The sequence below is a fragment of the Carassius gibelio genome, chromosome B14 (assembly GCF_023724105.1).
Source record: "Carassius gibelio isolate Cgi1373 ecotype wild population from Czech Republic chromosome B14, carGib1.2-hapl.c, whole genome shotgun sequence".
NCBI classification, from domain to species: domain Eukaryota; kingdom Metazoa; phylum Chordata; class Actinopteri; order Cypriniformes; family Cyprinidae; genus Carassius; species Carassius gibelio.
This window is the reverse complement of record NC_068409.1, coordinates 6,895,830-6,967,918: the sequence shown is the minus strand read 5'-3', so window position 1 is coordinate 6,967,918 and position 72,089 is coordinate 6,895,830. Positions and strand designations below refer to the sequence as shown.

At 34.0% G+C, this 72,089-nt stretch overlaps 2 protein-coding genes across 2 annotated transcripts; both read left to right on the top strand.

Moving 5' to 3' along the window:
* The first annotated feature begins 33,750 nt into the window (after positions 1 to 33,750).
* On the top strand, positions 33,751 to 36,872 carry LOC127971265 (uncharacterized). The gene is made up of 2 exons (XM_052574161.1): positions 33,751 to 36,376; positions 36,831 to 36,872. The coding sequence occupies exons 1-2, from the start codon at positions 34,184 to 34,186 to the stop codon at positions 36,870 to 36,872; spliced, it is 2,235 nt and encodes a 744-aa protein (XP_052430121.1). The 5' UTR covers positions 33,751 to 34,183.
* Positions 36,873 to 37,628: 756 nt separating this feature from the next.
* On the top strand, positions 37,629 to 46,098 carry LOC127971699 (uncharacterized). The gene is made up of 2 exons (XM_052574907.1): positions 37,629 to 38,413; positions 38,576 to 46,098. The coding sequence occupies exons 1-2, from the start codon at positions 37,679 to 37,681 to the stop codon at positions 44,051 to 44,053; spliced, it is 6,213 nt and encodes a 2,070-aa protein (XP_052430867.1). The 5' UTR covers positions 37,629 to 37,678; the 3' UTR covers positions 44,054 to 46,098.
* Positions 46,099 to 72,089: the final 25,991 nt, after the last annotated feature.

Here is a 72,089-nt window from a genome sequence, read left to right as displayed (position 1 = left end):
TACTTAAATGACTCATAAGCATTTGTGAAAGTTCTGCTTGCATTACAGCTTAGTCTTGATCTGTGAGCTGAACTGATTTACTGTTACATCCATGAGATTATGTAAATTCAAATAAATATCATGTCACAGGATGTCAGAGGTCAGTATCAAATTAGTTTGAAATTATTATTTGCAGCACAAATAAGGTTTTTTAGGATTTTTAAAAATCCCTAAAACTGTCAGAAAAGGCCCAATATTTCTATGTGACTGGCTAAATGTATTTGTTTTTATAACTATAATGCATAAACTATGAAACTATACAAAATGTATAAAAAAGTACAAGTTATTATTTTCCAATGTTTTTTATTTATTTAAATTTTTTTTTTTTTTTTTTTTTTTTTTTTGGATTTAGATTAAAAAAAATTAGCCTTCGGAAATCATTCTAAACAGCTTGAATAAAACCTGTCAATATTTATTATAGACCACTGTAACTGTGTATAATCTAACAAACAAGTTTATTATGAAAATAAAAGTGTGTACACCAGATAAATTGGACGATAAAGAAATTGCTAACAAAAGTATAATAGAGCATGTTTTAGATTTTTAGGCGTTTAGATGCAGAAATGGACAAATCAAATGTAAAATAAAATGTAATTGATTTAATTAAATATAGATTAAGTCTTGTTAGAGCAAAATAATAAATAAATACGTACACACATTAAAAAAGCAGCCAAGATGAATGAGTTTAATTTTTTATATAGATTAAAATTGAAGACAGAAGCAGCTGGTATATGCGGTCACTTAATATTAAAATCCAGTAGATCCACTTCAGATTTATTTCTCAACAGTTTATGTTCACGTGTCTGTTTTCGTATATATTAGCCAAGCTATTATGTATTTTGAAATAATCTTGTCCTTGATGTGTTCGTTCTTACGACGAAAGGCAGAATCCTGCAGCTCCAGAGATACGTTATTCTGCCAGTCGCACTTTCAAATAGTCTTGCACACTTAAACGGGTCACAAACACCTGCATTTAGCTCGTGTTGTGTTATAATGGATGTATTGTGTGCATTTAAGGCAATAACTTATTTTAAAAAGCTCTTAAACAAGAATAAATTCGTTAGTTTTGAACTTGTGACACTGTGCGCGCTGATCGGAGGCAGTGATTTCAGATAGGCAGCCGCGAATATTTCATTTTCACACAAACAGTTCAAAAACATCTGAATTTAGCTCTTGGTGTGCTCTAATTGGTGAATTGTGTGATATCGCTGCAATACTTTATTTTTAATAGCTATAAAACAAGAATAAACTCGTTTTTTCTGAGCCCATCATTCCACACGGCTCCTGCTCAGAGCGGTGATTCATCTCTCGTGTTTCTCACATATCACTGACCACACATCAATTATTAATGAGCCCTGACCTGATAATAATCATATATGTTGGTTTAGCTTGTCAGTGTGAATTAAATCCAAGTATTTATTTGTATTTTAACCGATTTAAAAGTGAAACCAAAAGACAGTCTCCTCCCTTTTTTAGTCCGGTAACTGAACCTGTAGGGGCGCTATTTCTCTGAGACAATGGAAGTCTAAGCACACTCACTCAAACAGAGGGACAGAGTGAGATGAGATGTCTGACAGTTTTTTAATTTTCTGTTATCCATACAGTGTTGTAAAGTCATGAAACTATGCATATTTACTCAGAATAACTTTTTTTTCTGTATGAAAAAAGGTTTTGAAATGTTTGGAATTTAAAAATGCAGGGAAATTAATAATTCCATCTTTACTGTCATTTAAAAAAATCACCACGACAAAACCATCCAAGCTATCCAAAACCCATTCACAATTTAAGTTCCTCAATGTTTTTTCAACATGTAGACAAAGTTTGGTGTGTATAGTGTTACTCTCCTCTGAGCAGTATGCATTAATTCACAGCTAAATGTAAAAAACAATCCACATTCAAATCAAAATAGCCGACTTCCTGTTGGTCGTAGCTGATGACTGTGAATTAGAAAGTTGTCCGTCTTGATAAGAACAATTTTTGTACTGAGTTTGGTGTCTGTAGCCAAAACTAACCCCCCCACTTTTGACAAAAGGTGGCGCTATAGAGTGCCTCTTCCACGCCCTCTTATGAACTTTTGCCAGTGTCTTGCTGTCACTAATACTGATATGTGTTCTGAGTTTGATGAAATTCTAAGCATGTTATTTGCCTCAAAATCACCTGAGAAGTATTCCAGTTTGACATGTTGCCACGGCAACAATATTTTTAGATATCCAATTTCCCCCAGCAGATTCATATCGGCTGTGTTTTAACATTATTCTGATGAAGTTTGAAGCAAATCGAGTAAAAATAAGATGCTGAATTCAAAGCATTTTGAAAATGACACACTTCCTGCTGCCAGTTGGTGGCGCTATAACTTTGACTCCTAATAGTCACATATATGTGATTGACATCATACAATGAATAATCTGATGAAGTTTGATTGAAATCAGGAAATGTATGTGGATGGTATTAGACACTTCCTGTTTCTCAATTCTCGCCATAATTCCAACGCCTCGCCACGAGCAAACCGTTCGTGATATCAAAAATCCCCTGGCAATTTTTCATCCCCAATGTCTTGAGATCATGTTGACCGAGTTTGGTGGTAAACGAGTAAAAAACCTATGACAAGTATATCAAATTCCAGAGCATGCGCTTTTTACATAACTCTAAATAGCTGACTTCCTGTTGGGCGGAGCCCAATGACATGCATACGAAAATTGTTCGGCACAATGAGATCTATATGTGTACTGAGTTTCATATGAATATGTGCAAGTATGTGTGAGCTATACATCAACATTTATGACTGTGTTCCAGGGGGCGCCGTAGAGCCCCTGTGCCACGCCCGGGTCCCAGCCTCTGCAGGCTCCTAAAGGGCACAGATTCCAAAGTGTGTGCAAATTTTCAAGAGTTTTTGAGTATGTTAGGGACCCCAAAAGCCCCCACAACTTTGACCAAAAATATGAATAATAAACCCTAAATAGCCAACTTCCTGTTGGGCGGAGCCTATGACATGCAGTACGAAAGTTGTTTGGTTTAATGAGATCTACATGTGTACCGAGTTTCATGTGTCTACGTGCATGTAAGATATATGGCCCTCAGTATTCCAGGGGGCGCTGTAGAGCCCCTGTGCCACGCCCGTGTATCAGTCTCTGCCCGACCCTAATGGCCGCAGGTTCCAATCTGTGTGCCAATTTTCAAGAGTTTTCGAGCATGTTAAGGACCCCAAAAGCCCCCGTAACGTTAGAAAAAAAAAAAAAATAATAATAATAAATATAGCTGCAAGCAGCGATGGCGGGCTCAAGCCACCAATGCCATCACCACCCCGGTGGCATCAGGTAAACTGTGCCCAGCGGGCACATGCATTCACAATATCCCTCTGGCAGTGAGGTTTTAAAGGATAGAGGGGAGCGTAGAGGGGAGCGTGCATTTGCAGTGGCTGGGCCACGACTCTGGAATACCCTGCCTTTAGAGATCAGACTGGCCCCTTCCTTGTCTATTTTTAAATCTTTGCTAAAAACTTTTTTATTTTCCTTAGTGTACTGACTACTGTGTTATGCTACATTTTGAAATGGGTGGTTTTAAATTTTTTGTCTGGTCTATTTTTATGTATGTGTAATATTCTTGCTCTTATGTTAAAGCACTTTGGTCAGCCAGGAGGCTGTTGTAAATGCGCTATACAAATAAATTGAACTTGAACTTGAACTTGAACTTGATATGGCAGTTAAAGGGTTAATCCGAATCATCTAGACTTTAAAATCACATTCACAGAACAATATATATATATATATATATATATATATATATATATATATATATATATATATATATATATATATATAACTTTAGTAACACTTTACAATAAGATTTCATTTATAAACATTATGTTAACATGAACAATATTTATATAGCATTCATTCATTTCAGTTAATATTCCAAACTTAAACATTAAAACATTGTTTTATTGTGATTTTTTTCCAAGCACATTTTACCAATTCCAAACCATATCAATCTTAATAACTACCATTATTTTTTATTTAATCATTTATGAGTGCTATACAATAGTCCAGGAAAGCTGGAAGAGAAAAACAGGTCAAGAAGAACTGACAAAAGAATTGCAAAAGAATTAGGAATTAATGTGAAGATTAATTTTTAGTCAATTCTGCAAGACAGACTTTCAGGAAAGGAGGTGGAATAAAAATGAGCTCCTAAATCTTAATCCCGGATTCTGGAAGATATATTCCTCAAACCATCGGACAAGAGGAGGTGGTGCTGGTCCTTCACGAGTCACTCTAATCTGTTCATTAAGTCTATATATAAAGTCTTAATATATAGTATTTCACAATACTTCATGGTATTCTAATTAAATATTTTTTTGGAATCTTAGATCTCTCAGAACCTGACACATTGTAATTCTGAGACTCCAGGAAAGTGGCAGTTCTGTAAAATGTTGGCGCTGGAGACTAAATGCTCCCTGATAGTTTCACACCTAATTCACTTAACACACACACATACACACACACACACACATTACCCACAGTGACAGTGGGACTGAGTGACATCAGATGTATGATAGTTTTTTAATTTTCTATCATCCATATAGTGTTGTATAGTCATGAAACTATTGTCATGAGACCTGTCATTCTGAGGAAATATGCCTCAGAATGACTGGTCTTCTATGTGTACATTTTTTTTTTTTTTTTTTTGAAGTGTTTAGAAGCTGCACTTTAAAAAAATAAAAAGACATTTACTGGTTCCTTTTTTACTATTATTTCAAAAAATCACCACGACAAAACCATTCAAGCTATCCAAAATTCATTCGCACCTGTTCTGTAAGATAAATTATTTAAACAGTGGTAAAAGAGGATGTGGTGCTGAACCTTCAAGAGTCACTCAAAACGTATCTGTCCATAAAGCCTATAAAGAATTATTCTTAATATACAGTTCACAATACTTCAGTTTGTTATTCTAATTAAGTGAAGGTCATTTTTATCAGTAAAATTCCTAAAATACATATTATTTTATTTGAAAGATTTCTATAAATGATTTAAATCATACTCGTTTCTACAATAATTATTTAAAAGTAATCCTATATCTCCATCTGGTGGCCATTATTGGTACTAAGAATTGCAAGCTTGATTTATAAGTTATGATAGTTTTAATTTTATGCTGGCTCTTGAAAATGATAAAGCTATGAAACTTACTGTGCTTCCTTCAAATGAGGACTTCTACTTATATGAAAAATTATGAAGAGTTAGAATGAAAAAATTTAAAGATATAGTAAAATAACTATTGTATTTTTTTATGTTACTTTAATAAATCTCTATGGCAACACCATTTAAGCTATCCTAAACCCATTCACAATTTAACATCTCAGTATATTGGCATCATGTTGAAAAGGGAGTATGGAGTAGTATGAGGAGGAGTATGAATTAATTTACAAGCTGATTTTATCATAAATCCACAATAACATTTCTGAGTTCTGTATAAATCTGTGTTGTTGTTTGTTTAGTTTTTTCTTTTATTTTTCATAGGAAGATAACTGACCCTTTACTCTCTTTTTTAATAAATGTGCTTATAAACCAAGGGCAAGCTATTTATAGCTGTATTTATAAACTGCTCCTGACTATTAATATTGGGACAAGGCTTTATAAAGCATGAACTGACTATTTACTAATGAGTGCAGTTATTATAAAGTGTTTTCAATGCATTTGCTAATGTTAACAAATTAGACATTATTTTACAGTGTTATCAAATCCTTAAATGACTCATAAGCATTTGTGAAAGTTCTGCTTGCATTACAGCTTAGTATTGATCTGTGAGCTGAACAGATTTACTGTTACATCCATGAGATTATGTAAATTCAAATAAATATAATGTCACAGGATGTCATAGGTCAGTATCAAATGAGTTTGAAATTATTATTTGCAGCACAAATAAGGTTTTTTTTTTAGGATTTTTAAAAATCCCTAAAACTGTCAGAAAAAGGATAAGGCCTAAGCTATTTCTATGTGAGTGGCTAAATTTATTTTTGTTTTTATAACTATAATGCATATTTCTATGAAATTATACAAAATGTATAAAAAAGTACAACAGTTATTGTTTTCAAATGTTTTTTATTATTATTTTTTTTTTTTATTAAATTAGCCTACTGCAAACAGCTTGAATAAAACCTGTTAATATTTATTATAGACCACTGTAACTGTGTATAATCTAACAAACAAGTTTATTATGAAAATAAAAGTGTGTACACCAGATAAATTGGACGATAAAGAAATTGCTAACAATAGTATAATAGAGCATGTTTTATGTTTTTAGGCGTTTAGATGCAGAAATGGACAAATCAAATGTAAAATAAAATGTATTGATTTAATTAAATATAGATTAATTCTTGTTAGAGCAAAATAATAAATAAATACGTACACACATTAAAAAAGCAGCCAAGATGAATGAATTTCATTTTTTATATAGATTAAAATTGAAGACAGAAGCAGCTGGTATATGAGGTCACTTAATATTCAAATCCAGTAGATCCACTTCAGATTTATTTCTCAACAGTTTATGTTCACCTGGCTGTTTTCGTTTATAGTCGCCAAGCTATTATGTATTTTGAAATAATCTTGTCCGTGATGTGTTCGTTCGTACGACGAAAGACAGAAACCTGCAGCTCAAGAGAGATATGTTATTCTGCCAGTCGAGCTTTCAAATAGTCTTGCACACTTAAACGGGTCACAAACACCTGCATTTAGCTCTTGTAGTGTTACAATGGGTTTATTGTGTGCATTAACCCATGGTAATATTTTATTTAAAAAAGCTCTTAAACAAGAATAAATTCGTTAGTTTTGAGTTCGACACTGTACGCGCTGATCGGAGGCAGTGATTTCAGATAGGCAGCGCAAATATTTCATTTTCACACAAACAGTTAAAAAACATCTGAATTTAGCTCTTGGTGTGTTCTAATTGGTTGATTGTGTGATATCGCTGTAATAATTTATTTTTAAAAGCTTTAAAACAGGAATAAATTCGTTTTTTCTGAGCTCTTTACTCCAGACGCTTGTGATCACAGCAGTGATTCATCTCTCCTATTTCTCACGTATCTCTGGCCAGAAATTATTTATCCATGAGCCCTGAACCGGTAATAATCAGATATGTTGTTGTAGCTTGTCAGTGTGAATTAAATCTAAGTATTTATTTGTATTTTTAACCGATTTAAAAGTGAAAGTAAAAGTCCGGTAATTGCACCTGTAGGGGCGCAATTTCTCTCAGACAATCGAAGTCTAAGCACATATACTCAAACAGAGGGACAGAGTGAGATGAGATGTCTGACAGTTTTTTAATTTTCTGTTATCCATACAGTGTTGTAAAGTCGTGAAACTATCCATATTTACTCAGAATTACTTTTTTTCTGTATGAAAAAAGGTTTTGAAGTGTTTGGAATTTAAAAATGCAGAACAATTAATAATTCCCTTTTTACTGTCATTTAAAAAAATCACAGAGACAAAACCATTCAAGCTATCCAAAATCTATTGGCAAATTAAGTTGTTTAAAATGTTTTGGCATCATGTAGACAAAGTTTGGTGTGTATAGTGTTACTCTCCTCTGAGCAGTATGCATTAATTCACAGCTAAATGTAAAAAAAAATCCACATTCAAATCAAAATAGCTGACTTCCTGTTGATCGTAGCTGATGACTGTGAATTAGAAAGTTGTCTGTCTTGATGAGAACAATTTTTGTACCGAGTTTGGTGTCTGTAGCTAAAACTAACCCCCCCACTTTTGACAAAAGGTGGCGCTATAGAGTGCCTCTTCCACGCCCTCTTATGAACTTTTGCCAGTGTCTAGTTATCACAAATACTGATATGTGTTCTGAGTTTGATGAAATTCTAAGCATGTTATATGCCTCAAAATCACCTAAGAAGTATTCCAGTTTAACATGTTGCCACGGCAACAATATTTTTAGATATCAATATCCCCCCAGCAGATTTATATCGGCTGTGTTTTAACATTATTCTGATGAAGTTTGAAGCAAATTGAGTAATAATAAGATGCTGAATTCAAAGCATTTTGAAAATGACACACTTCCTTCTGCCAGTTGGTGGCGCTATAACTTTGACTCCTAATAGTCACATATATGCGATCGACATCATACAACGAATAATCTGATGAAGTTTGATTAAAATCAGGAAATGTATGTGGATGGTATTAGACACTTCCTGTTTCTCATTTCTCGCCATAATTTCAACACCTCGCCACGAGCAAACCGTTCGAAATATCAAAAATCCCCTGGCAATTTTTCATCCCCAATGTCTTGAGATCATGTTGACCGAATTTGGTGGCATTCGGCAAAAAAACCTATGACAAGTATTTCAAATTCCAGAGCATGCGCTTTTTACATAACTCTAAATAGCTGACTTCCTGTTGGGCGGAGCCTATGACATGCAATACGAAAGTTGTTCGGCACGATGAGATCTATATGTGTACTGAGTTTCATATGCATATGTGTGAGTATGTGTGAGCTATACATCAACATTTCTGACTGTGATCCAGGTGGCGCCGTAGAGCCCCTGTGCCACGCCCGGGTCCCAGCCTCTGCAGGCTCCTAAAGGCCACAGATTCCAAACTGTGCGCAAATTTTCAAGAGTTTTTGAGTATGTTAAGGACCCCAAAAGCCCCCACAACTTTGACGAAAAATATGAATACTAAACCCTAAATAACCAACTTCCTGTTGGGCGGAGCCTATGACATGCAGTACGAAAGTTGTTTGGTTTGATGAGATCTACATGTGTACCGAGTTTCGTGTGTCTACGTGCAAGTATGTATGATATATGGCCCTCAGTATTCCAGGGGGCGCTGTAGAGCCCCTGTGCCACGCCCATGTATCGGTCTCTGCCCAGCCCTAATGGCCGCAGGTTCCAAGGTGTGTGCCAATTTTCAAGAGTTTTCGAGCATGTTAAGGACCCCAAAAGCCCCCGTAACGTTGGAAAAAAATAATAATAATAATAAAAAAATATAGCTGCAAGCAGCGATGGCGGGCTCAAGCCACCAATGCCATCGCCACCCCGGTGGCATCAGGTAAACTGTGCCCAGCGGGCACATGCATTCACAATATCCCTCTGGCAGTGACGTTTTAAAGGATATGGCGGTTAAAGGGTTAATCTGAATCATCTAGACTTTAAAATCACATTCACAGAACAATATATATATATATATTCCCCAAACATATATATATATATATATTTAGTAACACTTTACAATAAGATTTCATTTATAAACATTATGTTAACATGAACAATATTTATATAGCATTAATTTATGTCAGTTAATATTCCAAACTTAAACATTAAAACATTGTTTTATTGTGATTTTTTTCCAAGCACATTTTACCAATTCCAAACCATATCAATCTTAATAACTACCATTATTTTTTATTTAATCATTTATGAGTGCTATACAATATTCCAGGAAAGCTGGAAGAGAAAAACTCCTTATATTCATGTGCAGAATTATTAGGCTGTTTTCTTTTACAGATGAAATGCGCTAAAAAAGAGTTTTAACTCAAACTGTTTTAACTCAAAGTCGAAAATTATGAAATACCCATGAGAAATATCAAACACAAATGCAATACAGAAATGGATAAGTTAAGACTTGACCATTGTACAAAAATGCTGACTGGGTCATGAGGTCAGAAAAGAAGAAGAAAAAAAAAAACAGGTCAAGAAGAACTGACAAAAATAATTGCAAAAGAATTAGGAATTAATGTGAAGATTAATTTTTAGTCAATTCTGCAAGACAGACTTTCAGGAAAGGAGGTGGAATAAAAATGAGCTCCTAAATCTTAATCCCGGATTCTGGAAGATATATTCCTCAAACCATCGGACAAGAGGAGGTGGTGCTGGTCCTTCATGAGTCACTCTAATCTGTTCATAAAGCCTATATATAAAGTCTTAATATATAGTATTTCACAATACTTCATGGTATTCTAATCAAATCATTTTTTGGAATCTTAGATCTCTCAGAACCTGACACCGAGTAATTCTGAGACTCCAGGAAAGTGGCAGTTCTGTAAAATGTTGGCGCTGGAGACTAAATGCTCCCTGATAGTTTCACACCTAATTCACTTAACACACACACACACGCACACACATACACACACACACACACACACACATTTATATGTTATGATAGTTTTAATTTTATGCTGGCTCTTGAAAATGATAAAGCTATGAAACTTACTGTGCTTCCTTCAAATGATGACTTCTAGGTATATAAAAAATTATGAAGAGTTGGAATTAAAAATTTTAAAGATATAGTAAAATAACTATGGTATTTTTTTATGTTACTTTAATAAATCTCTATGGCCACACCATTTAAGGTATCCTAAACCCATTCGCAATTTAACATCTTCAGTATATGGCTTCATGTTAAAAAAGTTCGGTGTGAACTACTTGTGTCTTCTTGGAGGAGAATGAATTCATTTACAGGCTGAGTTTATCATAAATCCACAATAACATTTCTGAGTTCTGTATCAATCAGTGTTCTTGTTTGTTTATTTTTATTTTTTTATTTTTCATAGGAAGATAACTGACCCTTTACTCTCCTTTTTAATAAATGAGCTATTTATAGCTGTATTTATAAACTGCTTACTACTGACTATTAATATTGGGACAAGGTTTTATGAAGCATGAACTGACTATTTACTAATGAGTGCAGTTATTATAAAGTGTTATCAATGCATTTGCTAATGTTAACAAATTAGACATTATTTTACAGTGTTATCAAATCCCTTAAATGATTTGTAAGTGTTTTGTAATGATTTTATTGACCTAAAAGCATTTGTGAAAGTTCTGCTTACATTACAGCTTAGTCTTGATCTGTGAGCTGAACAGATTTACTGTTACATCCATGAGATTATGTAAATTCAAATAAATATCTTGTCACAGGATGTCAGAGGTCAGTATCAAATTAGTTTGAAATTATTATTTGCAGCACAAATAAGGTTTTTTAGGATTTTTAAAAATCCCTAAAACTGTCAGAAAAGGATAAGGCCTAAGATTTCTATGTGAGTGGCTAAATTTGTTTGTTTTTATAACTATAATGCATAAACTATGAAACTATACAAAATGTATAAAAAAGTACAAGTTATTCTTTTCCAATGTTTTTTATTTATTTACATTTTTTTTTTTTTTTTTTTTGGGATTTACATTTTAAAAAATTAGCCTATGGCAATCATTCTAAACAGCTTGAATAAAACCTGTTAATATTTATTATAGACCACTATAACTGTGTATAATCTAACAAACGAGTTTATTATGAAAATAAAGTGTGTACACCAGGTAAATTGGACGATAAAGAAATTGCTAACAATAGTATAATAGAGCATGTTTTAGGTTTTTAGGCGTTTAGATGCAGAAATGGACAAATCAAATGTAAAATCAAATGTAATTGATTTAATTAAATATAGATTAAGTCTTGTTAGAGCAAAATAATAAATAAATACGTACACACATTAAAAAAGCAGCCAAGATGAATGAGTTTAATTTTTTATATAGATTAAAATTGAAGACAGAAGCAGCTGGTATATGCGGTCACTTAATATTAAAATCCAGTAGATCCACTTCAGATTTATTTCTCAACAGTTTATGTTCACGTGGCTGTTTTCGTTTATATTAGCCAAGCTATTATGTATTTTGAAATAATCTTGTCCGTGATGTCTTCGTTCTTACGACGAAAGGCAGAATCCTGCAGCTCGAGAGAGAAATGTTATTCTGCCAGTCGCGCTTTCAAATAGTCTTGCGCACTTAAACGGGTCACAAACACCTGCATTTAGCTCGTGTAGTGTTATAATGGATGTATTGTGTGCATTTATGGCAATAATTTATTTTGAAAAGCTCTTAAACAAGAATAAATTCGTTTGTTTTGAACTTGTGACACTGTGCGCGCTGATCGGAGGCAGTGATTTCAGATAGGCAGCAGCAAATATTTCATTTTCACACAAACAGTTCAAAAACATCTGAATTTAGCTCTTGGTGTGCTCTAATTGGTGAATTGTGTGATATCGCTTTAATATTTTAATTTTAAAAGCTATAAAACAAGAATAAACACGTTTTTGTCTGAGCTCGTCATTCCACACGCTCCTGCTCAGAGCGGTGATTCATCTCTTATGTTTCTCACGTATCACTGACCACACATCAATTATTAATGAGCCCTGACCTGATAATAATCATATATGTTGGTTTAGCTTGTCAGTGTGAATTAAATCCAAGTATTTATTTGTATTTTAACCGATTTAAAAGTGAAACCAAAAGACAGTCTCCTCCCTTTTTTAATCCGGTAACTGCACCTGTAGGGGCGCTATTTCTCTCAGACAATGGAAGTCTAAGCACACTCACTCAAACAGATGGACAGAGTGATATGAGATGTCTGACAGTTTTTTAATTTTCTGTTATCCATACAGTGTTGTAAAGTCATGAAACTATGCATATTTACTCAGAATAACTTTTTTTCTGTATGAAAAAAGGTTTTGAAGTGTTTGGAATTTAAAAATGCAGGAAAATTAATAATTCCATCTTTATTGTCATTTAAAAAAATCCCCACGACAAAACCATCCAAGCTATCCAAAACCCATTCACAATTTAAGTTCCTCAATGTTTTTTCAACATGTACACCAAGTTTGGTGTGTATAGTGTTACTCTCCTCTGAGCAGTATGCATTAATTCACAGCTAAATGTAAAAAACGATCCACATTCAAATCAAAATAGCCGACTTCCTGTTGGTTGTAGCTGATGACTGTGAATTAGAAAGTTGTCCGTCTTGATAAGAACAATTTTTGTACTGAGTTTGGTGTCTGTAGCTAAAACTAACCCCCCCACTTTTGACAAAAGGTGGCGCTATAGAGTGCCTCTTCCACGCCCTCTTATGAAATTTTGCCAGTGTCTAGCTGTCACTAATACTGATATGTGTTCTGAGTTTGATGAAATTCTAAGTATGTTATATGCCTCAAAATCACCTGAGAATTATTCCAGTTTGACATGTTGCCACGGCAACAATATTTTTAGATATCAATATCCCCCCAGCAGATTTATATCGGCTGTGTTTTAACATTATTCTGATGAAGTTTGAAGCAAATCGAGTAAAAATAAGATGCTGAATTCAAAGCATTTTGAAAATGACACACTTCCTGCTGCCACTTGGTGGCGCTATAACTTTGACTCCTAATAGTCACATATATGCGATCAACATCATACAATGAATAATCTGATGAAGTTTGATTAAAATTAGGAAATGTATGTGGATGGTATTAGACACTTCCTGTTTCTCATTTCTCGCCATAATTTCAAAGCCTCGCCACGAGCAAACCGTTTGAGATATCAAAAATCCCCTGGCAATTTTTCATCCCCAATGTCTTGAGATCATGTTGACCGAGTTTGGCGGCAATCGAGTAAAAAACCTATGACAAGTATTTCAAATTCCAGAGCATGCGCTTTTTACATTACTCTAAATAGCTGACTTCCTGTTGGGCGGAGCCTATGATATTCAATACGAAAGTTGTTCGGCACAATAAGATCTATATGTGTACTGAGTTTCATATGAATATTGGCAAGTATGTGTGAGCTATACATCAACATTTCTGACTGTGATCCAGGGGGCGCCGTAGAGCCCCTGTGCCACGCCCGGGTCCCAGCTTCTGCAGGCTCCTAAAGGCCACAGATTCCAAAGTGTGTGCAAATTTTCAAGAGTTTTTGAGTATGTTAAGGAACCCAAAAGCCCCCACAACTTTGACGAAAAATATGACTACTAAACCCAAAATAGCCAACTTCCTGTTGGGCGGAGCCTATGACATGCAGTACGAAAGTTGTTTGGTTTGATGAGATCTACATGTGTACCGAGTTTCGTGTGTCTACGTGCAAGTATGTATGATATATGGCCCTCAGTATTCCAGGGGGCGCTGTAGAGCCCCTGTGCCACGCCCGTGTATCAGTCTCTGCCCGGCCCTAATGGCCGCAGGTTCCAATGTGTGTGCCAATTTTCAAGACTTTTTAAGCATGTTAAGGACCCCAAAAGCCCCCGAAACCTTGGAAAAAAATTAGAAGAATAAATAATAAATATAGCTGCAAGCAGCGATGGCGGGCTCAAGCCACCAATGCCATCACCACCCCGGTGGCATCAGGTAAACTGTGCCCAGCGGGCACATGCATTCACAATATCCCTCTGGCAGTGAGGTTTTAAAGGATAGAGGGGAGCGTAGAGGGGAGCGTGCATTTGCAGTGGCTGGGCCACGACTCTGGAATACCCTGCCTTTAGAGATCAGACTGGCCCCTTCCTTGTCTATTTTTAAATCTTTGCTAAAAACTTTTTTATTTTCCTTAGTGTACTGACTACTGTGTTATGCTACATTTTGAAATGGGTGGTTTTAAATTTTTTGTCTGGTCTATTTTTATGTATGTGTAATATTCTTGCTCTTATGTTAAAGCACTTTGGTCAGCCAGGAGGCTGTTGTAAATGCGCTATACAAATAAATTGAACTTGAACTAGAACTTGAACTTGATATGGCAGTTAAAGGGTTAATCTGAATCATCTAGACTTTAAAATCACATTCACAGAACAATATATATATATATATATAACTTTAGTAACACTTTACAATAAGATTTCATTTATAAACATTATGTTAACATGAACAATATTTATATAGCATTCATTCATGTCAGTTAATATTCCAAACTTAAACATTAAAACATTGTTTTATTGTGATTTTTTTCCAAGCACATTTTACCAATTCCAAACCATATCAATCTTAATAACTACCATTATTTTTTATTTAATCATTTATGAGTGCTATACAATAGTCCAGGAAAGCTGGAAGAGAAAAACAGGTCAAGAAGAACTGACAAAAGAATTGCAAAAGAATTAGGAATTAATGTGAAGATTAATTTTTAGTCAATTCTGCAAGACAGACTTTCAGGAAAGGAGGTGGAATAAAAATGAGCTCCTAAATCTTAATCCCAGATTCTGGAAGATATATTCCTCAAACCATCGGACAAGAGGAGGTGGTGCTGGTCCTTCACGAGTCACTCTAATCTGTTCATTAAGCCTATATATAAAGTCTTAATATATAGTATTTCACAATACTTCATGGTATTCTAATTAAATAATTTTTTGGAATCTTAGATCTCTCAGAACCTGACACATTGTAATTCTGAGACTCCAGGAAAGTGGCAGTTCTGTAAAATGTTGGCGCTGGAGACTAAATGCTCACTGATAGTTTCACACCTAATTCACTTAAAACACACACAAACACACACACACAGTGACAGAGGGACAGAGTGACATCAGATGTATGTTTTTTAATTTTCTGTCATCCATATAATGTTGTATAGTCATGAAACTATGCATATTTCCTCAGAATGACTTGTCTTCTATGTGTACATTTTTTTGAAGTGTTTAGAAGCTGCACTTTTTTTTACTGGTTCCTTTTTTACTATTATTTCAAAAAATCACCACGACAAAACCATTCAAGCTATCCAAAATTCATTCACACCTGTTCTGTAAGATTAATTCTTTAAACAGTGGTAAAAGAGGATGTGGTGCTGAACCTTCAAGAGTCACTTAAAACGTATCTGTCCATAAAGCCTATAAAGAATTATTCTTAATATACAGTTCACAATACTTCAGCTTGTTATTCTAATTAAGTGAGGGTCATTTTATCAGTAAAATTCCTAAAATACATATTATTTTATTTGAAAGATTTCTATAAATTATTTAAATCATACTCGTTTCTCCAATAATTATTTAAAAGTAATCCTATAGCTCCCTCTGGTGGCCATTATAGGTACTAAGAATTGCAAGCTTGATTTATAAGTTATGATAGTTTAAATTTTATGCTGGCTCTTGAAAATGATAAAGCTATGAAACTTACTGTGCTTCCTTCAAATGAGGACTTCTACTTATATAAAAAATTATGAAGAGTTAGAATGAAAAATTTTAAAGATATAGTAAAATAACTATTGTATTTTTTATGTTACTTTAATAAATCTCTATGGCAACACCATTTAAGCTATCCTAAACCCATTCACAATTTAACATCTCAGTATATTGGCATCATGTTGAAAAAGGAGTATGGAGTAGTATGAGTAGGAGTATGAATTCATTTGCAGGCTTTATCATAAATCCACAATAAAATTTCTGAGTTCTGTATCAATCTGTGTTGTTGTTTGTTTATTTTTATCTTTTATTTTTCATAGGAAGATAACTTACTCTCATTTTTAATAAATGTGCTTATAAACCAAGGACAAGCTATTTATAGCTGTATTTATAAACTGCTTACTACTGACTATTAATATTGGGACAAGGCTTTATAAAGCATGAACTGACTATTTAATAATGAGTGCAGTTATTATAAAGTGTTATCAATGAATTTGCTAATGTTAACAAATTAGACATTATTTTACAGTGTTATCAAATCCTTAAATGACTCATAAGCATTTGTGAAAGTTCTGCTTGCATTACAGCTTAGTATTGATCTGTGAGCTGAACAGATGTACTGTTACATCCATGAGATTTTGTTTTTATTGTAATACACAAACTATGAAATTATACAAAATGTATAAAAAGATAAATAAATAAATACGCACACATTAAAAAAGCAGATTATGTAAATTAAAATAAATATAATGTCACAGGATGTCATAGGTCAGTATCATATGAGTTTGAAATTATTATTTGCAGCACAAATAAGGTTTTTTTAGGATTTTTAAAAATGCCTAAAACTGTCAGAAAAAGGTTAAGGCCTAAGCTATTTCTATGTGAGTGGCTAATTTTATTTTTGTTTTTATAATTGTAATACACAAACTATGAAATTATACAAAATGTATAAAAAGATAAATAAATAAATACGCACACATTAAAAAAGCAGCCAAGTCGAATGAGTTTCCTTTTTTATATAGATTAAAATTGAAGACAGAAGCAAGTGGTAAATGTGGTCACTTTAATATTCAAATCCAGTAGCTCCAGTTTATGTTCACTTGGCTGTTTTCGTTTATAGTCGCCAAGCTATTATGTATTTTGAAATAATCTTGTCCGTGATGTGTTCGTTCGTACGACGAAAGGCAGAATCCTGCAGCTCGAGAGATATGTTATTCTGCCAGTCGCGCTTTCAAATAGTCTTGCACACTTAAACAGGTCACAAACACCTGCATTTAGCTCTTGTTGTGTTACAATGGGTTTATTGTGTGCATTTGTGGTAATATTTTATTTAAAAAAGCTCTTAAACAAGAATAAATTCGTTTGTTTTGAGCTCGACACTGTACGCGCTGATCGGAGGCGGTGATTTCAGATAGGCAGCTGCAAATATTTCATTTTCACACAAACAGTTCAAAAACATCTTAATTTAGCTCTTGGTGTGTTCTAATTGGTTGATTGTGTGATATCGCTGTAATAATTTATTTTTAAAAGCTTTAAAACAGGAATAAATTCGTTTTCTCTGAGCTCTTTACTCCAGACGCTCGTGGTCACAGCGGTGATTCATCTCTCCTATTTCTCACATATCTCTGGCCAGAAATAATTTATCCATGAGCCCTGAACCGGTAATAATCAGATATGTTGGTTTAGCTTGTCAGTGTGAATTAAATCTAAGTATTTGTTTGTATTTTTAACCGATTTAAAAGTGAAAGTAAAAGTCCGGGAATTGAACCTGTAGGGGCGCTATTTCTCTCAGACAATGGAAGTCTGAAGCACATATACTCAAACAGAGGGACAGCGTGAGATGAGATGTCTGACAGTTTTTTTAATTTTCTGTTATCCATACAGTGTTGTAAAGTCGTGAAACTATGCATATTTCCTCAGAATGACTTTTTCATCTGTATGAAAAAATTCTTTGACGTGTTTGGAAGCTGCAATTTAAAAATACAATAATGATTCCCTTTGTAAGGTCATTTTAAAAAATCACCACGGCAAAACCATTCAAGCTATCCAAAATCCATTCACAATTTAAGTTCCTATCAGAAATACTGATGTGTGTTCAGAGTTTTGTGAAATTCTAAGTATGTTATTTGCCTCAAAATCACCTGAGAAGTATTCCAGTTTGACATGTTGCCACGGCAACAATTTTTTAGATATCAATATCCCCCTTGCAGATTTATATCAGCTGTGTTTTAACATTATTCTGATGAAGTTTGAAGCAAATCGAGTAATAATAAGATGCTGAATTCAAATCATTTTGAAAATGACACACTTCCTTCTGCCAGTTGGTGGCGCTATAACTTTGACTCCTAATAGTCACATATATGCGATCGACATCATACAACGAATAATCTGATGAAGTTTGATTAAAATCAGGAAATGTATGTGGATGGTATTAGACACTTCCTGTTTCTAATTTCTCGCCATAATTTCAACGCCTCGCCACGAGCAAACCATTCGAGATATCAAAAATCCCCTGGCAATTTTTCATCCCCAGTGTCTTGAGATCATGTTGACCGAGTTTGGCGGCAATCGAGAAAAAAACCTATGACAAGTATTTCAAATTCCAGAGCATGCGCTTTTTACATAACTCTAAATAGCTGACTTCCTGTTGGGCGGAGCCTATGACATGCAATACGAAAGTTGTTCGGCACGATGAGATCTATATGTGTACTGAGTTTCATATGAATATGTGCAAGTATGTGTGAGCTATACATCAACATTTCTGACTGTGTTCCAGGGGGCGCCGTAGAGCCCCTGTGCCACGCCCGGGTCCCAGCCTCTGCAGGCTCCTAAAGGCCACAGATTCCAAAGTGTGCGCAAATTTTCAAGAGTTTTTGAGTATGTTAAGGACCCCAAAAGCCCCCACAACTTTGACGAAAAATTTGAATACTAAACCCTAAATAGCCAACTTCCTGTTGGGCGGAGCCCATGATATGCAATACAAAAGTTGTTTGGATTGATGAGATTTATATGTGTACCGAGTTTCATACGTCTACGAGCAAGAATGTATGATATATGGCCCTCCATATTCCAGGGGGCGCTGTAGAGCCCCTGTGCCACGCCCGTGTATCAGTCTCTGCCCGGCCCTAATGGCCGCAGGTTCCAATCTGTGTGCCAATTTTCAAGACTTTTTAAGCATGTTAAGGGCCCCAAAAGCCCCCGAGACGTTGGAAAAAAATAATAATAATAATAATAATAATAATAATAATAATAAAAAATAATCCTAAGGAAAACAATAGGCCTCTCGCCCTTTGGGCTTGAGCCCTAAATATAGCTGCAAGCAGCGATGTCGGGCTCAAGCCGTCAGTGCAACGCCACCCCGGTGGCATCGGGAAAACTGTGCCCAGCGGGCATAAGCATTTACAGTAACCCTCTGGCAATCAAGTTTTAAGGGATACGGCAGTTAAAGGGTTAATCTGACCCATCTAGACTTTGAAATCACATACACAGAACAATATATATAACTTTAGTAACACTTTATTGTAATATATATATATAAATGTATAAGGTGTTCATTGTAGCTGACACCTAAATTAACACATTAAAATTGTTTTATGACTGCAAGTCTTTCTCCTCAAATGCTATTGAGCTTCAAATTTGCTTTTGAGTCCATGTGAAAAGTAGCATAATTTACATATGACTTACAGTTTGTTTTAATAAACATCAAACATTCAATTTAATTGTGCATTATAGCTGTCACGTAGATGAACAATTACAGTTGTTTTTATGACTGTAAGTAATTCTCTTCAAATGGTACTGATGTTAGAAAAGTGTATAACAATATCACATGTAACTTTAGAGACGGTCCCTAAATTTGAGACTCTCAAATGTCCAATGTCAAGCCAAATTTATGCCTGTTTTTGTTTTGTTTTTTACTTTATTTTTCTTTTCTCTGTGCCGGATTGCTGATGTCTTTTACCCGGGCATAGATGTCCATCCATCAATTACGAACATTCATTCGCAAATGTCCGAGCGGTCACGAGCGCGGATGGGAGAATGGCGCATGTTTTATTTTTTTTGAGCTACTGGGATGGTGCCCCCTTTGGGAATTGGTGCCCTACGAAGACTGCGTATTCTGCATATAGGGAGCGGCGGTACTATCTGGAAGATATATTCCTCAAACCGACGTACAAGAGGAGGTGATGCTAGTACTTCAAGAATCTCTCAAAACCTATCTGTTCATAAAGCCTATAAAGTCTTAATATATTATTCCACAATATGTTGTGCTATTCTAATATTATTGCGTTTTTTTATTGACATTGTTACTGTTGTTACTTGTTGTACGGTGACCTTGAGTGGTTTGAAAGGCGCCTTAAATAAAATGCATTATTATTATTATTATTATTATTAGCTGTACAGTTGATAAAAAAAATTAATATAAACTTATGCAATTATATATATATATATATATATATATATATATATATATATATATATATATATATATATATAGTGTACAGTTTTCTTTCATTGCATCTTGAAATAAATGTTTCTGAGTTCTGTGTTTGTTTATTTTTTTATTATTACTTTTTTAGGAAGATTACAGCCTTTAATCTCCTCAAAATAAATGTGCATATAAACCATGAACAATTTAATTATAGCTGTATTTATAAAATGCTTACTAATGACTATTAATTTTGGGAGAAGGCTATATAAAGCAGCAACAGTTGATGTTGAGGCCTAAGATATTTCTTAAACTGTAATGATGAAAAAAACAACAACAACAACAACACAAAATTGCTTATTTTTTTCTGCTGGTGATTAAAGAGATGATTAAGTCTCCCTCCCTCTCTCTCTCTCTCTCTCTCTCTCTCTCTCTCTCTCTGACACCAAGCCCATCCCCTCTCCCACACATTTACACAAACTCAGCACACACACTTAACACACACACACTTAACACACAAACACACACACACACACATTACCCACAGTGACAGAGGAACAGAGTGACATCAGATGTATGGTAGTTTTTTAATTTTCTATCATCCATATAGTGTTGTATAGTCATGAAACTATGCATATTCCCTCAGCATGACTTGTCTTCTATGTGTACATTTTGTTGAAGTGTTTAGAAGCTGCACTTAAAAAAATAAAAGACATTTACTGGTTCCTTTTTTACTGTTATTTCAAAAAATCACCATGACAAAACCATTCAAGCTATCCAAAATTCATTCGCACCTGTTCTGTAAGATAAATTCTTTAAACAGTGGTAAAAGAGGATGTGGTGCTGATCTTTCAAGAGTCACTCCAAACTTATCTGTCCATAAAGCCTATAAAGAATTATTCTTAATACACAGTATTTCACAATACTTCAGCATATTATTCTAATTAAGTGAGGGTCATTTTATCAGTAAAATACATATTTTTCTTTGAAAGATTTCTATAAATGATTTAAATCATATTCGTTTCTACAATAATTATTTAAAAGTAATCCTATATCTCCATCTGGTGGCCATTATTGGTACTAATAATTGCAAGCTTGATTTATATGTTATGATAGTTTTAATTTTAAGCTGGCTCTTGAAAATGATAAAGCTATGAAACTTACTGTGCTTCTTTCAAATGATGACTTCTACGTATATAAAAAATTATGAAGAGTTGGAATGAAGAATGTTAAAGATATAGTAAAATAACTATTGTATTTTTTATGTTACTTTAATAAATCGGTATGGCCACACCATTTAAGGTATCCTAAACCCATTCGCAATTTAACATCTTCAGTATATTGGCATCATGTTGAAAAAGTTTGGTGTGAACTATTTGTGTCTTCTTGGAGGAGTATGATTCATTTACAGGCTGATTTGATCATAAATCCACAATACAATTTCTGAGTTCCGTATCAATCTGTGTTGTTGTTAGTTTATTTTCATTTTTTTATTTTTCATAGGAAGATAACTGACCCTTTACTCTCCTTTTTAATAAATGTGCTTATAAACCAAGATCAAGCTATTTATAGCTGTATTTATAAGCTGCTTATTAATGACTATTTAAGTTGGGACAAGACTTTATAAAGCATGAACTGACTATTTACTAATGAGTGCAGTTATTATAAAGTGTTACCAATGCATTTACTAATGTTAACAAATTAGACATTATTTTACAGTGTTATAAAATCCTTTAATGACTTACAAGCATTTGTGAAAGTTCTGCTTGCATTACAGCTTAGTCTTCATCTGTGAGCTGAACAGTTTTACTGTTACATCCATGAGATTATGTAAATTAAGATAAATGTCATGTCACAGGATGGAATAGGTCAGAATCAAATGAGTTCGAAATTATTATTTGCGGCACAAATAAGTATTTTTAGAATTTTGTTTTTAATTCCTGAAACTGTCAGAAAAGGATAAGGCCTAAGAGATTTCTTAAGCTGTAATGAAAACAGCAATGTTAGCAACAGCAACAAAAAATAACAATTTAAAATACATTTTTTTTTTCTGGTGATTAAAGAGATGATTAAGTCTCTCTCTCTCTCTCTTTCTCTCTCTCTCTCTTTCTCTCTCTCATTGTGTCTGCCACTCAGCTCATGCCCATCCCCCACTCACACACACACACACACACACACACACACACTCAGTCAGCACACATACATTGCTCAAACAGAGGGACAGAGTGAGTTGAGATGTCTGACAGTTTTTTAATTTTCTTTTAATCATACAGTGTTGTAAAGTCATGAAACTATGCATATGTCCTCATAATGATTTGATCTCTGTATGAAATTTTTTTTAAGTGTTTGGAAGCTGCAATTTAAAAATACAAGACAATTAATGATTCCCTTTTTACTGTCATTTAAAAAAATCACCACGACAAAACCGTTCAAGCTAACCAAAATCCGTTCGCAATTTAAGTTCCTCAATGTTTTTTCTTAATGTAGACAAAGTTTGGTGAGTATAGTGAACATTTCCTGTGAGGAGTATGCATTAAATCAGAGCTCAATTTAAATATTCAAATCAAAATAGCCGACTTCCTGTTGGTCGTAGCTGATGACTGTGAATTAGAAAGTTGTCCGTCTTGAAAAGAACTATTTATGTACCAAGTTTGGTGTCTGTAGCTAAAACTAACCCCCCCACTTTTGACAAAAGGTGGCGCTATAGAGTGCCTCCTTCACGCCCTTTTTAAAGCTTTTGCCATTGTCTAGCTTTCACTAATACTGATATGTGTTTTGAGTTTCATGTAAATCTGAGCTTGTTATCTGCCTCAAACTCACCATAACAGAACATTCAAGTTTGACATGTTGCCATGGCAACACTATATCAGATATCAATATCCCCACAACAGATTTACATCGGCCATGTTTTGTAATTATTCTGATGAAGTTTTAAGTAAATCAAGTAAAAATAAGATGCTGAATTCAAAGCATTTGGAAAATGACACACTTCCTGCTGCCAGTTGGTGGCGCTATACCGTTGACTCTTAATAGTCACATATATGCGATCGGTATCATACAACGAACAAACCAATGAAGTTTGATCAAATTCAGGAAATGTATGTGGATGTTATTAGACATTTCCTGTTTCTCATTTCTCGCCATAATTGCCACGCCTCGCCACGGGCAAACCGTTCGAGATATCAAAAATCCCCTCGCAATTTTTCATCCCCAATGTCTTGAGATCATGTTCACCGAGTTTTGTGGCAATCAAGTAAATAACCTATGACAAGTATATCAAATTCCAGAGCATGCTTTTTATAAACAGCCCTGGATAGCTGACTTCCTGTTGGGCGGAGCCTATGACATAGAGTGTGAAAGTTGTTCAGCTCAAAGAGCTCTATAAGTGTACTGCGTTTCATATAAATATATGCAAGTGTGTGTGAGCTATGGTTCAAGATTTCTGACTGTGTTCCAGGGGGCGCTGTAGAGCCCCTGTGCCACGCCCGGGTCCCAGTCTCTGTGGCATCCTGATGGCCGCAGATTCCAATGTGTGTGCCAATTTTCAAGAGTTTTTGAGCATGTTAAGGCCCCCAAAAACCCCCGGAAGGTTTAATAAAAAATAAAAATAATAATAATAATAACAAGAATAATCCTTAGAAGAACAATAGGGCTCTTCGCCCCTTCGGGCTTGAGCCCTAAATATAGCTGCAAGCAGCAATGCCGGGCTCAAGCCATCAGTGCGAACGCCACCCTGGTGGCATCGGGAAAAGTGTACCTAGCGGGCACATGCATTTACAGTAACCCTCTGGCAGTCAAGGCAGTCAGTTTTAAGAGATACGGCAGTTAAAGGGTTAATCCGTATCATCTAGACTTTGAAATCATATTAACAGAACAATATTTATAACTTTTGTAATACTTTAAATTAAGATTTCATTACTTAACAGTAACTATGTTCACATGAACAATAATTATATAGCATTCATTAATGTTAGTTAATATTCCAAACTTACAGATTAAAATATTGTTTTATTGTGATTTTTTTCCAAGCACATTTTACAATTCCAAACCATATCAATCTTAATAACTAACATTATTTTTTATTTAATCATTTATGAGTGATAAATAATTGTCCATGAAAGGTGGAAGAGAAAAACTCCTTATATTCAGGTGTGCAGAATAATTAGGCATGTTTTCTTTTACAGATGAATTGCACTTAAAAAGAGTTTTAACTCAAACTGAAAAGTCAAAAAGTATTAAATTCCCATGAAAAATATCAGAAACTAATGCAATACAGAAATTGCAAAGTTAGGACACGACAATTGGACAAAAAATAAATAAATAAATAATGCTTTGTCTGCAGGGTCAGAGAAAAAAAAAGGTGGAGAAGAAATGACAAAAAGAATTGTAAAAGAATTAAGGATTAATGTGAAGATTCATTTTTAGTCAATTCTGCAAGACAGACTTTTCAGGATAGGAGATGGAATAAAACTGAGCTCCTAAATCGTAATGCCAGATTCTGGAAGATATATTCCTCAAACTGTCATGCCCAGTGGCATGACTAACTAAAATTGAAGAGCATTCCTTTAATAGGCATTATTTAAGTTTTTAAATACAGCTATACATATTTTGTTCCTGAGCATATTTATAAAGTTCAATCATTGTATTTTCATACTTTAAGGATCAATTTGTCATTTATATATGATGTTATTTACAAATTAGTTTTTTAGGAGATGTCATTTATTCATGAAATCATTAAGAAAGTGATCTTAAATGAATAATAAACTATTTTACTGTAAATATATAAATCTTATTATTTAGACACATGACAATAGTTGGTCAGTGTGTTAATTGCCAGCAATCAATTTTTGTGTTTTATTTATAGTATTTAAAGTATTTTTATTTATACATTTAAAGTCCTGTTTCTCATTTCTCACCATAATTTCAATGCCTCGCCACGTGCAAACCGTTCGAGATATCAAAAATCCCCTGTCAATGTGATCATGTTGACCGAGTTTGGTGGCAATTGGGTAAAACATTTATGACAAGTATATCAAATTCCAGAGTATGTGCTTGTTACATAGTTTTAAATAGTTTATTTTAGTTAGGGTTACTAGTTTGGATTTAAGGGATACAGCAATAAAAGGGTTAATCTAAATCATCAAGAGAAACACATGCATTACAATACATAAAATATTGTTAATTCTTTCAATAAGGTTTCAGGTATTAACATTAACTATATTAATTAACATGAATAGTAATTGTATATCATTTATTAATGTTAGATTTTGTCTTACACCCACATAACACACAAGATAAACACACAAGAGAACAATATATAAAATATCTCTTGATTTTGAAGTGGCCAATTTCAGAGAAAGCTTTAATTAGTGGAAGGATTCTATTTATGAATGTGTTACTAAAGTCCTTTGTCAAGTATATTATGGTTACATGTTTTTTTTTTCTCAGAATTGTTCAAATATTTAACTTTTGGGATAGTTATAAAAGTGTTATGTTTTGATATTTTTCATGTGATACCTCTAAATTATGTTTATTATTATTATTATTATTAAAAGTGATCATAGAAAATTGTACAAAGTGTCTTCCAAACTGATAATGACAGGTTAGGCTGAAGTGTTTTATGGTGTGATGGTTTTTTTCACAAGTGTCATATCATAGGAATAGATGTCATAGCAGATGACAAAGTTTTTAAAGAAGCATGTTAATTATTTGAATGTTATGGGATTTTTTATTTTTAGTGTTCTTAAATGTAATAATTACATTAATTAAATGATTTTGTGATAGAAAATTAACAGGGTTCACCAGCAGCCAGGAGAATCTAAGATAATGGTGTAGAAAGTAAATAGAAGCAAAATTATGTTTTAAAGATAAAAGATATGTATTGTGGTCAAACATAAATAAATAATAATACATAAATAATTAATATAGTTTGAATACCAATTATATATAGCTGTGGGGATATATCAGTAACATTGTGTTTGCCTAAGAGACTAAGTTTTTTGGTTGGAACTTATTTGGTTTTGTTAAAAAACATTTTTTGATATTGTTTGTATGGAAATTAGACTATTTTCCTTTGACATTTTCAAAATGAAATACAAATATTTAAATAACTATATATATATATATATATATATATATATATATACATATATATATATATATATATATATATATATATATATATATATATATATATATTAGTGTGATGTAATGTTCTATGGTGTAACATACATTAAAGTTACGTTTTTGATTTGGAAATAATATAATGTGCCCTAAAAATGTGTTAGTGTAGATAATGGTGAATTGAACAGATACTTTTAGTTTTTAAATAAATTGTACTTGTAATACTGTTGAATATTGTGTAAATATGTTTGCCATTTTGCATTTTCAGTATATTGGCATTATGTTATATTATGTTATTCTTATTATTATTTTTTTTTTTTTTGTAGAAGCATGCATGTATGCAGAGTTTGAATGCACTAACAATATACATTTAAACAAAACGATAGTGAAGTTGTGAATGTTTAAGCTTGTATTTGATAGAGTTGTAGGAATGTTGTGATTACTTAAGAGGCAAAATGAAACTCTATGAAAAGGCAGATGTATTGTGAATAGAAAATTTATTATTTAAAAAAAATATATTTTTTCAGGAAGAAGTAACAAGTTTAACAAGAGAGATGTGAAAGTTTTTTGTGTTAGTTAGTTAAACATTTTTTTGTTGGAGTTTGAAAATGACAAAAATGCCAGAGGAAACGCTGGAAGTAGGCAAAAAGTCTTTGTTTTCCTTGTGTAGTGAGATGTAGCCCATCTTGCTTGTATAGGTGATGGATTATTTTTCCACTTTTTAGGAATGGTTTTGTTGTGTTCAGAAAAATTATGTTTGTTGTTTGTTCAGTCCAGTAGCGAAGCAAGCTGTTGAATTCTTTTACAGTGTTCTTAGTTGTAGAGTTATCTGTTGGACGTGGTAAGATAGCACTGATTCCATAGTAAAGGATGTGAGGATTAGTGAGGGAGATTCTTGTTATGAGAGTTTTCATGCGTTGGATGACTACTGATGCAGGTGCTCCACTTGCAATGTCATTTGTTCCGATGTGAAGGATCACAATGCTGTTGCTGTGTACTGTCTTAAAGTGGTAGATGTGTTGCATAGCAGATCTTATAAGCGTTGTCCCTGGGTGTACCCAGCATTGTGCTTTTGGCATGTAGTCTTTAATATCTCGACATATTGAGTCTGTGAGGAAGCAGACATGCAATCCTGTAAAAGAAAAGGATAATAAGTAGAATTATAGATTTGAGTGAAATTAAGGTAGGAAGGAATTCAAAATAGGAAGTATGGTTCCATGACATGCTATTAAACTTAAAAGCATGTATTTGTAACTTACCTTGGGGTATGATAAAGGATCTTTTGGAGATAGTGGTTGTGAGATTTGTGTTGGATGTGTATCCTGTAGAGACAAATCTAAAATGTAAATTTTTTTGGAAACTGTATATAATGTTACAGAGGTTATTAAATGTGGAATTGATATGTGGTATTACCTTGTAGATCCATTGATGCAATTTGTTTGGAAATGATGTATGGGCAGGAAAGTTTAAGCCAGTAGTTCAGTGGTGAGGAATGTAGCATGTTACATATAGATATAGTGGGGATTATAAAGGGTAGCATTAGAGTCAAAGGCTTGGGAGGAGTTAGCAGAGTGGGCAGGCAGTCTTAAGTGTACAAGATGATGCTGTTGGCTGAAAAGTTAGATAAAAGGTATGTGCATGACATACATGAAACTTTGATGTTGGTTTATGACTCATCTAAGGTCTGACACATTTAGCTGAACAATAGATTGTTGATTGGTGGCTAGAGACATCTTGACTTGGAGAGTTGGGGTATAGCAAGTGTGAATTGTTAGGGTAAGAGTAGCTTTTAATCTGTTTGAGGTTTGAGAAAAAAAGTTTTAGAAAAAAAAAAGTTTTTTTGTTCCATGTCTTTCACATTGTTAAGAGCAACATAAATAATGTAAAAAAACAAAAAGTAAAAGTAAAACAATTTTTATATGTTATGCTTTGTCCTCAGTTGGGGACTCAGTTTCTTTAAGAAAATGGGAATACATGGATGAACATGCATAGGCAAAAACAATGGATTTAAAAAAAAAAGATTTTTCAGGATTTTGTTTTTACTAAGCTTTGTATAAATATGATTCTCAACTATTTTAAAACAGGTTTATTTGTTGTACCATTTTTACTTTGACAAAATTTGTAAAAATGGCCATATTGTTATTTATTATTATATATAATGTATCTATAAATTAAATTAAATTTTCATGTTTTTTGTGGCAACATGTAATGAATAAAGAAGTGTAATAATAAACAATATAATTTAATTATGTGATAGTGTGAAATCATGTGACACAATTGGTCTGACACAGACAGAAGTAAACAAAAGAATGTTGATTGGGTTGGCAGACATTCTGTCCCAGTGAGGAGAGGTGATCTGTGTGTGTGTGTGTGTGTCGGGCGGGGGGTTAAAGTAATACATTTTTCTTGTGTAAAAAATATAGGGTGGGGGGATATGGTTGCAGTGCATATATACAAATAAGTAGAAGTAACAGGTACAATAAAGGTAATCAGTGTTTAGTGTCTGGTGTACATAAGAAGTCCTGAGGTAATATTGTGATTACCGGGGTAGAACGGTGTCTAAAATGTCTTTGTAGAGTGACGTAGAGCTACATGGAGGAAAATTAAAGTGGCAGTGCAGATGCAATAAATAAACTTAAGAAGAGCACACATTCAGATGTATTCCTGAGTAGAGCAATGTCCAAATGGCAAATTAACTGTTTATTTATAAAGTTTTTGTAGACAAGTGTAAGGATAAGGAATACAATTTATGTTTAACCTTGTTCTCAGAATTAAAGTATTATGTTGATGTGTATGAAGATGTTGGTTATGTATGTAGTGGTTTTGTTATGTATTCTGATTAAATGTTATTTTTATTTATTTTTTTTTACAAATAAATGGAGTATAATATAGAGTTAGTGTATAAGGACAACTTATACTGTAAACTCAAATATTTTAATATATGTATATGTTAATATATTGTAAGATCTAAATAAATACATGCTTTAAAATATACTATTTAAATAATTTTTGTTGAGAAAATTCTATAAAATGGAGATAAAAGGAAAATTACAAAGTGATATATTAAAGAATGGTGTGAAATCATTGGTCTGACACAGACAGAAGTAAACAAAAGAATGTTGATTGGGTTGGCAGACATTCCGTCTCTGTAAGGAGAGGTGATCTGTGGAAGAGTGTGTGGGGGGGGAGGGAGGGGGGGTAACTGGGGATGGGGATTGTTCAGTGTTTTAAATAAGGTTAAAGTAATAATCTATTTGTGTGTGTGTGTAAAAAATATCAGGGTGGTGATATGGCTGCATTGCATTTAATTTTACTGGTATTAGTAGAGGTTGATGTGTTCTATAATGATTTTTATTGAAGGTTTCAATGTTGTTTCAACAGTGAATGAAGTTTTATGTTGGAAGAAATATTGAATAGGTTTTGAATTGAATTGAATTTATGTGTGTTTATGCGTGTACTTATTTAGATTAGTTACAGTATTTTTTTTTTATTTTTGTGAAGTAATGTTTTAAAAGAATATTACATTATTATGTAATATATATTTTTTTGGTTTGAGAAATGTAGTTTCTGGAGGGGGTGTATGCTAAATAATTAAGGGTGTTTCCCAATGTAAATATTTTTAGAATTTCTTTATTTGATTTGCTGTGAGAGTCAATGGGCAGGGTTTGGGGCATGATTGTATTTAGTGAGGTAATGCAGTGGAGGTGTGGTTACTGAAACTACAGTGTATTGGTCAGAATATTAACAACTGTATGTTAAAAGTAAAGTCTTTGAAAATTCTTATTACTTGCAGCGATCGCAGAGGTAAGAGCTGATGTTGTTTTTTTTTTTTTTATATGTGTATTCCATTGAACCTAGGCAATATATATGTAATTATATAATTATGATGCTATAGGTTATCATTGAAAGTAGGATATATGATATGGTAAATTTTGTTTTAAAGGTGTTACAGTGGTAGACTTTTGTTTGCACTGTGTTTTCATAGCTGTGTATATATGTAATTTAGAAAGATTGATTTTGATATAAGTAAGATGTTGAATGTAATTATTAAATGATATCTGTATTTTTGTGAAATAAATATTGTATAGATTAAAGTTGTAATGGAAAAGGAGATGGTAAAGCAGAAAGTTTAAATGGTGATATGTTAAAAATAAGGCAATTAATATATCTGAGCTATGTTACAAAATAAGGTTGAGCAGATTTGTTTCTTGATTTGTAGTTTTTTGAAACTGGTAATTCTATTACGTGAATTACGTGTCAGGAGTTTATTACTTATTTTTGTATTATACATTTTTTATTTAATGTTAGTAAATTGTATTTGTGGGTAGTGCGCTTTGGGCTGTATATTTTAAGTTTAAGTGTTATTTTATGTGTTTTGAGTCAGAAAAACTTGTGGGTGTTAAATTTACAACTATTTAGCATTTAAGAGAATTAGTTGTGTATGATGTTTTTATTGTTGTTATGTTGTGATGCAGAGTAGTTTATGTTGTGTGTGGTTATAGGATGAAAACAATAACTGAACTATTGCGTATATATATATATATATATATATATATATATATATATATATATATATGTGTGTGTGTGTGTGTGTGTGTGTGTGTGTGTGTTTTGTAAGAAGTTGTGCTCTTTAAGTTACCATGTATTTGATCCAACAGCTGTAATATTACCAAAAATTATAGAAAGTAAATCGCCTATTGTAGTAAGTGTATTTATAAATATTTTAATGTAATTTATTAATTTGATGTCAAAGATACATTTTCAGGTTTCACTACAGTGTTTTTTAAACTATATAAATGTTTTTGGTACTATAAACATTTTTATGTGTTTTTGTAGTGGAAAAGTACTAATATATTTAAATTAGCGCAGAAAGGGTTCAGCCTTTTAAATGGTTGTATAATATGTATATGTAAACTATTTTTTTTTTTACGGATAGAAATGTGATTGATGAAAAGATGTTGGACTGAAATAGTTGTTGTGTGGATGGATTTAATAGTATGATGAAGGGGATGTGGTTATTGAAGGAGTTGTTGAATGATTAATCGTGGTTGGTGAGATTGGGGAGTTTACAAGCATGTCAGAGTTACAGCCAAAAGTAAATAAATAAAACAAAATAAATAAATAACCATGTCAGTTATGTTTGAGAATATTTTACATCTATTTGTTTTAAGACAATATTGCAAGAATCATAGGAATACAATTGTTGAATTTTTTGTGGTTAATACACCTAATTACACATATTATGACTACTTATGACTATTTTTGTTGTATAAAATTTAACTGTTTGTATTGGATGTATAGTTTTTTTTGCTTTGTAGTGGTCTGTAGATGCTGTCTTTTGTGTTTTAAATGGAAAACATTTGTTTGAAGTTGCTTAGTATGAAGTTAGATGACAGTACAGTTTTAATATTTTGTGGTTAACACTGAAATGCAGGGCAGAGTTTTTTGTTATGTTGTCAGTGAGTTCAAGAATGAAGGATACAGTTTATATTATGTTTAATGCGAACTACTGAACAATTTTTAATATACAGAACTATGCAAAGGTTTGTGTTGGGTAATATGCATGAAAGGTTTCTAAAAGAAATCTCTAAGTCAGTAATGTTTCATGTATTTGGCCTGAAATACTGTAAAGAATTAATATTGTGTGATATGGTTACAATTGTAATTTCCAATTTTGCTTCTTTTATATTGTAACATGTTTTACTATATAGTGCAGTCATGTCTGCTAGTGCACAACATAATAAAAAAAAATATAACTTTTCTTGCTAGTTTTAAAATATAGAGTTAGAGTTAAATATATACTGAGAATTATGCAATGTTTTTTTTAGGTAATAATCTATTTATTGAGTTAAACTAAAAATATATGTCTAGAATGAAATGTATTTTTTGTTTAATTATTAAAAAAAAAAATTTTTTGCAAGTTTTCTATTTCTATGTGCATGCATATTTTTTATTTTTACTGCACTGATTCTAATATGTAAGTTGTGTTATAGTAATGTTTATGGGTTCTATATGGATTTTTGTTGAAGGTTTAATGTTGTTGATAGTGAATACAATTTTATGTTGGAGGAAGTTTTGTATATATCATGGTTTAATGTGTTGTTTCAGGGAGGTAAAGCTGTGGAGATGTGGTTATTGAAACGGCAGTCTATTGGTTTTAATATTGATGGCTTTGGGTAAAAAGGGAAGATTGTCATATTATGTTTGCAGGAAAAGCAGAGGTAATAGTCTATGTATTATTTATGTGCTTATGCCATTGAATCTAGGCTATAAATGATGAGGCTATATGTATATTTTATGTAGGATATAGATAGATAGATAGATAGATAGATAGATAGATAGATAGATAGATAGATAGATAGATAGATAGATAGATAGATAGATAGACAGATAGACAGATAGATAGATAGTAACATGAGAGATGTTTTAATTGGTGTTTTGAGCATTGGTGTTTTAGTGTTTAATGAAGGAGTGTGGTTGTTAAATGTTCACTATTGTTTGATAAATTAGGTGAGTGTGCAAGCAGGTTACAGTTACAGCAAATAAATAAACATTGTTTAATATTTTGCCAAAGCTGAATTTATTTGTGGTCAATATACTTAAATACATTTACAGTACATGACTAATTTTATTGTATGATCTTTAATTGTATGTGCTGGATGTATAGTTTCTAGTTCACAATGTTTACTACTTAATGTCTTGTGTTTTAAATTGAAAAACAATGTTTGAAGTTGGTTAGTATGAAGATAACGGACAGTACAGTTTAAATGTTTTGTGGTTAACATTGAGAGCAGAGTTTGTTGTTATTTTGTCAGTGAGTTTATGATTACATTTTATACTATACGTTTAATGCTAGTATTGAAAGTTTTTTCAATATACAGAATTATGCAAAGGTTTGTGTTTCGTAAGATGATAAAAGATTTGTACAAGTAATCTCTTAAGCTCAGTAATGTTGCTTTAATTTGACCTGAAATACAGTAATAATGTAGTGTAATATGATCTCTATTGTAACTTTCCATTTTGCTTTTTATATTATAATATATATTTTACATATAATGCAGTTATATCTGGGAGTGTAAAGCATAAGTTTTATTTCCTTCTACTTGAAAATTGTTACTTAAATATGCTTATAATTAAACAATATTTTTGAGGTAATATAATTTATTGATTTAACTGTTTATTGGGTTCAACTAAAAATTGTATTTGTTTGTTAGTTTGCTATTTCTATGTGCATGAAAATGTTTATATTTAAGGCCAAAGTATACTTGTTTGTGTGTGTGTGTGTGTGTGTGTGTGTGTGTATGCTAGCAAATGTGTACAGTTGAACACCCAGCCTTTCAAGTATACTCCATTTGATGTTGAATGCAAAGAGAGCTTTATCTGTGTCCAGTTAAGTTATGGTTGATCAACTTTTTTTCACTTTTATAAACCAAAGCTGAGTTACCTCATACCTTTTTGCTCAGATTGACAAGCACGCATGGTAACAAAAATAGAGTGGTGCATGTACAGTACGCTTACACTGTTCTGATGACACAAATCACATCACACACACTGCGCGCTGTTGATTGTGTACAGGTTAAAATTGAAGCATACTTTGGCCTTTACAATGTATAAAAATTCTAATGTATGTGTAATGTTTAATATTATTGTAAGTTGCTGATGTTTTGATGATAGTAATGTGATTTTATTTTTTTGTTTTTAGATGCCTAAGCTGAAGAGATTTAGAATGCGGCGTGAGCCATTCAACAACAAAAGTAAGGCAGATGTTTCTAATTCTGTTGCTTGTGCTTGTCCAGACGTGGTGGGCATTGTAGCAGCCAATGAGGTTAGACTGAAGTCTGCAGAGGTGACTGAGGAGTTTGTGGGAGTAGCTTGTAGTATAGTTTCAGTTGTTAAGCACAAGCTACATAATGTGTGTACTTGGCGAAAATCTGACATTCAGGACATACGTAGTGAGGGAAGTAAACTGGTCAATGACATGACTAGGTGTAAAAAAAAACCTGAGAGTTATGGAGACTGTCGATTTTCTCAGTGGTTTGGTGGGCAACATGACATTTTCAGTACAACATGCAAAGTAACAATAGAACGATTAATGAATGGAGGAAAAAATGACTTGTATGAGAAATTACAGGAGATTTTGTTTAGTCATGAATCTTGTTTGGTCAACATAAAAGGAGACACGTGTGCTATTGTCAGACATAATGATTTCTATGTTGTTGTTGACTGTAATGTCCGTAACGCATGTGGTTTGGGATCAGACATTGGAACTGCAGTTGTTGTTTTCAACACAAATTGGCAAGACCTATTTTTGCACATTGATAATTTAATGACAAGTCTGAATGCAGAAAACTTTAGTATATGTGGCATCAATGTCAACTTATCATTATCAGAAATGCCACAAGTTGTTTACAATGATACTGTTGGAGAAAACAGAGAATGTACAGCAAATGAAACTGAAGAAATGTCAGCATCTACATTAAATCAAAGAGAAGGTGTTAGCATCCGTGGATCATTTCATCAGGGTGACCGTAAGTTCAAGTGGCCAGGGAAACAGTGTGTTGCGATTAGTTTGGCTGCTATAGCGATGCACAGTGTGCTTAGTGTGTTCTCATGGCAAAGTAAAGATCTAGATAATGCTGTAAATACTGGCGATAGCTTGTATTCTAGTTTGCGTCAAAGTGGTTTAATCAGTGATCCAACAAAGAAAAAGTTGCTGTGTATTCAAGATCTTCCTAAAGAGTATGTGTTTGGTACAACTGCATTCAAATTTGAATATGCTGATTTTGTTTCTGGACATGTAGATGTGGTTGATGGAGATTTTATTAGATCTGGTGCATGTGTGACATTAGCTGATGGTTTGCAAACAATGTTTGAAAAATATGACACATGCTTTTTTACCTTAAATGGCAGTACTATTGCCATTATTAAAGAAAATAGTAGGTTTGCTGTGGTTGATTCTCATGCACGTAACAGTGCTGGAATGGTTGATGGTAATGGATTTAGTGTGGTTGTATATTATAATTCGCTAAATTGTGTTTTGAAGCACATTGAAAATTTGTCTGCATTTACTCGAAGAAACCTGAAGATTTTTGAAATAAGTGGGGTCTGTGTCCTACTTAAAAGCCAAGACAAATCTGATAGTCATACAGAAAGCATAAATGATGAAAGTGAAAAAATTACCTGCAAGGGTAAAAAAAGAATGCATGATTGTATAAATGTGAATGTGGAAGAAGAAAAAGAAATTTTGGTTACTAAACCGAAGAGATTTAAAATACAGAGTGAGCCATTCAACAACAAAAGTAAGGCAGATGTTTCTAATTCTGTTGCTTGTGCTTGTCCAGACGTGGTGGGCATTGTAGCAGCCAATGAGGTTAGACTGAAGTCTGCAGAGGTGACTGAGGAGTTTGTGGGAGTAGCTTGTAGTATAGTTTCAGTTGTTAAGCACAAGCTACATAATGTGTGTACTTGGCGAAAATCTGACATTCAGGACATACGTAGTGAGGGAAGTAAACTGGTCAATGACATGACTAGGTGTAAAAAAAACACTGAGAGTTATGGAGACTGTCGATTTTCTCAGTGGTTTGGTGGGCAACATGACATTTTCAGTAAAACATGCAAAGTAACAATAGAACGATTAATGAATGGAGGAAAAAATGACTTGTATGAGAAATTACAGGAGATTTTGTTTAGTCATGAATCTTGTTTGGTCAACATAAAAGGAGACACGTGTGCTATTGTCAGACATAATGATTTCTATGTTGTTGTTGACTGTAATGTCCGAAACGCATGTGGTTTGGGATCAGACATTGGAACTGCAGTTGTTGTTTTCAACACAAATTGGCATGACCTATTTTTGCACATTGATAATTTAATGACAAGTCTGAATGCAGAAAACGTTAGTATATGTGGCATTAATGTCAAATTTACGTCATCAGATACACCACGATTAGTTTACAATGATACTGTTGGAGAAAAGAGTGTATGTACACCAAATGAGACAGAAGAGATCTCAGCTTCTACAATAAAGCAAAGAGAAAGTGTTAGTAGCATTCTTGGATCATTTCATCAGGGTGACCGTAAGTTCAAGTGGCCAGGGAAACAGTGTGTTGCGATTAGTTTGGCTGCTATAGCGATGCACAGTGTACATAGTGTGTTCTCATGGCAAAGTAAAGATCTAGATAATGTTGTAAATACTGGCGATAGCTTGTATTCTAGTTTGCGTCAAAGTGGTTTAATCAGTGATCCAACAAAGAAAAACTTGCTGTGTATACAAGATCTTCCTAAAGAGTATGTTTTTGGTACAAATGCATTCAAATTTGAATATGCTGATTTTGTTTCTGGACATGTAGATGTGGTTGATGGAGATTTTATTAGATCTGGTGCATGTGTGACATTAGCTGATGGTTTGCAAACAATGTTTGAAAAATATGACACATGCTTTTTTACCTTAAATGGCAGTACTTTTGCCATCATTAAGGGAAATTGTAAATTTGCTGTGGTTGATTCTCATGCACGTAACAGTGCTGGGATGGTTGATGGTAATGGATTTAGTGTGGCTGTATATTACAATTCACTTAGTTGTGTTTTGAAGCACATTGAAAATTTGTCTGTATTCACTAGAAGAAACCAAAACATTTTTGAAATAAGTGGGGTCTGTGTCCTACTTAAAAGCCAAGAAAACTCTGCTAGTCACACAGAAAACATAAATGACGAAAGTGAAAAAACGACCCGCAGGGGTAAAAAAAGAATGCATGATTGTATAAATGTGAATGTGGAAGAAGAGAAAGAAACTGTGGTTACTAAGAAGCCAAAACAATCAATAAAGGAGAGCGCTAAAGTGCTTGAAACAATTTCCAAAATTGATGCAAATTCAGATGATGTAGTTTGTTTGGGCAATGAGACAAATAGGATTTTTAATTTCAATCCACTGTGTACTGAAGTAAAGCAAAAATTAAGTAGTAAACTAAATATAGAGTTTAATAGTGAAAATTTAGGTTTTCCAAGAAACAACAGAAAAATTGGCCATCCTTGTAAAACAGTTAGTATTGTAGGTGATGGAAGTTGTTTTTTTAGGGCAGTGGCACAAGTAATATGTGGTACGCAAAAACCTCATCGGGCAGTTAGACTTGCAGTTGTGAAACATATGGAATTGCACAGTGTGCAATATAAGAATCTTTTAAGATGTCAGTATGTATCTATGGAAGATTATTTATCTAAATCCAAAATGAGGTTTGTAGGATCATGGGCCACAGAATTGGAGATTCAAGCGATGGCTAATTATTTGGGAGTGGATATTTATACATATCATAATGAAAAATGGTTACAGTACAGTTGTATGCATGAAAGAACGTGCAATCAAGGTATATATCTACAGCACTGTAATGAGAATCATTATGAAGTTGTTATTTGTGTGAAACAACCTAATAGCCAGATGTGTTATATGCTGTGCCAGAATGAAGAAAGTGATGTTGGAAAACACATTTGTACCAGACAGCGAGTAAAAATTCAAAGTGAAATTTCTGTGAATCATAAGGAACAAAATCCTGTTACTGGAGATATAAAGAATGATGCATCTGCTAATAAGAGGAAATACTTGAAAAGGTATTTTTCATTAAAAAGAGTAAAGAACAAAATTAAAGGCCAAATTAAGCAACCTGTTTTGGAGAAGTATCATTGCAATGCAGAGTTTCAGAATCATATGAAAAATCTCAATAGGAAAAGATATCACAGCAATCCTTTATATAAAGAGTCATTAAAACAGGCAAGTAAGATCAAATATGCTGAAAACCAGCAACATAAGTGTAAAGTCAATGAGTACAATCGAGTGAAGTATAAAAAGAATGAGCAATATAAAATGAGAGTGAGGAAATACAGTAGGATAAAATACCAGAACAATGTTCAATTTAAAAACAGAGTGAAAACATTCAGTAAGGTGAAATATCATGTCAATGATGAATTTAAAAACAGAGTGAAAACATTCAGTAAGGTGAAATATCATGTCAATGATGAATTTAAAAACAGAGTGAAAACATTCAGTAAGGTGAAATATCATGTCAATGATGAATTTAAAAACAGAGTGAAAACATTCAGTAAGGTGAAATATCATGTCAATGATGAATTTAAAAACAGAGTGAAGACATTCAGTAGGGTGAAATATCATGTCAATGAGGGATTTAAAAATAGAATGAAAACATTCAGTAGGGTGAAATACCATGGCAATGACCAGCATAGAAACACTGTCAAGCAGCGCAGTAACGTAAAATATCGTAATAGTGCATCACATAAAGAAAATGTAAAAAGAATTAACAAGATGAAAAGAGAACAATTAAGACAAAATCAGAAGATTTGTGATTTTGTCAAAAAGACGTTTCTAGATAAAGTTAGTTCTGGGCCAGAATTTGTTTGTTGTGTTTGCCACCGGCTGTTATTTAAACAGCAAGTATTATGCTGTAAAACAGAAAATTATAACACAAATTCAGCAGTGTCACAGATGGCAAAAAAATGTATTACAAAACATTTTTTGCATAAGTGTGGTGAAAATTGTGTTATTCCCTGTGAACTGGCAGATTCATGTAAAGGCAAGCTTTGGATTTGCTTCACTTGTCATACTAAAGTAAAAAAAGGAGAAATGCCAGCTGAAAGTGCAGTTAACAATTTAGAATTGAAACCTATACCTGAAGAACTAAGTTGTCTCAATAATTTAGAGCAACATTTGATAGCTTTGCATATCCCATTCATGAAAATGTTAGCTTTACCAAAAGGTGGGCAAAATGGAGTGCACGGTCCTATTAGTTGCGTGGCAGCTGATATTAAACAAACAACAAATGTTTTGCCTAGAACAGAAAATGAAGGGTCTTTAATTTGTGTAAAGTTAAAGCGGAAGTTGACATATAAAGGTCATTATAAGTATCAGTATGTGGACACAACAAATATTAAACAGGCACTCAGTTGCTTAAAAAAAATCAACAAATACTATACAGATATTGTTTTTAATGATAATTGGTTAAATGAGTTTATTAGACAAGATGATGATGACGATACAAACAACATGGAGGAGACTGAACTGGAAAACACAAATGTTGATGAGGAGTTACACGATAGGCAACAGCACTGTGTGTTTATGGACACTTGTTTGCAACCTGTAGATATTGGACAAGAAGTACTTGATCAGTATTTTGATGGAATCTTGAGCCTGGCTCCTGCCGAAGGGAATAATCCAGTGAAAATGCTTGCAGATGAGACAAATGAAGCTAAATGTTTTCCTGTTTTGTTTCCTAATGGTACTTCAACTTTTTGTGATAAAAGGGCACAGAGATTAACATTGTCTCGATATTTTAATAATCGAATTTTGCATGCAGATGGTAGATTTGCACAAAATATTGAATACATTTTTTATGCACAGTATCTATCAGAAATACAACAGGTACTGTCTAATGTATCTATTGCTTTAAGAAAAGGCCATGGATGTAGTAAGTCCATACCAAGTGAAATGTTCAAAGATACTGAGTCCTTGAGGCAAGTGCTTAATTATGATGAAGGCTATAGATTTTTGAAGCCCATCCGTGGCACTCCGGCATTTTGGCAAGGTGTGCAAAAAGATTTGTTTGCCATGGTCAGACAACTTGGCATTCCCACCTGGTTTTGCTCGTTCTCATCTGCTGATATGAGATGGACAAATCTAATGTCAAGTATTTTAAAACATGAAGGAAGAAAAACAGCATTAGAACAATTACAATGGGATGAAAAATGTGAACTTTTGCGTCGTAATCCTGTAACAGCAGCTCGCATGTTTGATTTTAGGTGGCATTGTTTTTTAAAAGAGGTGCTTATGTCTCCTGTTCAGCCCATAGGGGAAATTGTGGACTACTTTTATAGGGTGGAATTTCAACAACGTGGTTCTCCCCATGTCCATTGCTTGTTCTGGATAAAAAATGCTCCACAAATAGATAAGAATTCTGATGAAGAAGTTGTGAAATTTATAGATAAATATGTTACATGCGAGATGCCCTGTGAAGACGATGAACTGCAGAGTGTTGTAACATCCGTACAGTGTCACAGTAAACGTCATTCCAAAACGTGTAAAAAGAAAAACACAGTTTGTCGCTTTAATTTTCCCAAACCACCATCTATGCAAACATTTATTTGTCGCAGAAAATTAGAAGATGAGAAAAACTTGTCCAACAAAGGTGATAGTCAAAGTGAAAGTAAAAGTACAATTGTAGATGATAACACACAGGTAGAATTTGCTCGAAACATAATGACTGCAGTTAAGAAAGCTATTTCAGAAGAGCAGTTCAGTTCTTTAGAAACTTTGTTTCATAGTGTTGGAATAAATCAGGAATTATTTGAAATGGCATATAAATGCATTAATAATAGCACACACATTGTCTTGAAACGACAATTGCATGAAGTATGGGTAAATCAATATAACAAATTTAGCCTTAAGTGTTGGAATGCTAATATGGACATTCAGTATGTAACAGATGCTTATGCTTGCATAGTTTATATAATTTCATATATTTCAAAGTCAGAACGTGAAATGGGTTTACTGTTAGCTAATGCTCAGCGAGAATCAGCAACTCAGGGTAATTTAGATGCAAGACAAGCTTTGAGGAAACTAGGAAGTGTGTACTTACATAATCGTGAAGTTAGTGCACAAGAAGCAGTTTATAGGTTAACAAACATGCATTTAAAAGAGTGTTCGAGACATGTTCAGTTCATTCCTACAGGTGAAGATACTGTACGAATGAGTTTGCCTCTGAGTGTAATACAAAACAAGTTGCAATCTCAGAATCTAAAAAGTGAAGAGATGTGGATGTCAAGTTTTGTTGATCGCTATAAGAATAGGCCAAATCAAAGCATTTTTGAAGATATGTGTTTGGCCACATTTGCGTCTGAATATCGCGTTGTATACAAAGGTCAATCTTGCGCTAATAAAATTAGGTTGGAAAATAATTTTGGTTTTATAGTAAAAAGAACTCGTACTCAGCCTGCTGTTGTGCGTTTTGCTCGATTTTCAATAACAAAGAATCCAGAAAAATTTTATCTCAGTGTATTACAATTGTTTCTTCCTTATCATAGAGATAGTCAGTTAAAACCAGACCAGTATTGTAATTATGAACATTTTTATAAAGAAGGGAATGTTCGTTTTAGTGATGGGTCTGTACACTTGGTTAAAAATATAGTGGACACAAATAGAGCACTTTTTGAAAAGGATGCAGATGTCTTAGATAATGCACAAACTGCTGTTGATAATGAGGGCATATTAGAAGATGCATGGTGTTCACTTTGTCCTGAACAGCAATTAGAACGTATGGAATGTATACAGCTTAGACGTGAGACTGACCAGCAAGGTGAAGAATATGAAAGTGGTATACCAGATTTAGCAAATGATGATGGGCCTGTGTCTCAAATTGAGAAAAAGGACTATAGTCTGAGTCGCTCAGATGGGTTGAGCTTAATTCGCTCTTTAAACAAAACCCAGATATCTGTTTTCTATAAAATTAGACAATGGTGTTTAAGTAAAATCAGAGGTGAAAACCCTAAACCTTTTCATGTTTTCATTACCGGTGGAGCAGGAACTGGCAAAAGCCATTTAATTAAAGCAATACAATATGAAGCGACAAGATTATTGTCTCAAATTGCTTTGTACCCAGATGACGTGTCTGTTGTATTAACTGCTCCAACTGGAATTGCTGCTTTCCAATTAATGGCTTCTACTATACATCATACGTTTTCCATTGGCACAAATGTGAAGTTGCCATACACTCCTTTGGGAGAAGAGAAATTAAATTCTTTGCGAGCAAAATTCCATGGACTTCAGATTTTAATTATAGATGAGATCTCAATGGTAGATCATAAACTGTTGTCATACATTCATGGAAGATTACGTCAAATTAAACAAACTGGAGACTTCTCTCCTTTTGGTAATGTTTGTGTTATAGCAGTTGGGGATTTTTTCCAATTGCCACCGGTTAAGGGTAAACCATTATATACGGAAGTGCCAGGACTCGGACTGTGGTCTAATTGTTTTACTGTTGTAGAGTTAACACAGGTAATAAGGCAAAAAGACAGCAAATTTGCTGAATTATTAAACCGTTTAAGGAAACGAAGTAAAAAGTATCCACTGAGCAAAGAAGATTTGGAGATGTTAAGAAAATGTGAAACAGGTGAGGATGATTTTACTCCTTTACACATTTTTGCTACAAATGATGAAGTACATGAGCACAACCTAAAGCAGTTAATTAATATCTGCTCAGAGGTTGAAACCATAGAGGCAGAAGATTTTGCCCGTAGTAAGAAGACTGGCAAGGTAGAGTTAATTGCTGGTCATCATATAAAGGTTTACAATACGTGCTTGCCAGCAAAGTTGCTTTTAGGCATACATGCACGTGTCATGTTGATAAAAAATATTGATGTAAATGATGGCTTAGTTAATGGCGTTTGTGGCACAGTAACACACATTGTGCGTACTAATAAAAATAAGTTACCTGAAACTGTGTACATCCATTTTGATGATAGTCATGTGGGATTTAAAAGACGTAAACAATGTTTGGCTGAGCCAGCAAAATTGTTTAACTCAACTCCTATATATGTAGAAGAGGAAAATGCATGCAGGAACGGTGGTTTTCGCCGCCAGTTTCCTTTGAAATTGGCTTGGGCATGCACAGTCCATAAAGTACAGGGTTTAACTGTTGATTGTGCTGTTGTTAATTTAAAAAATGTTTTTGCAGCTGGCCAGGCTTATGTAGCACTGAGTAGAGTAAGAAATTTGTCTGGCTTGACTATTAAAGACTTTAATGAAAAAAGTATTTATTGTAATGAGAAACTTTTTGAAGCGGTACAAGAAATGCCATGTTTTGTGGTACACGATGAGTTATATTTGACAGCACAACACAGCTCTTTTTCAATATTTATGTTGAACGTACAGAGTTTGCGCTGTCATAAACAAGATCTGAATGTTTGTGTTCAACAGTTAAGACCATCATGTATTGCTTTAACTGAAACATGGCTGCCTGAATCCTATCCTGAAAATGTGCAATTGGAAAACTACACATTTGTGGGTCTTTCTCGTTGTGCAGCATACACAAGCAACTGTCCCCCTTTCAAGGATTTGAAAGCACAACAACATGGTGGAGTTGGATTATATACAGCATACGGTGTAGCAAATACTACTGTAACATTTCCAAATCTTAATTTGGAATGCTTGTTAACACACTTCACTGAAAAGGACATATTGGTTGGTGTTATTTACAGGCCTTCAACATACCCTTTGTCTGTTTTTAAACAAAACATAGACAAGTTGATTAATTTAGTATCAACGATTTGCAATAAAGTTGTGCTTGTAGGTGATTTTAATAATGATGCATTAAAGTCCCAATCCCTCTGCACTTTCATGGCAGACAAGGGATATATTCAACATGTTAAAGAACCAACAACTGAGAAAGGAACCTTAATTGACCATGTGTATGTAAAAAACATTGACATTTTTTCAGTTAACACAAGTGTTGTGCCTGTTTACTTTAGCACACATGAAGGTGTTTTTTGTTCCTTTGAAGACATGCACATTTAAATTTGTTGGAAAACTTATCATATGTATAGCTTATGAGTTAAATGACAATTTAAACCTGTTGTTTTAATCTTATTATTTTTGATTAAGTCATGATTTGACTAAATACAGTTCTGGTTATTGATAGAAGAAACAAATTCCATGATGAAACAGGTTTTCTCTTATTAAAGTTAAAAAAAAAAATCATGCATGTTCATTGCATTATAAATATCCAGATTACTGCATGAGAACATTGCTAGATTGTTATTATATTGTTATGTAATCTTTATTGGTTAAATGAATTTCTGTTTACTTGGTGAAAGAAACAAGCACCATATGATGAAGGAGCTTATCTCTTATCATCTGGATCCTTTGTAAGCTGGTACCTCCAAAAAAAAAAAAATAATAATTAAAAATAATAAATAAATCAGTGTTTTGTTTTGTTCATTTTATTTTAAATATCCACATTACTACATAAGACCATTACTTGGTTGCCATTTAATTCGTATGTGCTCCTCTTTATCAGTTAAATTAAGTTCTGGTTGCTTGGTGAAAGAAAAAAGGAACATGATGAAAGAGCTTATCTCTTATCTTCTGTATCCTTGGTAAGCCAGTATCAGGACTTTGTTGTATTTTAAGTGACCACATTACTGTATGAAAACATTACTAGTATAAGAATCCCACTCCAAAAAAAAAAAAAAAAACATAAAAAAAACAAGTGCTTTGTTTTGTCCATTGTATTATAAATGTCCACATTACCGGATGAGAACATTACTGGGTTGCTATTTCATTCTTATGTGTTCCTCTTTATCGATTAACTTAAGTTCTGGTTGTTTGGTGAAAGAAAAAAGGAACATGATGAAAGAGCTTCTCTCTTATCTTCTGTATCCTTGGTAAGCCAGTATCAGAACTTTGTTGTATTTTAAGTGACCACATTACTGTATGAAAACATTACTAGTATAAGAATCCCACTCCAAAAAAAAAAAAAAAAACTTTAAAAAAACAGTGCTTTGTTTTGTCCATTGTATTATAAATGTCCACATTACCGGATGAGAACATTATTGGGTTGCCATTTAATTCGTATGTGCTCCTCTTTATCGATTAACTTAAGTTCTGGTTGTTTGGTGAAAGAAGATGCTTTGTTTTGTCCATTGTATTATAAATGTCCACATTACCGAATGAGAACATTATTGGGTTGCCATTTAATTCGTATGTGCTCCTCTTTATCAGTTAAATTAAGTTCTGGTTGCTTGGTGAAAGAAAAAAGGAACATGATGAAAGAGCTTATCTCTTATCTTCTGTATCCTTGGTAAGCCAGTATCAGAACTTTGTTGTATTTAGGTGTCCATATTACTGTATGAAAACATTACTAGTATAAGAATCCCATAAAAAAAAGAAGAAAAAAAAAAAGAAAAGAAAATTGGTGTTTTTGTCCTCTGTATTATAAATGTCCACATTAAAGCATGAGAACATTACTGGGTTGCTATTTCATTCTTATGTGTTCCTCTTTATCGATTAACTTAAGTTCTGGTTGTCTGGTGAAAGAAAAAAGGAACATGATGAAAGAGCTTATCTCTTATCTTCTGTATCCTTGGTAAGCCAGTATCAGAACTTTGTTTTATTTAGGTGTCCATATTACTGTATGAAAACATTACTAGTATAAGAATCCCACTCCAGAAAAATAAAAAATAATAAAAAAATGTGTAATCATGTTAAATCAACAACAAAAAAGGTTTTATTTTTCTTGCATTGCAACAGCATATGTTAAAGTGTAAATACACATATGTAAAATATAAAATAAGTAACACTTGGTAAGCAGCAATTGCAGGTGTAAATAGTTTAATATATTGTATCAAACCAACTTTTTATAATTAAACATAAATGCATTTGAATAAAGTCATTATTGTAAAAAGGTAATATGGTTATTGTGATTCTTAATTCTAAAAGGCTGTAATTAAATTCATATTAATGCAAATGTACATTTAGCTTGCCAGCCCCGTCTGATGTTGGTTTGGTCCACAAATGCTTGCAGTTGCATATTTATTTATTTATGGAAGAAGGGGAATAAAATCCTTATTAAATCCTTAGCTTTGTGTCTATAAAGGGTTATATAGCAGTATATCTAAGAGCTATGTAAAAAAAAAAAAAAAAAAACATTTTAAATGAACATGCTGTTGCTAATGCAAGTTTTTGCTTTCCCTTTAATCTAAATAATAACAAAAAGCAAAAATACACTGGTAATGGTACTCCAGGTTACCCATCTGGATGGGGTTCAAGTCCCTGCAGTGTACTTGCTTGTTATTATTATTACTTTTATAATATCTAATTCTACACACTACTAAATGCTACTAAAACACCATGACATGTAGCAGTTATGTATAACTTATTTCTTATTTCTTTCTGTTAAATGAGTCAATTATTTTTCCTTAAAATTGTGTATATAATCCAATTTCAGTAGGTTAAAGAATATTAACTTCTGAATTACTTTCATTACTACACAGGATAAAAAATAAATAAATAAATAAATTTAAAAAAATAAAAAATAACTTGCTGTATTCCATGCAGGACTACTTTATCTAAGCCATACATTCATAATACATCTCATAATCTTGTTCTTTATTTACATCTGATGCACAAAATTGCCTAAAATGTTAAGAACAGCAGCTAAACTAATTATTCTCCTTTTGCTATTACTTTCTCAGGATAACAATTCTGAGCTAATTGAGATTACTTGAGCTCCAGTGTGCATCCAGCCTCTAATAAACATTTCTAATGACATCCCCCCCCCCCCAACAAATTTGAAGATATAACACTAACCCCTGCAAGGATTTCAGCTAACGCCAACTGTGAATCAGTATATAAATCTGCTAAATGTTCCTTATATTCTAATGATGATGATAAGAACATGTAATTCATGATGATAACAAAATATATTATTTCTTGATTTATTGCTACTATTTATGCTGAAATACCATCAGTCCCTTTCTGTACAATATGTATGTTAATATTACTTTTCTGCAACTCCTCCAATAACACATTACTCTAAAGCGCTTAATAAGTAAGAATTCATTTTCTAAAATAGAAGTAATTTTGTTAATTTAATTAAATAGAAATGACATACTGTTGGCAAATGTTCATTTACAATATGGGCAGTTAAATATGTAAATATTCACATGCCTATACTGTTATATATATATATATATATATATATATATATATATATATATATATATATATATATATATATATATATATATATATATATATATATAATTCAAGTGTACAGTTTACTTTCATTGCATATTGAAATAAATATTTCTGAGTTCTGTATCAATCTGTGTTGTTGTTTGTTTATTTTCATTTTTCTTAGGAAGATACTTGACCCTTTACTTTCCTTTGTAATAAATGTGCTTATAAACCAAGAACAAGCTATGTATAGCTCTATTTATAAACTGCTTAGTATTGACTATTAATGTTGGGACAAGGCTTTATAAAGCATACACTGACTATTCACTAATGAGTGCAGTTACTATAAAGTGTTACCAATGCATTTACTAATGTTAACAAATTATACATTATTTTATAGTATTATAAAATCATTAAATGACTTTAATGGCATTTGTGAAAGTTCTGCTTGCATTACAATTACATTACATTACTTAATCTGTGAGCTGAACAGTTTTACTGTTGCATCCATGAGATTATGTAAATTCAGATACATGTCATGTCACAGGATGGAATAGGTCAGTATCAAATGAGTTTGAAATTATTATTTGCAGCACAAATAAGGATTTTTAGGATTTTAAAAAAATCCTTAAAACTTTCAGAAAAGGATAAGGCCTAAGGCATTTCATAAACTGTAATAAGAAAAGCACAATTAGCAACAACAACAAATTTTTTTTTTCTTTTTGGTGATTAAAGAGATGTTTAAGTCTCTCTCTCTCTCTCTCTCTCTCTCTATCTGTCTGCCACTCAGCTCATGCCCATCCCCCACTCACACACACACATGCACTCAGTCAGCACACATACATTCCTCAAACAGAGGGACAGAGTGAGTTGAGATGTCTGACAGTTTTTTTATTTTCTTTTAATCATACAGTGTTGTAAAGTCATGAAACTATGCATATGTCCTCAGAATGATTTGATCTCTGTATGATTTTTTTTAAGTGTTTGAAAGCTGCAATTTAAAAATACAAGACAAGTAATGTTTCCCTTTTTTACTGTCATTTCAAAAAATCACCACGACAAAACCGTTCAAGCTAACCAAAATCTGTTCGCAATTTAAGTTCCTCAATGTTTTTTCTTCATGTAGACAAAGTTTGGTGTGTATAGTGTACTTCCCCTGTGAGGAGTATTCATTAATTCACAACTGTAAAATCTAAAAAATACACATTCAAATCAAAATAGCCGACTTCCTGTTGGTCGTAGCTGATGACTGTGAATTAGAAAGTTGTCCGTCTTGAAAAGAACAATTTATGTACCGAGTTTGGTGTCTGTAGCTAAAACTAACCCCCCCACTTTTGACAAAAGGTGGCGCTATAGAGTGCCTCCTTCACGCCCTTTTAAAAGCTTTTGCCAGTGTCTAGCTATCACTAATACTGATATGTGTTTTGAGTTTCATGTAAATCTGAGCTTGTTGTCTGCCTCAAACTCACCATAACAGAACATTCAAGTTTGACACGTTGCCATGGCAACACTATATCAGATATCAATATCCCCACAACAGATTTACATCGGCCGTGTTTTGTCATTATTCTGATGAAGTTTTAAGTAAATCGAGTAAAAATAAGATGCTGAATTCAAAGCATTTGGAAAATGACACACTTCCTGCTGCCAGTTGGTGGCGCTATAACGTTGACTCTTAATAGTCACATATATACAATCGGTATCATACAACGAACAAACCCATGAAGTTTGATCAAATTCAGGAAATGTATGTGGATGTTATTAGACATTTCCTGTTTTTCATTTCTCGCCATAAGTTCTACGCCTCGCCACGGGCAAACCGTTCGAGATATCAAAAATCCCCTCGCAATTTTTCATCCTCAATGTCTTGAGATCATGTTCACCGAGTTTCGTGGCGAACGGGTTGAAAACCTCAGAGGAGTATTTCAAATTCCAGAGCATGCTTTTTTTAAACAGCCCTGAATAGCCGACTTCCTGTTGGGCGGAGCCTATGACATAAAGTGTGAAAGTTGTTCGGCTCAATGAGATCTATAAGTGTACCGAGTTTGATATAAATACATGCAAGTGTGTGTGAGCTATGGTTCAAGAATTCTGACTGTCTTCCAGGGGGCGCTGTAGAGTCCCTGTGCCACGCCCGGGTCCCAGCCTCTGCAGCGTCCTGATGGCCGCAGATTCCAATGTGTGTGCCAATTTTCAAGAGTTTTTGAGCATGTTAAGGCCCCCAAAACACCCCGGAAGGTTTAATAAAAAATAAAAATAATAATAATAATAACAAGAATAATCCTTAGAAGAACAATAGGGCTCTTCGCCCCTTCGGGCTTGAGCCCTAAATATAGCTGCAAGCAGCGATGTTGGGCTCAAGCCATCAGTGCAACGCCACCCCGGTGGCATCAGGAAAACTGTGCCCAGCGGGCATAAGCATTTACAGTAACCCTCTGACAATCAAGTTTTAAGGGATGCGGCAGTTAAAGGGTTAATCCGACCAATCTAGACTTTGAAATCACATACACAGAACAATATATATATAACTTTAGTAACACTTTATTTTTATATTTATAAAAAATGTATAAGGTGTGCATTGTAGCTGACACCTATATGAACACATTGCAATTGTTTTGTGACTGCAAGTCTTTCTTCTCAAATGCTATTGAGCTTCAAATTTGCATTTGAGCCCATGTGAAAAAGTAGCATAATTTACATATGACTTACAGTTTGTTTTAATAAATATCAAACATTCAAATTAATTGTGCATTATAGCTGTCACCTAGATGAACAATTACAGTTGTTTTTATGACTGTAAGTCATTCTCTTCAAATGCTACTGACGTTAGAAAAGTGTATAACAATATTACATGTAACTTTAGAGACGGCCCCTAAATTTGAGACTCTCGAATGTCCAATGCCAAGCCAACTTTATGCCTGTTTTTGTTTTGTTTTTTACTTTATTTTTCTTTTCTCTGTGCCGGATTGCTGATGTCTTTTACCCGGGCATAGATGTCCATCCATCAATTACGAACATTCATCCGCAAATGTCCGAGCGGTCGCGAGCGCGGATGGGAAAATGGCGCATGTTTTATTTTTTTTGAGCTACTGGGATGGTGCCCCCTCTGGGAGTTGGTGCCCTACGAAGACTGCGTATTCTGCATATAGGGAGCGGCGATACTATCTGGAAAATATATTCCTCAAACCGTCGTACAAGAGGAGGTGATGCTAGTACTTCAAGAATCTCTCAAAACCTATCTGTTCATAAAGCCTATATATAAAGTCTTAATATAGTATTCCACAATATGTTGTGCTATTCTAATATTATTGTGTTTTTTTACTGACATTGTTATTTGCTGTTATTTTTTGTTTTAATATTGTTACTGTTGTTACTTGTTGTACGGTGACCTTGAGTGGTTTGAAAGGCGCCTTAAATAAAATGCATTATTATTATTATTATTATTATTATTATTAGCTGTACACTTGATAAAAAAAAAATATATAAACTTATGCAATTGTATATATATATATATATATATATATATATATATATATATATATATATATATAGTGTACAGTTTTCTTTTATTGCATCTTGAAATAAATGTTTCTGAGTTCTGTGTTTGTTTATTTTTTTTATTTTTTATTTTTTTTTTATTTTTTTAGGAAGATTACAGCCTTTAATCTCCTCAAAATAAATGGGCATATAAACCATGAACAATTTAATTATAGCTGTATTTATAAAATGCTTACTAATGACTATTAATTTTGGGAGTAGGCTAGCAACAGTTGATGTTGAGGCCTAAGATATTTCTTAAGCTGTAATGATGAAAAAACAACAACAACACAAAATTGCTTTTTTTTCTGCTTGGTGATTAAAGAGATGATTAAGTCTCCCTCCCTCTCTCTCTCTCTCTCTCTCTCTCTCTCTCTCTCTCTCTCTCTCTCTCTCTGACACCAAGCCCATCCCCTCTCCCACACATTCACACAAACTCAGCACACACACACACACACACACACACACACACACACACACACACACACACATTACCCAGAGGGACAGAGTGACATCAGATGTATGGTAGTTTTTTTAATTTTCTATCATCCATATAGTGTTGTATAGTCATGAAACTATGCATATTTCCTCAGCATGACTTGTCTTCTATGTGTACATTTTGTTGAAGTGTTTAGAAGCTGCACTTAAAAAAAATAAAAGACATTTACTGGTTCCTTTTTTACTGTTATTTCAAAAAATCACCATGACAAAACCATTCAAGCTATCCAAAATTAATTTGCACCTGTTCTGTAAGATAAATTCTTTAAACAGTGGTAAAAGAGGATGTGGTGCTGATCCTTCAAGAGTCACTCCAAACTTATCTGTCCATAAAGCCTATAAAGAATTATTCTTAATACACAGTATTTCACAATACTTCAGCATATTATTCTAATTAAGTGAGGGTCATTTTATCAGTAAAATACATATTATTTTTCTTTGAAAGATTAAAAAAAGGCCATTATTGGTACTAAGAATTGCAAGCTTGATTTATATGTTATGATAGTTTTAATTTTAAGCTGGCTCTTGAAAATGATAAAGCTATGAAACTTGCTGTGCTTCTTTCAAATGATGACTTCTACGTATATAAAAAATTATGAAGAGTTGGAATGAAGAATGTTAAAGATATAGTAAAATAACTATTGTATTTTTTTATGTTACTTTAATAAATCGGTATGGCCACACCATTTAAGGTATCCTAAACCCATTCGCAATTTAACATCTTCAGTATATTGGCATCATGTTGAAAAAGTTTGGTGTGAACTACTTGTGTCTTCTTGGAGGAGTATGATTCATTTACAGGCTGATTTGATCATAAATCCACAATAGAATTTCTGAGTTCTGTATCAGTCTGTGTTGTTGTTTGTTTATTTTCATTTTTTTATTTTTCATAGGAAGATAACTGACCCTTTACTCTCCTTTTTAATAAATGTGCTTATAAACCAAGATCAAGCTATTTATAGCTGTATTTATAAGCTGCTTATTAATGACTATTTAAGTTGGGACAAAACTTTATAAAGCATGAACTGACTATTTACTAAGGAGTGCAGTTATAATAAAGTGTTACCAATGCATTTACTAATGTTAACAAATTAGACATTATTTTACAGTGTTATAAAATCCTTTAATGACTTATAAGCATTTGTGAAAGTTCTGCTTGCATTACAGCTTAGTCTTCATCTGTGAGCTGAACAGTTTTACTGTTACATCCATGAGATTATGTAAATTAGGATAAATGTCAAGTCACAGGATGGAATAGGTCAGTATCAAATGAGATTGAAATTATTATTTGCAGCACAAATAAGTATTTTTAGAATTTTGTTTTTAATTCCTGAAACTGTCAGAAAAGGATAAGGCCTAAGAGATTTCTTAAGCTGTAATGAAAACAGCAATGTTAGCAAAAGCAACAAAAAATAACAATTTAAAATACATTTTTTTTCTGGTGATTAAAGAGATGATTAAGTCTCTCTCTCTCTCTCTTTCTCTCTCTCTTTCTCTCTCTCATTGTGTCTGCCACTCAGCTCATGCCCATCCCCCACTCACAGACACACACACACACACACACTCAGTCAGCACACATACATTCCTCAAACAGAGGGACAGAGTGAGTTGAGATGTCTGACAGTTTTTTAATTTTCTTTTAATCATACAGTGTTGTAAAGTCATGAAACTATGCATATGTCCTCAGAATGATTTGATCTCTGTATGATTTTTTTTTTAAGTGTTTGGAAGCTGCAATTTAAAAATACAAGACAATTAATGATTCCCTTTTTACTGTCATTTCAAAAAATCACCACGGCAAAACCGTTCAAGCTAACCAAAATCCGTTCGCAATTTAAGTTCCTCAATGTTTTTTCAACATGTAGACAAAGTTTGGTGAGTATAGTGAACATTTCCTGTGAGGAGTATGCATTAAATCAGGGCTCAATTTAAATATTCAAATCAAAATAGCCGACTTCCTGTTGGTCGTAGCTGATGACTGTGAATTAGAAAGTTGTCCGTCTTGAAAAGAACAATTTATGTACCAAGTTTGGTGTCTGTAGCTAAAACTAACCCCCCCACTTTTGACAAAAGGTGGCGCTATAGAGTGCCTCCTTCACGCCCTTTTAAAAGCTTTTGCCATTGTCTAGCTATCACTAATACTGATATGTGTTTTGAGTTTCATGTAAATCTGAGCTTGTTGTCTGCCTCAAACTCACCATAACAGAACATTCAAGTTTGACATGTTGCCATGGCAACACTATATCAGATATCAATATCCCCACAACAGATTTACATCGGCCGTGTTTTGTCATTATTCTGATGAAGTTTTAAGTAAATAGAGTAAAAATAAGATGCTGAATTCAAAGCATTTGGAAAATGACACACTTCCTGCTGCCAGTTGGTGGTGCTATAACATTGACTCTTAATAGTCACATATATACAATCGGTATCATACAACGAACAAACCGATGAAGTTTGATCAAATTCAGGAAATGCATGTGGATGTTATTAGACATTTCCTGTTTCTCATTTCTCGCCATAATTTCCACACCTCGCCATGGCAAACCGTTCGAGATATCAAAAATCCCCTCGCAATTTTCCATCCCCAATGTCTTGAGATCATGTTGACCGAGTATGGTGGCAATCAAGTAAAAGACCTATGACAAGTATATCAAATTCCAGAGCATGCTTTTTATAAACAGCCCTAAATAGCTGACTTCCTGTTGGGCGGAGCCTATGACATAGAGTGCGAAAGTTGTTCGGCTCAATGAGATCTATAAGTGTACTGAGTTTCATATAAATACATGAAAGTGTGTGTGAGCTATGGTTCAAGATTTCTGACTGTGTTCCAGGGGGCGCTGTAGAGCCCCTGTGCCACGCCCGGGTCCCAGTCTCTGTGGCGTCCTGATGGCCGCAGGTTCCAATGTGTGTGCCAATTTTCAAGAGTTTTTGAGCATGTTAAGGCCTCCAAAAACCCCCGGAAGGTTTAATAAAAAATAAAAAAAATAATAATAAGAAGAAGAATAATCCTTAGAAGAACAATAGGGCTCTTCGCCCCTTCGGGCTTGAGCCCTAAATATAGCTGCAAGCAGCGATGGCGGGCTCAAGCCACCAATGCCATCGCCACCCCGGTGGCATCAGGTAAACTGTGCCCAGCGGGCACATGCATTCACAATATCCCTCTGGCAGTGAGGTTTTAAAGGATACGGCAGTTAAAGGGTTAATCCGAATCATCTAGACTTTAAAATCACATTCACAGAACAATATATATATTAGTAACACTGTACAATAAGATTTCATTTATAAACATTATGTTAACATGAACAATATTTATATAGCATTCATTCATGTCAGTTAATATTCCAAACTTAAACATGAAAACATTGTTTTATTGTGATTTTTTTCCAAGTACATTTTACCAATTCCAAACCATATAAATCTTAATAACTACCATTATTTTTTATTTAATCATTTATGCGTGCTATACAATAGTCCAGGAAAGCTGGAAGAGAAAAACTCCTTATATTCATGTGTGCAGAATTATTAGGCATGTTTTCTTTTACAGATGAAATGCGCTAAAATAGACTTTTAACTCAAACTGTAAGGTCGAAAATTATGAAATACCCATGAGAAATATCAAACACAAATGCAATACAGAAATGGATAAGTTAAGATTTGACCATTGTACAAAAATGCTGACTGGGTCATGAGGTCAGAAAAGAAGAAGAAAAAAAAAAACAGGTCAAGAAGAACTGACAAAAATAATTGCAAAATAATTAGGAATTAATGTGAAGATTAATTTTTAGTAAATTCTGCAAGACAGACTTTCAGGAAAGGAGGTGGAATAAAAATGAGCGCCTAAATCTTAACCCCGGATTCAGGAAAATATATTCCTCAAACCATCGGACAAGAGGAGGTGGTGCTGGTCCTTCACGAGTCACTCTAATCTGTTCATAAAGCCTATATATAAAGCCTTAATATATAGTATTTCACAATACTTCATGGTATTCTAATTAAATCATTTTTTGGAATCTTAGTTCTCTCAGAGCCTGACACCGAGTAATTCTGGAGACTCCAGGAAAGTGGCAGTTCTGTAAAATGTTGGCGCTGGAGACTAAACGCTCCCTGATAGTTTCACACCTAATTCACTTAACACACACACACACACACACACACACACACACACACACACACATTACCCACAGTGACAGAGGGACAGAGTGACATCAGATGTATGATAGTTTTTTAATTTTCTATCATCCATATAGTGTTGTATAGTCATGAAACTATGCATATTTCCTCAGAATGACTTGTCTTCTATGTGTAATTTTTTTTTAAGTGTTTAGAAGCTGCACTTAAAAAAATAAAAGACATTTACTGGTTACTTTTTTACTAATATTTTAAAAAATCACCACGACAAAACCATTCAAGCCATTCAAAATTCATTCACACCTGTACTGTAAGATACATTCTTTAAACTGGTAAAAGAGGATGTGGTGCTGATCCTTCAAGTCACTCAAAACGTATCTGTCCATAAAGCCTATAAAGAATTATTCTTAATATACAGTTCACAATACTTCAGCTTGTTATTCTAATTAAGTGAATGTCATTTTATCAGTAAAATACATAAAATTCATATTATTTTTCTTTGAAAGATTTCTATAAATGATTTAAATCATACTTGTTTCTACAATAATTATTTAAAAGTAATCCTATAGCTCCATCTGGTGGCCATTATTGGTACTAAGAATTGCAAGCTTGATTTATATGTTATGATAGTTTTAAATTTATGCTGGCTCTTGAAAATGATAAAGCTATGAAACTTACTGTGCTTCCTTCAAATGATGACTTCTACGTATATAAAAAATTATGAAGAGTTGGAATTAAAAATTTTAAAGATATAGTAAAATTACTATTGTATTTTTTTTTTGTTACTTTAATAAATCGCTATGGCCACACCATTTAAGGTATCCTAAACCCATTCGCAATTTAACATCTTCAGTATATAGCTTCATGTTAAAACAGTTTGGTGTGAACTACTTGTGTCTTCTTGGAGGAGAATGAATTCATTTACAGGCTGAGTTTATCATAAATCCACAATAACATTTATGAGTTCTGTATCAATCAGTGTTGTTGTTTGTTTATTTTTTATTTATTTTTTTCATAGGAAGATAACTGACCCTTTACTCTCCTTTTTAATAAATGTGCTTATAAACCAAGAACAAGCTATTTATAGCTGTATTTATAAACTGCTTACTACTGACTATTAATATTGGGACAAGGTTTTATGAAGCATGAACTGACTATTTACTAATGAGTGCAGTTATTATAAAGTGTTATCAATGCATTTGCTAATCTTAACAAATTAGACATTATTTTACAGTGTTATCAAATCCCTTAAATGATTTGTAAGTGTTTTGTAATGATTTTATTGACCTAAAAGCATTTGTGAAAGTTCTGCTTGCATTAGAGCTTAGTCTTGATCTGTGAGCTGAACAGATTTACTGTTACATCCATGAGATTATGTAAATTCAAATAAATATCATGTCACAGGATGTCAGAGGTCAGTATCAAATTAGTTTGAAATTATTATTTGCAGCACAAATAAGGTTTTTTAGGATTTTTAAAAATCCCTAAAACTGTCAGAAAAGGATAAGGCCTAAGATTTCTATGTGAGTGGCTAAATTTGTTTGTTTTTATAACTATAATGCATAAACTATGAAACTATACAAAATGTATAAAAAAGTACAAGTTATTCTTTTCCAATGTTTTTAATTTATTAATTTTTTTTTTTTTTTTTTTTTTTTTTTTTTTTGGATTTACATTTTAAAAAATTAGCCTACGGCGATCATTCTAAACATCTTGAATAAAACCTGTCAATATTTATTATAGACCACTATAACTGTGTATAATCTAACAAACGAGTTTATTATGAAAATAAAAGCGTGTACACCAGATAACTTGGACGATAAAGAAATTGCTAACAATAGTATAATAGAGCATGTTTTAGGTTTTTAGGCGTTTAGATGCAGAAATGGACAAATCAAATGTAAAATAAAATGTAATTGATTTAATTAAATATAGATTAAGTCTTGTTAGAGCAAAATAATAAATAAATACGTACACACATTAAAAAAGCAGCCAAGATGAATGAGTTTAATTTTTTTATATAGATTAAAATTGAAGACAGAAGCAGCTGGTATATGCGGTCACTTAATATTAAAATCCAGTTGATCCACTTCAGATTTAATTCTCAACAGTTTATGTTCACGTGGCTGTTTTCGTTTATATTAGCCAAGCTATTATGTATTTTGAAATAATCTTGTCCGTGATGTGTTCGTTCTTACGACGAAAGGCAGAATCCTGCAGCTCGAGAGATATATGTTATTCTGCCAGTCGCGCTTTCAAATAGTCTTGCACACTTAAACGGGTCACAAACACCTGCATTTAGCTCGTGTTGTGTTATAATGGATGTATTGTGTGCATTTATGGCAATAATTTATTTTAAAAAGCTCTTAAACAAGAATAAATTCGTTAGTTTTGAGCTCTGAGACACTGTGCGCGCTGATCGGAGGCAGTGATTTCATATAGGCAGCCGCAAATATTTCATTTTCACACAAACAGTTCAAAAACATCTTAATTTAGCTCTTGGTGTGCTCTAATTGGTGAATTGTGTGATATCGCTGCAATACTTTATTTTTAATAGCTATAAAACAAGAATAAACTCGTTTTTTTCTGAGCTCATCATTTCACACGCTCCTGCTCAGAGCGGTGATTCATCTCTCGTGTTTCTCACGTATCACTGACCACACATCAATTATTAATGAGCCCTGACCTGATAATAATCATATATGTTGGTTTAGCTTGTCACTGTGAATTAAATCCAAGTATTCATTTGTATTTTAACCGATTTAAAATCGAAACCAAAAGACAGTCTCCTCCCTTTTTTAGTCCGGTAACTGAACCTGTAGGGGCGCTATTTCTCTCAGACAATGGAAGTCTAAGCACACACACTCAAACAGATGCACAGAGTGAGATGAGATGTCTGACAGTTTTTTAATTTTCTGTTATCCATACAGTGTTGTAAAGTCATGAAACTATGCATATTTACTCAGAATAACTTTTTTTTCTGTATGAAAAAAGGTTTTGAAGTGTTTGGAATTTAAAAATGCAGGAAAATTAATAATTCCATCTTTATTGTCATTTAAAAAAATCACCACGACAAAACCATCCAAGCTATCCAAAACCCATTCACAATTTAAGTTCCTCAATGTTTTTTCAACATGTAGACCAAGTTTGGTGTGTATAGTGTTACTCTCCTCTGAGCAGTATGCATTAATTCACGGCTAAATGTAAAAAATAATCCACATTCAAATCAAAATAGCCGACTTCCTGTTGGTCGTAGCTGATGACTGTGAATTAGAAAGTTGTCCGTCTTGATAAGAACAATTTTTGTACTGAGTTTGGTGTCTGTAGCTAAAACTAACCCCCCCACTTTTGACAAAAGGTGGCGCTATAGAGTGCCTATTCCACGCCCTCTTATGAACTTTTGCCAGTGTCTAGCTGTCACTAATACTGATATGTGTTCTGAGTTTGATGAAATTCTAAGCATGTTATATGCCTCAAAATCACCTGAGAAGTATTCCAGTTTGACATGTTGCCACGGCAACAATTTTTTAGATATCAATATCCCCCTTGCAGATTTATATCAGCTGTGTTTTAACATTATTCTGATGAAGTTTGAAGCAAATCGAGTAATAATAAGATGCTGAATTCAAATCATTTTGAAAATGACACACTTCCTTCTGCCAGTTGGTGGCGCTATAACTTTGACTCCTAATAGTCACATATATGCGATCGACATCATACAACGAATAATCTGATGAAGTTTGATTAAAATCAGGAAATTTATGTGGATGGTATTAGACACTTCCTGTTTCTAATTTCTCGCCATAATTTCAACGCCTCGCCACGAGCAAACCGTTCGAGATATCAAAAATCCCCTGGCAATTTTTCATCCCCAGTGTCTTGAGATCATGTTGACCGAGTTTGGCGGCAATCGAGAAAAAAACCTATGACAAGTATTTCAAATTCCAGAGCATGCGCTTTTTACATAACTCTAAATAGCTGACTTCCTGTTGGGTGGAGCCTATGACATGCAATACGAAAGTTGTTCGGCACGATGAGATCTATATGTGTACTGAGTTTCATATGAATATGTGCAAGTATATGTGAGCTATACATCAACATTTCTGACTGTGTTCCAGGGGGCGCCGTAGAGCCCCTGTGCCACGCCCGGGTCCCAGCCTCTGCAGGCTCCTAAAGGCCACAGATTCCAAAGTGTGCGCAAATTTTCAAGAGTTTTTGAGTATGTTAAGGACCCCAAAAGCCCCCACAACTTTGACGAAAAATTTGAATACTAAACCCTAAATAGCCAACTTCCTGTTGGGCAGAGCCTATGATATGCAATACAAAAGTTGTTTGGATTGATGAGATTTATATGTGTACCGAGTTTCATACGTCTACGAGTAAGAATGTATGATATATGGCCCTCCATATTCCAGGGGGCGCTGTAGAGCCCCTGTGCCACGCCCGTGTATCAGTCTCTGCCCGGCCCTAATGGCCGCAGGTTCCAATCTGTGTGCCAATTTTCAAGACTTTTTAAGCACGTTAAGGGCCCCAAAAGCCCCCGAGACGTTGGAAAATAATAATAATAATAATAATAATAATAATAATAATAATAATAATAATAATAAATAATCCTAAGGAAAACAATAGGCCTCTCGCCCTTTGGGCTTGAGCCCTAATAATAATAATAACAAATAATCCTAAGGAAAACAATAGGGCTCTCGCCCTCCAGGCTTGAGCCCTAATAATCCTAAGGAAAACAATAGGGCTCTCGCCCTCCAGGTTTGAGCCCTAATAATAAAATATAGCTGCAAGCAGCGATGGCGGGCTCAAGCCACCAGTGCCATCGCCACCCCGGTGGCATCAGGTAAACTGTGCCCAGCGGGCACATGCATTCACAATATCCCTCTGGCAGTGAGGTTTTAAAGGATATGGCAGTTAAAGGGTTAATCCGAATCATCTAGACTTTAAAATCACATTCAGAACAATATATATATATATATATATATATATATATATATATATATATATATATATATATATATATATATATATATATATATATATATATATTTAGTAACACTTTACAATAAGATTTCATTTAAAAACATTATGTTAACATGAACAATATTTATATAGCATTCATTCATGTCAGTTAATATTCCAAACTTAAACATTAAAACATTGTTTTATTGTGATTTGTTTCCAAGCACATTGTACCAATTCCAAACCATATCAATCTTAAAGCTGCGGTAGGGAACTTTTGACGCTCTAGCGGTTAATAAACAGAACTGCTCGCGTCTTGCAGAAGAACATTGTAGCTGGAGCTACTTCTCTCTGTTTATGTCTATGAAGAATCACAAAGGTACTGGGTTACTCCGCCACGGTATCCCCGAAGCAATCTAAAATAGTCCGAATATAAACACTTATTATAGGTGTACCCTAGTGATTCAGGACAAGCTAAAAACACGGTTTGGAAAATGGATTCATGGTGTACTCGCTTATTATGTTCATTTTTCTACATTTTGAACACAAACAAAGTTACGGACCGCAGCTCTGATTGGTTGTTTTTTACCGGGAGCGCATGACTTTCTGCAAATGGCAATAGGACCACTGGGAGGAGCCAGAGGAGCTTGATTTTTTTCACAGATTATATGTCTCATATTCTACTGTCAGGACATAATGACAGGTTTAATAAATATGTAAAAAATATTTTTTTACAAAAGTTCCCTACAGCACCTTTAATAACTACCATTATTTTTATTTAATAATTTATGAGTGCTATACAATAGTCCAGGAAAGCTGGAAGAGAAAAACTCCTTATATTCATGTGTGCAGAATTATTAGGCATGTTTTCTTTTACAGATGAAATGCGCCAAAAAAGAGTTTTAACTCAAACTGTTTTAACTCAAAGTCGAAAATTATGAAATACCCATGAGAAATATCAAACACAAATGCAATACAGAAATGGATAAATTAAGACTTGACCATTGTACAAAAATGCTGTCTGGGTCATGAGGTCAGAAAAGAAGAAGAAAAAAAACAGGTCAAGAAGAATTGACAAAAATAATTGCAAAATAATTAGGAATTAATGTGAAGATTAATTTTTAGTCAATTCTGCAAGACAGCCTTTCAGTAAAGGAGGTGGAATAAAAATTAGCTCCTAAATCTTAATCCCGGATTCAGGAAAATATATTCCTCAAACCATCGGACAAGAGGAGGTGGTGCTGGTCCTTCACGAGTCATTATAATCTGTTCATAAAGCCTATATATAAAGTCTTAATATATAGTATTTCACAATACTTCATGGTATTCTAATTAAATCATTTTTTGGAATCTTAGATCTCTCAGAAGCTGACACATTGTAATTCTGAGACTCCAGGAAAGTGGCAGTTCTGTAAAATGTTGGCGCTGGAGACTAAATGCTCCCTGATAGTTTCACACCTAATTCACTTAACACACACACACACACACACACACATTACCCACAATGACAGAGGGACAGAGTGATATCAGATGTATGATAGTTTTTTAATTTTCTATCATCCATATAGTGTTGTATAGTCATGAAACTATGCATATTTCACATATTTCCTATGTGTACATTTTTTTGAAGTGTTTAGAAGCTGCACTTAAAAAAAATAAAATAAAAGACATTTACTGGTTACTTTTTTACTGTTATTTCAAAAAATCACCACGACAAAACCATTCAAGCTATTCAAAATTCATTCGTACCTGTTCTGTAAGATACATTCTTTAAACAGTGGTAAAAGAGGATGTGGTGCTGATCCTTCAAGAGTCACTCAAAACGTATCTGTCCATAAAGCCTATAAAGAATTATTCTTAATATACAGTTCACAATACTTCAGCTTGTTATTCTAATTAAGTGAGGGCCATTTTATCAGTAAAATACATAAAATACATATTATTTTTCTTTGAAAGACTTCTATAAATGATTTAAATCATACTTGTTTCTACAATAATTATTTAAAAGTGATCCTATAGCTCCATCTGGTGGCCATTATCGGTACTAAGAATTGCCAGCTTGATTTATATGTTATGATAGTTTTAATTTTATGCTGGCTCTTGAAAATGATAAAGCTATGAAACTTACTGTGCTTCCTTCAAATGATGACTTCTAGGTATATAAAAAATTATGAAGAGTTGGAATTAAAAATTTTAAAGATATAGTAAAATAACTATGGTATTTTTTTATGTTACTTTAATAAATCTCTATGGCCACACCATTTAAGGTATCCTAAACCCATTCGCAATTTAACATCTTCAGTATATGGCTTCATGTTAAAAAAGTTTGGTGTGAACTACTTGTGTCTTCTTGGAGGAGAATGAATTCATTTACAGGCTGAGTTTATCATAAATCCACAATAACATTTCTGAGTTCTGTATCAATCAGTGTTTTTGTTTGTTTATTTTTATTTTTTTATTTTTCATAGGAAGATAACTGACCCTTTACTCTCCTTTTTAATAAATGAGCTATTTATAGCTGTATTTATAAACTGCTTACTACTGACTATTAATATTGGGACAAGGCTTTATGAAGCATGAACTGACTATTTACTAATGAGTGCAGTTATTATAAAGTGTTATCAATGCATTTGCTAATGTTAACAAATTAGACATTATTTTACAGTGTTATCAAATCCCTTAAATGATTTGTAAGTGTTTTGTAATGATTTTATTGACCTAAAAGCATTTGTGAAAGTTCTGCTTGCATTACAGCTTAGTCTTGATCTGTGAGCTGAACAGATTTACTGTTACATCCATGAGATTATGTAAATTCAAATAAATATCATGTCACAGGATGTCAGAGGTCAGTATCAAATTAGTTTGAAATTATTATTTGCAGCACAAATAAGGTTTTTTAGGATTTTTAAAAATCCCTAAAACTGTCAGAAAAGGATAAGGCCTAAGATTTCTATGTGAGTGGCTAAATTTGTTTGTTTTTATAACTATAATGCATAAACTATGAAACTATACAAAATGTATAAAAAAGTACAAGTTATTCTTTTCCAATGTTTTTTATTTATTTACAATTTTTTTTTTTTTTTTTTTTGGGATTTACATTTTTAAAAATTAGCCTATGGCAATCATTCTAAACAGCTTGAATAAAACCTGTCAATATTTATTATAGACCACTATAACTGTGTATAATCTAACAAACGAGTTTATTATGAAAATAAAGTGTGTACACCAGATAAATTGGACGATAAAGAAATTGCTAACAATAGTATAATTACTTATTATTTTTAGTATTAGGTTTTTAGGCGTTTAGATGCAGAAATGGACAAATCAAATGTAAAATCAAATGTAATTGATTTAATTAAATATAGATTAAGTCTTGTTAGAGCAAAATAATAAATAAATACGTACACACATTAAAAAAGCAGCCAAGATGAATGAGTTTTTTATATAGATTAAAATTGAAGACAGAAGCAGCTGGTATATGCGGTCACTTAATATTAAAATCCAGTCGATCCACTTCAGATTTATTTCTCAACAGTTTATGTTCACGTGGCTGTTTTCGTTTATATTAGCCAAGCTATTATGTATTTTGAAATAATCTTGTCCGTGATGTGTTCGTTCTTACGACGAAAGGCAGAATCCTGCAGCTCGAGAGAGAAATGTTATTCTGCCAGTCGCGCTTTCAAATAGTCTTGCGCACTTAAACGGGTCACAAACACCTGCATTTAGCTCGTGTTGTGTTATAATGGATGTATTGTGTGCATTTATGGCAATAATTTATTTTGAAAAGCTCTTAAACAAGAATAAATTCGTTTGTTTTGAACTTGTGACACTGCGCGCGCTGATCGGAGGCAGTGATTTCAGATAGGCAGCCGCGAATATTTCCACACAAACAGTTCAAAAACATCTGAATTTAGCTCTTGGTGTGCTCTAATTGGTGAATTGTGTGATATCGCTGCAATACTTTATTTTTAATAGCTATAAAACAAGAATAAACTCGTTTTTTTCTGAGCTCATCATTCCACACGCTCCTGCTCAGAGCGGTGATTCATCTCTCGTGTTTCTCACGTATCACTGACCACACATCAATTATTAATGAGCCCTGACCTTATAATAATCATATATGTTGGTTTAGCTTGTCAGTGTGAATTAAATCCAAGTATTTATTTGTATTTTAACCGATTTAAAATCGAAACCAAAAGACAGTCTCCTCCCTTTTTTATTCCGGTAACTGCACCTGTAGGGGCGCTATTTCTCTCAGACAATGGAAGTCTAAGCACACACACTCAAACAGAGGGACAGAGTGATATGAGATGTCTGACAGTTTTTTAATTTTCTGTTATCCATACAGTGTTGTAAAGTCATGAAACTATGCATATTTACTCAGAATAACTTTTTTTCTGTATGAAAAAAGTTTTGAAGTGTTTGGAATTAAAAAATGCAGGAAAATTAATAATTCCATCTTTATTGTCATTTTAAAAAATCCCCACGACAAAACCATCCAAGCTATCCAAAACCCATTCACAATTTAAGTTCCTCAATGTTTTTTCAACATGTACACCAAGTTTGGTGTGTATAGTGTTACTCTCCTCTGAGCAGTATGCATTAATTCACAGCTAAATGTAAAAAACAATCCACATTCAAATCAAAATAGCCGACTTCCTGTTGGTCGTAGCTGATGACTGTGAATTAGAAAGTTGTCCGTCTTGATAAGAACAATTTTTGTACTGAGTTTGGTGTCTGTAGCTAAAACTAACCCCCCCACTTTTGACAAAAGGTGGCGCTATAGAGTGCCTCTTCCACGCCCTCTTATGAAATTTTGCCAGTGTCTAGCTGTCACTAATACTGATATGTGTTCTGAGTTTGATGAAATTCTAAGCATGTTATATGCCTCAAAATCACCTGAGAAGTATTCCAGTTTGACATGTTGCCACGGCAACAATATTTTTAGATATCAATATCCCCCCAGCAGATTTATATTGGCTGTGTTTTAACATTATTCTGATGAAGTTTGAAGCAAATCGAGTAAAAATAAGATGCTGAATTCAAAGCATTTTGAAAATGACACACTTCCTGCTGCCACTTGGTGGCGCTATAACTTTGACTCCTAATAGTCACATATATGCGATCGACATCATACAATGAATAATCTGATGAAGTTTGATTAAAATTAGGAAATGTATGTGGATGGTATTAGACACTTCCTGTTTCTCATTTCTCGCCATAATTTCAAAGCCTCGCCACGAGCAAACCGTTTGAGATATCAAAAATCCCCTGGCAATTTTTCATCCCCAATGTCTTGAGATCATGTTGACCGAGTTTGGCGGCAATCGAGTAAAAAACCTATGACAAGTATTTCAAATTCCAGAGCATGCGCTTTTTAAATAACTCTAAATAGCTGACTTCCTGTTGGGCGGAGCCTATGATATGCAATACGAAAGTTGTTCGGCACGATGAGATCTATATGTGTACTGAGTTTCATATTAATACGTGCAAGTATGTGTGAGCTATACATCAACATTTATAACTGTGATCCAGGGGGCGCCGTAGAGCCCCTGTGCCACGCCCAGGTCTCAGCCTCTGCAGGCTCCTTCAGACCACAGATTCCAAAGTGTGAGCAAATTTTCAAGAGTTTTTGAGTATGTTAAGGACCCCAAAAGCCCCCACAACTTTGACGACAAATATGAATAATAAACCCTAAATAGCCAACTTCCTGTTGGGCGGAGCCTATGATATGCAATACGAAAGTTGTTTGTATTGATGAGTTCTATATGTGTACCGAGTTTCGTATGTCTATGTGCAAGTATGTATGATATATGGCCCTCCATATTCCAGGGGGCGCTGTAGGGCCCCTGTGCCACGCCCGTGTATCAGTCTCTGCCCGGCCCTAATGGCCGCAGGTTCCAATGTGTGTGCCAATTTTCAAGACTTTTTAAGCATGTTAAGGGCCCCAAAAGCCCCCGAAACCTTGAAGAAAAATAATAATAATAAATAATAATAATAATAATTAAAGCTGCAAGCAGCGATGAACGGGCCCTCGCACCCGGGCTCACCGCCATCGTGTGGCTTTAGTAAAAAGGTGAACGTTGAGAAATATGCATTTAATGTCCTAAATATAAGTGGAATATATCAAAGTATATCCCATATATGTGCCAATCTTACCGTTGCCAGCAGGTGGCGCTATCATTATAATGGAATATTGGCCTTCAGATGTGTTCAGGCCAGGACTCTTATCAAACATGTGAAGTTTGGGGAAGACTGAACATTTTATACTTGAGTTACAACAACTTCTCTTGCTGTGGCAAGACATCAAATTTTGTCATGGCGCCATGGAAACGCCCTTTAACAAAAACTCAAGATCTCCAAAAGTTAACATTGCACAGGCATTTAGATTAGACTGACCACAAAATATATGTTAATCTCAAAAAAATAATAGGAGTAGTTTGTCGCAGCGTAAAACATGTCACTTCCTGTTGCCAATAGGTGGCGCTATGACTATAACTGAATGTGGGCATGTAAAACTGTTAAGGGCAGAAGTTTTATCTAACATGTGAAGTTTGGGGCAGATTGGACATTGTATGTCTGAGTTACAGCAACTTCCTTTTTCATGGCGAAACATCGAAATTTGTCAGGCCACCATGGACACGCCCTTTAACGAAATCTAAAGATCTTCGCAATTTAACATCGCAAAGGGCTTAAGATTACACTGACCAGGTTTGGTGTTGATCTGAATAAATCTCTAGGAGGAGTTCGTTAAAGTACAACCCCTGAAAATGGCAAAAACAACGCCAGTTTTGCAGAGAAAATTCTAAATAACCGACTTCCTGTTGAGATTCGGATTTCGTACCAAGAGACTTTTTTGTAGGTATTGGTGTGTTACATGTGTATACCGATTTTTGTACATGTACGTGAAACATAGCTCGAGGCGCACTCTGTTGAAAGTGTATAGGTGGCGCTATCGAGCCATTTTGCCACACCTGATGGAATTTTGGCATTCAGATGTGTTCAGGCCAGGACTCTTATCACACATGTGAAGTTTGGGGAAGATCGGACATTTTATGCCTGAGTTATAACATCTTTTATTCCCATGGCGAGACATCGAACTTCGTGACAGCGCCATGGACACGCCTTTTAACGAAAACTCAAGATCTTCACAACTTAACATCGCACAGGCCTTTAGATTAGACTGACCACAAAAAATACATTGATGTCATAAAATTTCTAGGAGTAGTTCATCGCAGTGTAAAATATGTCACTTCCTGTTGCCAATAGGTGGCGCTATGACTATAACTGAATATGGGCATGTCAATCTGTTCAGGTCAGGAGTCTCATCAAACATGTGATGTTTGGGGCAGATTGGTCATTGTATGTCTGAGTTATAGCAACTTCCTCTTTCATGGCGAATCGTCGAAATTCGCCAGGCCACCACGGACACGCTCATTAACGAAAACTCAAAAGCTTCGCAATTTAACATCGCAAAGGCCTTCAGATTAGGCATACCAAATTTGGTGTTGATCTGAATGAATCTCTAGGAGGAGTTCGTTAAAATACAACGCATGGAAATGACAAAAATGACACAAAATTTGCTCATAATATTAGTAATAACCGACTTCCTGTTGGGTTTCGGATTTTGCTCCAAGAGACTTTTTTGTAGGTATTGGAGAGTTACATGTGTATACCGATTTTCATACATGTACATGAAACGTAGCTCGAGGCGCACACCGTTGAACGTGTATAGGTGGCGCTGTTGAGCCATTTTGCCACACCCACTTCTGAAACCCATATCAGACGTAAATTTTCGCCAGCTCTGAGGTGTGTGCAAAGTTTCATGACTTTTCGAGCATGTTTAGGCCCTCAAAAATGCGATTCATTTTGGAGAAGAAGAATAATAATAATAATAATAATAATAATTAAAGCTGCAAGCAGCGATGAACGGGCCCTCGCACCCGGGCTCACCGCCATCGTGTGGCTTTAGTAAAAAGGTGAACGTTGAGAAATATGCATTTAATGTCCTAAATATTAGTGGAATATATCAAAGTATATCCCATATATGTGCCAATCTTACCGTTGCCAGCAGGTGGCGCTATCATTATAATGGAATATTGGCCTTCAGATGTGTTCAGACCAGGACTCTTATCAAACATGTGAAGTTTGGGGAAGATTGAACATTTTATGCTTGAGTTACAACAACTTCTCTTGCTGTGGCAAGACATCAAATTTTGTCATGGCGCCATGGAAACGGCCTTTAACAAAAACTCAAGATCTCCAAAAGTTAACATTGCACAGGCCTTTATATTAGACTGACCACAAAATATATGTTAATCTCAAAAAAATTATAGGAGTAGTTTGTTGCAGCGTAAAACATGTCACTTCCTGTTGCCAATAGGTGGCGCTATGACTATAACTGAATGTGGGCATGTAGATCTGTTAAGGGCAGAAGTTTTATCTAACATGTGAAGTTTGGGGCAGATTGGACATTGTATGTCTGAGTTACAGCAACTTCCTTTTTCATGGCAAAACATCGAAATTTGTCAGGCCACCATGGACACGCCCTTTAACGAAATCTAAAGATCTTCGCAATTTAACATCGCAAAGGGCTTAAGATTACACTGACCAGGTTTGGTGTTGATCTGAATAAATCTCTAGGAGGAGTTCGTTAAAGTACAACCCCTGAAAATGGCAAAAACAATGCCAATATTGCAGAGAAAATTCTAAATAACCGACTTCCTGTTGGGATTCGGATTTCGTACCAAGAGACTTTTTTTTAGGTATTGGTGTGTTACATGTGTATACCGATTTTTGTACATGTACGTGAAACATAGCTCGAGGCGCACTCTGTTGAAAGTGTATAGGTGGCGCTATCGAGCCATTTTGCCACACCTGATGGAATTTTGGCCTTCAGATGTGTTCAGGCCAGGACTCTTATCACACATGTGAAGTTTGGGGAAGATCGGACATTTTATGCCTGAGTTATAACATCTTTTATTCCCATGGCGAGACATCGAACTTCGTGACGGCGCCATGGACACGCCTTTTAACGAAAACTCAAGATCTTCACAACTTAACATTGCACAGGGCTTTAGATTAGACTGACCACAAAAAATACATTGATGTCATAAAATTTCTAGGAGTAGTTCATCGCAGTGTAAAATATGTCACTTCCTGTTGCCAATAGGTGGCGCTATGACTATAACTGAATATGGGCATGTCAATCTGTTCAGGTCAGGAGTCTCATCAAGCATGTGAAGTTTGGGGCAGATTGGTCATTGTATGTCTGAGTTATAGCAACTTCCTCTTTCATGGCGAATCATCGAAATTCGCCAGGCCGCCACGGACACGCCCATTAACGAAAACTCAAAAGCTTCGCAATTTAACATCGCAAAGGCCTTCAGATTAGGCATACCAAATTTGGTGTTGATCTGAATGAATCTCTAGGAGGAGTTCGTTAAAATACAACGCATGGAAATGACAAAAATGACACAAAATTTGCTCATAATATTAGTAATAACCGACTTCCTGTTGGGTTTCGGATTTTGCTCCAAGAGACTTTTTTGTAGGTATTGGAGAGTTACATGTGTATACCGATTTTCATACATGTACATGAAACGTAGCTCGAGGCGCACACCGTTGAACGTGTATAGGTGGCGCTGTTGAGCCATTTTGCCACACCCACTTCTGAAACCCATATCAGACGTAAATTTTCGCCAGTTCTGAGGTGTGTGCAAAGTTTCATGACTTTTCGAGCATGTTTAGGCCCTCAAAAATGCGATTCATTTTGGAGAAGAAGAATAATAATAATAATAATAATAATAATAATAATAATAATAATAATAAACGGAGCAATTCCAAGAGGGTCCTCACACCATCGGTGCTCGGGCCCTAATAATAATAATAATAATAAACGGAGCAATTCCAAGAGGGTCCTCACACCATCGGTGCTCGGGCCCTAATAATAATAATAACAAATAATCCTAAGGAAAACAATAGGGCTCTCGCCCTCCAGGCTTGAGCCCTAAATATAGCTGCAAGCAGCGATGTCGGGCTCAAGCCATCAGTGCAATGCCACCCCCGGTGGCATCGGGAAAACTGTGCCCAGCGGGCATAAGCATTTACAGTAACCCTCTGACAATCAAGTTTTAAGGGATGCGGCAGTTAAAGGGTTAATCCTACCAATCTAGACTTTGAAATCACATACACAGAACAATATATATATAACTTTAGTAACACTTTATTTTTATATTTATAAAAAATGTATAAGGTGTGCATTGTAGCTGACACCTATATGAACACATTACAATTGTTTTGTGACTGCAAGTCTTTCTTCTCAAATGCTATTGAGCTTCAAATTTGCATTTGAGCCCATGTGAAAAAGTAGCATAATTTACATATGACTTACAGTTTGTTGTAATAAATATCAAACATTCAAATTAATTGTGCATTATAGCTGTCACCTAGATGAACAATTACAGTTGTTTTTATGACTGTAAGTCATTCTCTTCAAATGCTACTAACGTTAGAAAAGTGTATAACAATATCACATGTAACTTTAGAGACCGGCCCTAAATTTGAGACTCTCAAATGTCCAATGTCAAGACAACTTTATGCCTGTTTTTTTTTTCTTTAGTTTTCTTTTCTCTGTGCCGGATTGCTCATGTCCTATACCCAGGCATAGATGTCCATCCATCAATTACGAACATTCAGCCGCAAACATGAGGTGTGAGCGGTCGCGAGCACAGATGGGAGAATGGCGCATGTTTTTTTTTTTTTTTTTAGCAACTGGGATGGTGCCCCCTCTGGGAGTTGGTGCCCTACGAAGACTGCATACTCTGCATATAGGGAGCGGCGGTACTATCTGGAAGATATATTCCTCAAACCATCGTACAAGAGAAGGTAATGCTAATCCTTCAAGAATCGCTCAAAAGCTATTCAAGTGTACAGTTTCCTTTTATTGCATCTTGAAATAAATATTTCTGAATTCTGAATCAAACTGGGTTGTGTTTATTCATTTATTTTATAAGACAACTGAGACTTTAATCTATTTTGTAATATATGTGCTTTTAAACCAAGAACAATTTATTTATAGATGTATTACTGCTTAATAATGACTATTATTAAGGGAAAAGGCTTTATAATCATGAACTATTTACTAATGCTTAGCTAATGAGTGCAGTTATTATAAAGTGTTACCAATGCATTTACTAATGTTAACAAATTAGACATTATTTTACAGTGTTACCAAATCCTTAATTTATTAGTTTTTTGTAATGATTTTAATGACTTATAAGCATTTGTGAAATAGTTTTGCTTGCATTGCAGCTTTATCTGTCAGTTGAAGAGTTTTACTGTTACATCCATGAGATTAATAAATGTCATGTCACGTCACAGGTTGTCATAGGTCAGTATCAAATGAGTTTGAAATTATTATTTGCAGCACAAATAAGGATTCTTAGGATGTTTTTAAATCCCTAAAACTGTCAGAAAAGGATAAGGCCTAAGAGATTTCTTAACCTGTAATGAAAGGAAAAAACACCACCATTAGCAACAACAAAAACAATAACAATTTAAAATACAGATTTTTTTTTTCCTGATTATTAAAGGGATGATTAGGTCTCTCTCTCTCTCTCTCTCTCTCTGCCAGACAGCCCCTCCCTACAATCCACACACACTGTCAGTCACCAAACATTCACAGTCACCAACCCCCTCACACTCCCCCTCCCTCTCCCCCTCCCTTTCCTCACACAGACAG

Bases quoted from the DNA above. Each gene is read 5' to 3' on its own strand.
- LOC127971265 (XM_052574161.1), top strand. From the start codon at position 34,184: ATGCCTAAGCTGAAGAGATTTAGAATGCGGCGTGAGCCATTCAACAAC. The intron at 36,377-36,830 runs GTTAGTATATGT...CTGGACATGTAG, and splicing joins CAAGTCTGAATGCAGAAAAC to ATGTGGTTGATGGAGATTTT.
- LOC127971699 (XM_052574907.1), top strand. From the start codon at position 37,679: ATGGAAGATTATTTATCTAAATCCAAAATGAGGTTTGTAGGATCATGG. The intron at 38,414-38,575 runs GTGAAATATCAT...ACATTCAGTAAG, and splicing joins GAGTGAAAACATTCAGTAAG to GTGAAATATCATGTCAATGA.